Source organism: Trichomycterus rosablanca, chromosome 23 (genome assembly GCF_030014385.1).
Source record: "Trichomycterus rosablanca isolate fTriRos1 chromosome 23, fTriRos1.hap1, whole genome shotgun sequence".
Classification (NCBI taxonomy): Eukaryota; Metazoa; Chordata; class Actinopteri; order Siluriformes; family Trichomycteridae; genus Trichomycterus; species Trichomycterus rosablanca.
In genome coordinates, this window is record NC_086010.1 from 9,994,021 (window position 1) to 10,066,109 (window position 72,089).

Sequence of the window (72,089 nt, forward strand, 5' to 3'; positions counted from 1 at the left end):
TAATAAAATATTAACAAAACATATTAATTTAACAAAATATTTCTCCAGTTGCTGTTATCTTCCATGTTTGCATATACAGTTTTTATTTCAGATTTTTAATATAGATCTTTTTGTATTTTAAGACTAAGATATGTGCTACTGTTTTTAAATGATTAATTTATTTAAAGAAAAACTGGTTGTGTGTATTTATTTATTAGGATTTTAATGTGTTGTTTTACACACTTTGGTTACATTCATGACAGGACAGGTAGTTTCATCATTCATCAAGACTTTAATGTCAAACAGTCATGGACAATTTTGTATCTCCAATTCACCTCACTTGCATGCCTGTGGACTGTGGGAGGAAACCGGAGCTCCCAGAAGAAACCCAAGCAAGACACGGGGAAAACATGCAAACTCCACACAGAAAGGCCCCGGACCGCTCTACCTGGGAATCGAACCCAGGACATTCTTTATGTGAACCACTGTGTCGCCCCCGCTTATAAATAAGTGACGGACTTTCACTAGGTCACCTCGAATTCTTAATTGTACCGACAGGTTTGGCTTGGTCATTAGAAAATTTTTAGTTGTCATTTAACAAAGCTGATTGACTAGAATAACTATAATGTGGGCTTGCCAGCATAACCATCTTGACAAAGCTGTTCAATAAGTATACCCAGCTTAACCTCCCAGGTTGACCAATTTCATCCAATTGTCCAACCAGAATAAATCATTTAAACCAGCATTAGATTATTTGGTAAACCACCAAAACCAGCTGTGACCATTCATGTGATCACTGCTAGATTTTCCAGGTAGGCGAAATGCACACAGCATATTTTGTTATACATGTTAATCAATGCTTTGAACTGAACTTCAACTAATAATGCACCGTGAATTTTAGCTTCTCCTAAATGTTTGTCTCCTCCTCTTCAAGACGGCACGTCGCAAAATTCCCTTTCACCTTATGCTCTCGCTCAGTGGGCGGGCGTTTGTATCTGTGACCCCGCCCCCATACACAGAACTATAGGGACCCTAAAATCTCGTAACACCTAAGCGCACTAGATTAGGCAGCGCGTGTTACAACACAGGCGAGGCGAGAGGCGCGCGCAGGGTGAGGATTTAATTAGCATCACGGACAGTAAGCCTGCAAGGTCTGTGTATTCAAAAAGTGGAAAAAATAGCCTTTTAATAGTGAAATATTACAGAATACATCCACCATGGACATTATTAACACGGTAAGAAGGCATTAACTGCATTTGTATTGTTTGAGCATTGTTAGGTATGAATGGAGAGGTGACTGGGTTCTGGTTGTGCAGTCTGTGATGATGCTTTTTCTATTCTAGCTGAATAACCTACTAATCTCTAATATATTAAACAGTTAACAACTAAACAGCTTGGTATTTAAGTTGCTGTGATTTGTTGAAACATGCATGTTAGATTTTTACTTGAACTGGTGGACTGGACAGAATTGGGCATCACACTTCTGGGTTTGGATACCAAATTTAAAAAGCCTTCTAATCAAAATATATATTAAAGTAAAACTATTAATCTACCTTCATCATATGTGGACAGTTTTAAAGGTGTTTACAAGCACTGAATAGAAAATATGCCAAATTAAAATAAAATAAATTCATGTATTATTTATCAATTATTTATTAACAATATTTATTATGCATCAACAGCACCATGCAAAAATGCATGCAGACATAAATGCATATAGACAAAATAGGCTTTTGGTCACTGCTTTAACTGATGATCTACTGGGATTTTCATACCAAAGTTGTTATAGTTTACCCAGAATTAAGCAAAAACATCCAGTAAGCAGCAGTTCTGTGGGAAGATACATTCTGCTGATGAGAAAGGTCAGAGGAGAACAAGCAGGCGAACAGAAAATCGTTTCAAAATGCACAATACATCAAATCCTGAGGCAGATGGGTTACCTCACAGACTTGACCACAGCATGGTCAGAATTTGGCATAAACTACAAAAATTTAAAATTATAAATCCATAAATTGTGATGGGTGTTATGTGAAAATTTATTTTTTGCACGCATTGGGCTTTGTACCAGTTTTTTATATAGTTGCTGATTTTGTGACTTACTTTATGGCCACAATTTGCATGCTGTTTTCAATATGTGTCACAAACCAAATGGCATTTTCAGTTGGATCCGTAAACAAACAGTGAGTTAAGTGTTCTTCAGTAGCCTGGTAGCCTAGTGGGTAGGGCTTTGGGCTATCAACCGGCTATCAACTGGAAGATTGGCGGTTAAAATCCAGGCTCTGCTATGCAGCCACTGTTGGGTCCTTGAGCAAGGCCCTTAACCCTGTCTGCTCCAGGGCGCCGTACTATGGCAGACCCTGCGCTCTGACCTCAGCTTCCAAACAAGCTGGGATATGCGAAGAAAGAATTTCATTGTACTGTACATATGACAAATAAAGTATATCTTCCATCTATATAATCAGTTATCAGATTGGAATCCAGTTGTGCACCTCTGGGATGTGGTAGATTAGGAAATGTTGCAGAATGAATGTCCAGCTGACAAATGTGCAGTTGCATAATGCAGGCATGTTTAAATAGCTAAGTCGGTTTTACCCTACCCAGCATTGATAATGTGTTACTAAATATAATCTTTAAATGTGATAACCAGATTATTAACGACCTAAAACTTTAAGGGGGAAAAACCTTTGGTTGGTTGTTTTGCCTGATGTTTTAGAAAATAACCTTTTATGGACACTAGTTTTGCAATTACTGAAATGTTAAAGGTTTTCGACATGAAATGATGCTTAACTAGTATTAATATTGATGAGAAAAATAATTGCAGTCTTAAATTGGTTCAAATGTTTATTAAAATGAACATATTAGAGTCTCTTTTCTTTGAAAAACTGGAACACCAACTGCTCCTTCAGTTAATGTTTTGCTGATAAATTGTCTAGGACCTTACAAAATGAGCTTACCCCAACCCAAAAAGCTATCAAACACAACCTTTTAAAATACTTATTATAGTCTTTTAATTATGGTTTTATTTCAAAGTAAAATATTATAAGGTTTTTTAAGGTTTTTACGAGTTGTACAAGAGTGCATTTCATATTTTGTAAGAGCAGAATGCCTGTACAATGGTTTTAGCACTGAGTTTTAGATACAGAACAAGGAGTAAAGATAAAATGATCACAGTTGTGCAGACTGAGTGAACTGAGAGTAATAAACAGTAAATCTCTTCTAATAAAAAGTCCATGGCACTGATTATCTGCATACAGAGCCTTGGAAAGTGACCAAAGAAAGCTGGAACTGACACAGAAGCCCAGAAGCCTGGCGAGTTGTGCACAGTGCACTTAATAAACAGAAGCGTGCTTGTAAAAATAATTGTAATCTAATTCAATCCTCAAACTCTGCACATAATTTTAGTAAGAAATGCTGATTTTACCTTTCATATCTTTAATACCTTTCATTTTCTGCATCTTGAATGCAGCCCAGTGGTTAAGGTACTGGACTAGTAATCAGAAGGTTGCTGGTTCAAGCCCCACCACTGCCAGGTTGCCACTGTTGGGCTCTTGAGCAAGGCCCTTAATCCTCAATTGCTTAGACAATATCCCGTCACAGTACTGTAAGTCGCTTATGGAGAAAAGCATCCCCCGACACGTACGCAGTCCACGACCCATTTTATCGCATGTAAGGCCAGTTTCGCACACGGAGAGTCACACACTGATCTCTGCGTTCCTCAACTTATGTACAGGCACCTTGGGCTACTAACCAGGGTTCTTACACAGTGTCGAAGGCCCCACCCCCCTTTTTCAGTCCAGTCTTTTAACACCCAGCAGACTTAGTGGCTAATTTTAATTGCTGCAGGCACTGTCAATTGGGTCTGTGTGGGGGCACCCACCCGACCGATAGCAGAGCTGAGATTCGAACTCAGAATTCAGAATCTCAGTGCTTATACGCAAGCAGAATTTCTCGCTACACCACCTGGGCAAGTCGAAATGGATTTACATATCAAGTTGTGTGTTTTTTTTCCTTTTGCACCCAATCCTGTAGTGGCCAGTAGGAGCTTATCTCTCTCGTGTCACTGCTGCCACCCCTATCCCCTATCGAGGAGGGCTGAAGTTGTCGCAGACCTGAAGTAAGGTCTCACAAAACGCAGTATTGCATGCAGAGAGACATGCTATGCCAACCGTGATCAGCTCGAGCGGTCAGCAGAGGCCGCACTTACAACAGCGACTAGGAGTCCTGTTTTAGCCATTGTGTGTCTGTATAGGTGCTCGGCCGGCTGATAGCAGATAACTGAGACTTGAACTCAAGAGCTTGGTCTCACAGAACACAGTATTGCACGCAGAGAGCCACGCACTGCCATCCATGATCAGCCGACACCCGTGCAGGCACCTTGAGTGATCAGCAGAGGCCGCACTTACACCGACTGGAAACCCTGTTTTAGCCATTGTGTCTGTATAGGTGCTCGGTCGGCTGATAGCACAACTGAGATTTGAACTCCAGAGCTTAAGATCTCAGAACTTGTGCAACTTGTTTTTGATTTTATTTCCCATACTGACCCAATTCTTTTCAAAATTCCCTGTTTCTCGTTTCTAAACTTTTGGCACATTACCACTTGGTCTGTGAGGGATTGCAGAGCACCAAGTCCTTTTCATCCAGGTCACCCCTCCCACTACTTGTCACCATATCCCCTGTTTTGTGTCAAATCAATGAACAGTAAGGTTCTTGGGAAGACAATGCCGTGCTCTGTTTTAAAATGGCTATCACAGCAGAACTGAGTAACTCACTCTCAGTCTCTCTAACGCAAATAAGTGACAGAAAGCTTGACAGAGCTGAGGCAGCGACATGTAAACGAAAAAGGACGCATCAATGTACTGAGTTTCGTCTCTTATCTCATTTTTTGCTGAATAGGACTGAACAAAGGGCTTTTCTTTACTTCTGTAGAAATAATACATTCTACAGAAGGAGAAAGCAACCCTCTGAGGTGTAGAGGTAATTCTAGACACTCTGGTTAGAGTTACCTCTAAAAAAAACCTTCCCTTGTCTAAAAAAAACTAGTTTAGTTAGTTTAGTGTAGTTTACTGTGTCCTCTCTTAAAGGACCAGATGCAAGAGCCTTACATTTCTAAGGCTGATAGTTCAGGTAATTCTTATGTCAGTCTATAGTCCTGGTCATGTGTTGTTCTTATATGTTGTTTTTTTTTCTTTTCATTTTAATACCACTTGACTGCAGAGATGGGGACTCAAGTCTGCACACACAGCAATTTCAGACTCGACTCTGACTCGTTTCAAATGACTCGGACTCGACTCGTGACTCAACAAGTCAGCAACATTAGTTACGTGTGACGATTATATATATATATATATATATATATATATATATATATATATATATACAGTGTATCACAAAAGTGAGTACACCCCTCACATTTCTGCAGATATTTAAGTATATCTTTTCATGGGACAACACTGACAAAATGACACTTTGACACAATGAAAAGTAGTCTGTGTGCAGCTTATATAACAGTGTAAATTTATTCTTCCCTCAAAATAACTCAATATACAGCCATTAATGTCTAAACCACCGGCAACAAAAGTGAGTACACCCCTAAGAGACTACACCCCTAAATGTCCAAATTGAGCACTGCTTGTCATTTTCCCTCCAAAATGTCATGTGATTTGTTAGTGTTACTAGGTCTCAGGTGTGCATAGGGAGCAGGTGTGTTCAATTTAGTAGTACAGCTCTCACACACTCTCATACTGGTCACTGAAAGTTCCAACATGGCACCTCATGGCAAAGAACTCTCTGAGGATCTTAAAAGACGAATTGTTGCGCTACATGAAGATGGCCAAGGCTACAAGAAGATTGCCAACACCCTGAAACTGAGCTGCAGCACAGTGGCCAAGATCATCCAGCGTTTTAAAAGAGCAGGGTCCACTCAGAACAGACCTCGCGTTGGTCGTCCAAAGAAGCTGAGTGCACGTGCTCAGCGTCACATCCAACTGCTGTCTTTGAAAGATAGGCGCAGGAGTGCTGTCAGCATTGCTGCAGAGATTGAAAAGGTGGGGGGTCAGCCTGTCAGTGCTCAGACCATACGCCGCACACTACATCAAATTGGTCTGCATGGCTGTCACCCCAGAAGGAAGCCTCTTCTGAAGTCTCTACACAAGAAAGCCCGCAAACAGTTTGCTGAAGACATAACAACAAAGGACATGGATTACTGGAACCATGTCCTATGGTCTGATGAGACCAAGATTAATTTGTTTGGTTCAGATGGTCTCAAGCATGTGTGGCGGCAATCAGGTGAGGAGTACAAAGATAAGTGTGTCATGCCTACAGTCAAGCATGGTGGTGGGAATGCCATGGTCTGGGGCTGCATGGGTGCAGCAGGTGTTGGGGAGTTACATTTCATTGAGGGACACATGAACTCCAATATGTACTGTGAAATACTGAAGCAGAGCATGATCCCCTCCCTCCGGAAACTGGGTCGCAGGGCAGTGTTCCAGCATGATAATGACCCCAAACACACCTCTAAGACGACCACTGCTTTATTGAAGAGGCTGAGGGTAAAGGTGATGGACTGGCCAAGCAAGTCTCCAGACCTAAACCCAATAGAACATCTTTGGGGCATCCTCAAGCGGAAGGTGGAGGAGCGCAAAGTCTCGAATATCCGCCAGCTCCGTGATGTCGTCATGGAGGAGTGGAAAAGCATTCCAGTGGCAACCTGTGAAGCTCTGGTAAACTCCATGCCCAGGAGAGTTAAGGCAGTTCTGGGAAATAATGGTGGCCACACAAAATATTGACACTTCAGGAACTTTCACTTAGGGGTGTACTCACTTTTGTTGCTGGTGGTTTAGACATTAATGGCTGTATATTGAGTTATTTTGAGGGAAGAATAAATTTACACTGTTATATAAGCTGCACACAGACTACTTTTCATTGTGTCAAAGTGTCATTTTGTCAGTGTTGTCCCATGAAAAGATATACTTAAATATCTGCATGAAATGTGAGGGGTGTACTCACTTTTGTGATACACTGTATATATGTGATCTACATATATGTGATACATTCTGATCGTGTCATTTTCTGCTCTCTAATAATAACGCTCCAGCCGACTTAACCCGCAACGCACGCAATGGGAAAATGTTCCAGCCAGCTTCCGGCGTAGTGATGAAGCGTAGCTCCCTACTTAAAATGATGGAACACGTAGTGCACTTCACAGTAACGGATAATGTGAATGGAACACTCCTACAGAATTGGCACTAATGATTGTAAGAATCGCTTTCTGAACCAATCAGACCTTCTGATTTTAATTGTTAGTAAGTAATTCTGTTATTTGCAGCGTCACACGAATGACGTGTCAATGAAACGCTTGATTGGCTTTCTAACGAGTTTGTGTTTTACTTCACAACCGGGAAAGTCTGGAGGTTTTTAATTATAAGCACATTTACAAAATAACGGAACATAAGCTAAGGTAAGCAGTATTATGGATTTTTTTGCTGTGTTTGGGATTTTGGCCGCCGTGCTGTAATTTGCAATGAAAACAAAACGTCAGTTTAAGCTTTTACCTAGGAAAGTAAAGGCACTAAGTAAAACGGCAAAATACAGTCGCTAATCTGTTGTTGTTTTTTATCTGAACGTACATATTATTTGTTTATTTCTACACTACATTTCCAGTAATGTTTTGTGTATATTTTGACTTTGACTTGACTCGGACTCTAGCCTAAAGACTCGTGACTTGACTCGGACTCTAGCCTAAAGACTTGTGACCTGACTCGGACTCTAGCCTAAAGACTCATGACTCGACTCGGACTCTAGCCTAAAGACTCGTGACTTGACTCGGACTCTAGCCTAAAGACTCGTGAGTTGACTCGGACTCTAGCCTAAAGACTCATGACTCGACTCGGACTCTAGCCTAAAGACTCATGACTTGACTCGGACTCTAGCCTAAAGACTTATGACCTGACTCGGACTCTAGCCTAAAGACTCATGACTTGACTCGGACTCTAGCCTAAAGACTCGTGACTTGACTCGGACTCTAGCCTAAAGACTCGTGAGTTGACTCGGACTCTAGCCTAAAGACTCATGACTCGACTCGGACTCTAGCCTAAAGACTCGTGACTTGACTCGGACTCTAGCCTAAAGACTCGTGACTTGACTCGGACTCTAGCCTAAATACTCGTGACTTGACTCAGACTCTAGCCTGTTCTAGCAGGTAAAATGCATAGAAAAACAGAACAGACTTACAAAATAGTCAATGAAGCTACTAAGGTACATAGAGTTTGCAAGTATACACTAATTTCTTATAGCATATATATCAGCCTTATAGCACATTTGCAATTGCAAGGGATTTGGGAATTTCACCATCTACAGTCCAAAGTGTTGTTAAAAGATTTGGAGAATTACCTGTGTCATTGAAATTTGTGCTGCAGTCTCACCTTTGAACATGTTATTTGAAGTAATCCATCTTATACTTTCCGGGTCAAGGAGAAAAAGAACCACCCTAACTGTTGCTAAGGCAGAATGAAAATAACACAGCATCTGTCATCATGTGGTGGTGTGTTAGTGCCAGTGACCAATCAATTTTGGAGCAATACGTGGTACTAATTAGACGATGTTTTTTTTATGGAAATCCCTTCTCGTTTTAGCAAGACAGTTACAATACAGTGCAGGAGCTAGACTGGCACTAGATCCACTTTTGGAATTAGAGTTGTACATTGGTATGTTGTAGCTGAATATTGCATAAATGCAGCCTACGATTCTCAGAAGGCCATTTTATGGTGGATTTAATATGAAATCCACAGTTAATGTTACTAAAATCTAAGAGTTATAAATTAATGTCGCTTGCACATAAATGACTCAGTCAGTGAGATTGTTTTTCTTCCAGCCAGCACATACTGTTACCTGAATATGTGGATTTTCAGGGTAGGATAGGCAGATCAATATGTAATAGAAGGTCATAGAAATTTATGCCAACGTCTGAGATCCTCTGACTCTTGTTTGTACATTTCAGGAGCGTTTCTATGCCGTTGATAAATGGTTAAACTCTGCTGTGGATAAGCTGTTTGGAGAGAGAGGTTTGTGACTTTTATTTCTTTATTATATTCATTTTTATATCTAACTTCACTCGCTAACAAACTACATCGAGTGATTATAACTATTAAGTTGTTAGAATTTAGTTTTCCCCGTAACATTAAGTTGTTAAACAGAAAGCATTTATTTTGGCCTTCTTCATAATGATGAACTAGTTGAACAACCATCCAAATATTTTAGGCAAAACCACAATTAAGTAGCGTTCTCATTCAAAAACAAACACTACACATTTGTATAATTTCTTTGTTTAATTCAAACAATTGGTATTTGCAAGTCCAGAAAAGTTGTAGGGATGTAACGATGCACTACAAGACAGTTAAAAATCGATTCACGTGTGTAACGATTCAAATCGGTTTACATGTATAATTAATCGATATTCACTTTAAACAGCAGAGGGCACCGGCGCTATTCACCTCATCTGGTTGACGTCACTACAGGGTTGCCAGGTTCGGAATTTTCCAGCCAAATGTATTTATGTGAGGATACTTTCTTTATGTGTATTATTTATGTATTTTAATGTGGGATTTGTTTTAAAATGTAATTTTTTTTTTTTTTTTTTTTTTACACAAAAAGGGAAATGTGCATAGTTTGTTCCTACCTCAGAAATAAAAGGCCATTTATTATTTAGATAAATAAGATAGAAAGCACAAATACAGTATTTTATTTTATTTTTTTTAAAGAGAAACAATAAAATGAAACTTTTTCATAATGTATTTAATTTAATTTTGTTTAGAAAATCTGGAAAAAATCGTATCGAGAACCCAGTATCGTGAATCGCATTGCATCGTGGGTAGAGTGTATCGTTACATCCCTAATTATTTGTCTTTCCACGTCAACCTGCATTATTAAAATATTACAAAGTCAAGATATCGAAGGTTTCACATTAATATCATTGTTTTCGTTAATATATACACATTCTTGCTTTGATTAATGTCTGCAAGCTGGAAGTTTAATAAAATTGGTAAGTCAGAAAAAGCAAAAGAACACTGCTCCCAACTTTTCTATTAGAGTTTCTCTAATTTATTAATAACCTTGTGTCAGCTATAATTTATTCACATTTTTATAAAGTCATCTATTAGTTATTTTTTATCAGGATAGATCTGGTGCCTACACCAACAAATGGTGGGAATACACCCTTAAAAGGGTGCCAGGTCATTACAGAGCATTACTTTCACTTGTGGTAGCAAATCTAGCCATGGGGAATGTTTTTGAGGGTAGAATGGAAACCTCACACAATTACAGCACCCACACGTTCCCAGGACCCTAAATCTGAGAGGCAGTCGCACTTGAAGAAAGTAAAGCGTCATTGTGAAGAGTGTAAAAAATTCTGCATTTTACACTTGTGTTATACTAGGTTCAAAGGCACTGGACTAGTAATTGAAAGGTTCAAACTGCACCACTGCCAGGTTGCCGCTTTTGGGCCCTTGAGCAAGGCCCTTGAAAAACAATAAGTAATGTTAAACAATGCACAGAAAAGTGGTGGTCTGCATTTTATACTTGTGTTTTGTTAGGTTCAAATTGCTTTCTAGGCTTTGAGTGGAATGTGTGTGCCATGCAGTGTGTACAATCTGCAGTCGCTTCATATCACATGCCATTGTTGGGTTCCAAGAAGGACCTGCATTATGTACAGGTTAGGTTAGGTTACAGGTGTCTTGACCAGTCTCAGAGATTGCAAATTACAGCGACCATGGGACGAGACGCTGCACGAGCTAGCTGTGCGCCACCCAGGTGCCCTAGTTTTTATATTTTAATTTTATTACAATATGCAAACTTCTAATCCTATATGTTTGTCCTTCTCATTCGGCAGTCTACTAATCGCATACACTACACAGGTCCACTAGAACACTATTAGATGTTAGTACGTACTCTCAGTGGGTGTCGTGACTAGGACCTGCAACTTGGCACCCTCTGCCAGATCACTAACTGGGCAAAAGTTCAACTTAACACAATTAAGACATCTAATCCATTTTAATAATACAAATCCTTATGGAATGTCACTGTGTTTTTTATGGAGAATCAAGAGCCTAGCTTTTTATTAGGTGGGTAATAAGTCAAGCAGAAAGACTAAGAAACTTTAAGAAGGTTTAAATGAATGAATATAATTCATATAAGTCCCCCCCTCCCAAATTCCTCCTTCTGCATCGTCTCAATAGCTGGCTGGATCCAGACCACACAGTGTCAGGAATACAAATGTTCCTTGGGTTACTCTAGAGCCTAACACTGCCCAACAATGTAGGAAACAATTAAAGAAAACTATTGACAATGCTTTCCTGATTTACTCTTTCTTGACTTTTTATGTTCTGTAATGTCACTGATATACACAAATTAATATTTATTTAAAACATACACATATATATTTACAGTATTTACAAAAGTAAAAAAGTCTTAATATGAACCAGATTTGGCCACGAGTCAGCCAAGTGTCCACTAGCTTTTGCAAAACTGGATTCCGAGTGTCTTAGGTTTGGTTTTGTTTGGTTCTAAATTCGAGGTCTAGGCTTTGCTGCACTATCTTTAAATTAGTCAGGCTCTTGCTTAAGTTTTGGCTTAGTGTTTTGGGTCATTGTCCTGCTTGGAAACCTCAAGAATTACCCTACATTTATTAGCTTTTTATTTAGCTTACAACTTGATCAATTTCACAGTACTTGTCTTGAAATATTGTGAAATATTAAGAAACAGTGGCAAACGATGGCAGTGATTTATGATATTTCACCCTATACAACACATAACATTATAGAAAGATCCAGAAACTTCAGATAAATGTTTTCTGGATTTTTTCCAATTTATTCCCATATTTATTGTCCTGCAAGAAATCCTGGAGAGGTACCCTACATATATTGTATTATATATGTCTATTACTTGATTAATTTCACAGTATTTGTCTAATAATATTGTGGAAAAAAAACAGTGGCAGGCGATGGCAATGATTCATGATATTTCACCCTATACAGCGTATAACATTATGAAAAGATCCAGAAACTTCAAATAAATGTTCTGGATTTATCTGCTTTTATTCCGAAATTTATTGTCCTACAGGAAATTCTCAAAAATTGCCCTACATTTATGTTTTATCTAGCCTATTAATTGATTAATTTTACAGTATTTGTCTAATAATATTGCAAGCGATGGCAATGATTTATGCAGATGGACTCCCTTATTTATTATCCTGCCGGAAATCCTTAAGAATTGCCCTACACATATTTTTAATCTAGCCTATTACTAGATCAATTTTCCAGTATTTGCCAATGAAAAGCATGACATGATGCTACCACCACCATTCTTCACATTGGGATCAAGGCTTTCCACCACTCCCACAAAAAATATATTGGACAAAATACACCAGTGTGTGACAGTTGTGCTGTATTATTTCCTGCTATGCCTGTGGTATGTCTTGGTGGTGGAACATTTGAGCAGGATGAAGCAGTTCATAAAAATAAATAATAGGTACACTTACAAACAGGTGGCCTTAGTTTGACCAATTATGCGACCTCTAATGGCGTTTGTTTGTGCCAGTGATGTTCGCTGTGTTTGTATCATGCAGGGGGAGAAGTCATCTCCCAAGAATCAGAGCAGCATAAATTAGGAGGTGCATGGATCAGTGAGAAGGCATTCTACAAATTATAGTTAAGTTTTTATACTGCTTAAAGATGTGTCCACTTTGACAATCTAGAATAGTTTGTGAAGATCAGTGACAAAATCAAATGTTATAATGTTATAGTAGCAGTCATACCAGTAGTGCTATTGTTAGTCTAGTAGTATTAGGTGTTCATAACTATGTCTTTTATTCTAGATCCAAGAGTACGAGGATGGCTGATGCTGGACTCCTGCACGCCCACTCTGATCCTCACCTTCATCTACCTCCTGATAGTATACTTAGGACCAAAGTACATGAAGAACAGGCCGGCTTACTCGCTGAAGAACGTATTGCTGCTCTACAACTTTGGAGTCACCATGCTGTCTTTCTACATGCTGGTGGAGGTAAGAAGCATCTATGAGGATGTCACATATAATTGCACAGCATTTGCCAACAAAGAGGATCCCTGTGACATGACAAGAGCATCCCTATGAGCATCCCTATGATTTTAAATAAAATTTACAGCCATTTGATCCTTGCATGCCCACTGCGACAGTAAAATGGGTCATTCATTGGCAAATGATGTGAAATTGATCAAGTAAAATAAAGATATAAGATAAAATAAATGTAGGGCAATTCTTTAGGGTTTCCTGAAGGACAGTAAATTGGGGAAAACGTTTCTAGATCTTCTCATAATATTATGCGCTGTATAAGGTGCAATATCATAAATCATTGCCAGGTGCATCTGGACTTTCTACCTCTTTGGTACTTGCAGGTTTTGCTACTGTTGTAAAGAGTGCACGTCTCAATATTTACCCGTTTGTTTCTGTGTGTGGTAGCTTATTACATCCGCCTGGTCTGCAGGCTACAAACTTAAATGTCAAGCACTGTTTGATGCAGGAGAAGGAGATGTCAGGGTAAGTGCTAAACTCTACACCTCACAACGTTCTTTGAGGCCAGTCAGCCAATCATGTATATGTATTTTTTCAAAACAATCCAGAATAAAACATTCATTCACTTAGATATTTTTGAATAACTACTATATTCTGGTAAGTTATGGTTTTAGTGGGTCTATACCATTCAGAAACACATACCAGACAGGACATCACACTTATTTACTCACTGTCATTTAGAGACAACTGACAGCAGCCACTCAACCTGCAGGCATATATTTTGAGAAGTGGGAGAAAACCGAAGCAAACATATGGACAACATGCCAAAGTCCTCACCATGTAGCGCACTACCAGCTTTATCCAAAGCAACTTACAATTGTGACTAAATATAATGCAAGCAATTGAGGATTAGGTACCTTGCTCATGGGCCCAGTGGTGTTGAACCCTTTACCATTAAGCTACCACTGCCCCTGTTCATTGTTTACTCTGGCTAGTCTAAATTGCCCCTTCTGTGTAAAGTGTGTGAGTGTGTGTGTGTCCTGTCCGGGGTGTGTTCCTGTCTTGTGCATATGTGACCATGATGATGCAGTTAGTAAAAATGAATGAATGAGAAGTTTCTCTCATCATTTAAGCAGCAGGATATTTCTCTTATTTATGTTATTCCAAACAAATCATGAAAGACCATATTTGTTACAGTTAAAGCACAGAAATACAACACATTGCAAAATGCGACTAGAAGATTTGATCCAACATTATAGTTTAGTTGCAACCTAGCATTGGCTCAGTTTTTTTTTTTTTTTAAGCTGAGGCTAATGCTAAAGAGAATTTGTTTCAAAACGTACCTGCTTTGAAACTGCATTTCAGATTTCAAAAATTTAATTTGAGGTACTAAAATCAAGTCGTGTGTATTACGACACATTACATTCAAAATACAGTCATTATTTACACTATCTAATCCAGACAGTCTAGCTTATTTAACTAACAACAAACCACCAAAACTAACCAGTAAACCAGCTGGCTTAAATTAGTGAGCACTTCCAGACTAAAAGTTGATGAACTCATGCCTGATAGTGAACTACATTCAGAAACTCAAAGCCAGGCACAAACAAACAGTCATTAGCTAGCTAACTAAACAACAAGCCACAATGAACCATACTGAACATTATTAGCATGCTGGTGATTTATAGCTAACTAGCCAGCTAAGATGTTTACCAATAAAAAAAAAAAGCTATACCTGGATCATCCTTGGAAATTTTAAAGCTGTCATATATAACTTGCAGTTTATTGTTCTTTTTGTAATAGGTTAAAAATAAAAATAATTAATTAATAAAAATAATTAATTAAGGGTTAATAATCCAGAAAAAAATATTTTGAATATTTATATGAATTATTATTAAATATTACAATATTAAATTAAAAGTATATATACTATAAGTATATATAAGTATAAGTATATATACTATAAGCATTTATTATAAATTTAAAGCACACATATAAATATATTTAAAGCATAAATATATAAATGTATTCATTATATGTATTTACATTCTATGTTAATTTAAAACATTGCAACATTTAATAATAATTCATTAAAAAAATGCCACATAAACACTTAAAAACATTGTATGCATTTAAAAAATGGTAAATAAACATTTCACTAGAGGCCTCAGAATTTTACTGCTGTATGTTTGTCTTGATTGTGTTTGAGAAAGTACATGAAGCATATTGTTTAAAGTACAACAATGTATTATGAAGCTTAGACAGGTTTGGGACAAAATATATGTACCCTTTGATATAAAAAGTACTTTATTATGATAAAGTTAATAAATATAAACCCTTGAAGGTCTGATCCAAGCATCAAAAACAAACCATTTTACTATTTCCATTTCTCAGAAGTGCTAAGTGATAAATCGTTATCTATAGCTAAATGTAATGCTTTAAAAATGTGCACATTTTAAAGGCTTTATTAAGAACAAGCACTTGCTATTTCAGAGACTCGAGCTGATGTAAGACAGTGAGCGGTAGGTACTGAATGTGTATGTGATGCGAGTTCATGAACAATGCATGGGCTTTCAGAGAACAGAAATCACTAATGTTACTTTTATTTCAGGATGCTCAAACTCTCGCTGTACAGACTTTGTGTTGCACGGTGCATGGTTTACTGTTGAGTTGAGTATCAGGTGTGATCGATTTTAGAGTAAAATCACATTCGCCCTAATATTTACTTACACCTAATGCAGTCAATCAGCCAAGACTAAATATATGCCTAATGTTTGTTTGTTAGCATTGTGCAGGAGGCTAATGTGGCTAACAATCAAGGGGATCAGCTTTTAGTGTATCATGAACTCATTTCAACTCCAACCATGTCACACTGTTTTGTAATATCAGACAAATTTGCTGTTATCTAAAATGTTACATGAAATACAAATAAATGCATGCTTAGCTACAACAGCAGCAGCCATCTTGAAGCTAAAAGCACTCCATGCTAAGCAAACATTTATGTCTTACATGTCTGATTTAATAGATGTGTGTGTTTAGTTTATGTGAAATGTATGTTCAAATTTAATATGGACACAGCTAGAAGTGCAGGACAGTGAGCTTACCTCTTCTCAAATCACACACCAGGCCGGCTTCCACACTTCTGACCAGGACCTTGTCATAGATGGAGTATTGGTCTTTAATTCTCATATTTTTGGGGGCTTTATAGCTTGTAATCTAGTGTATAGTAGTCTAGTGCCACTTCATTTTTTGCTTTTACATTTTTGAAATAGATCTTAACACTTGAGAAATACTTCAGTTTTGTTGTTGGCAACTTTTCTGAGAGCCACTTTGTCTCTGTATTTAGGGAGTTAAATCCCTCCCCCAGTGGGTCAGGTGTGTAAACCTCTCCCCTATTAAATCAGGTGGGTGAGTTGAATGGAACCATGGTTCTAGACTAGACCCTGGTTGTGTTAAAACACACATTACAAAAGACTCCTGTGCAAAAAAACCAAACAAACATGCAAAAATATCATATCTTAGCTGATTGACAACATTTTGTGTACAGCAAAACTTTATAATTTATTAAATAAACAAGAGTTGATGCAAGCATGAGACATTCCATGGCTGGGTTTATGCTCCATGGTTCAGTTCCGACATGTCATTTAAATGTTCTGCACACATGACACTCATTGCATATTGCATAACTGTTGTGTTCTTTGCTACTGACTGCTAATACTACTGTATTTTTTCTTGTATTTCTTGAAAAACGTTAGTTACACTGAAATCTGATTTGTGACGGTAGTTGGTGCAGTGTACGGCTAAATCACAGCAAACAAAACTATCAATGGTAGATTATAGTCAGCATCAGAATGATTGGCACCAGAATTATTTTTGGTAAAAAAATAACTAGATAATACAGAATATCGAGGCCACTAGGTTATATACATAAGAGCAGTTTTCCTTAGTCATCCAACATATAGGAAAATGATAGAATACACAAATTATATACAACAAAAGTGTTTTGACCGTCATATATGTGTCTAATCACAAATGTAAGCACCAGGAATTTATTAGAAATAATTGCAAACTTGACTGGTGTTCTCCCCGTGTTCCCGTGGTTTCCTCCGGGTGCTCCAGTTTCCTCCCACAGTCTAAAAACATGCCACCAGGCTAATTGGAAACACTGAATTGTCCTATAGATACCTAACCGCTAGATGCACAAACCAGTGCATTGCAGTGCCGGTCCCAAGCCCGGATGAATAGGGAGGGTTGTGTCAGGAAGGGCATCCGGCGTAAAAACTGTGCCAAATCCCACCAGCGATCCCTAACGGGAAGAAGCTGGAAATGCCGACCCCGTAATCGGAAACCCCCCCGTAGAGATAGATTTTGCTTTAAATGGAATCTTTATCTGTTGGATACATCAAATGAATAAAGAAAGTTCATTATATAGTATTTAAGGTGGCAGAATATTATTTTGATACTGCCATGCCACAGTTATTGAAGCTTTACATGTACATTTTCGGCATTTAGCTGACACTTTTATCCTAGGTGACTTACAGTATACAGTCTAAGCAATTGAGGGTTAATGGCCTTGTTCAAGGGCCCAACAGGGGCAGCCTGGCAGTGGTGGGGCTTGAACCGCCAACCTTCTGATTACTGGTCCAGTACCTTAACCACTAGGCTACAGCTGCCCTACATAGTATTGCTGATCTAAAAACATACTGCTAGTGTAAAGACCTAAAGTTAGGCTACAACATGATTAAACTATTGGACTAGTGAACTCATTGACAACCATTGAATTGCTTCAGCTGTGTTCAAGAGTGTCACAAAAGCTTAGCTGGATCTTTCATCACAACAATGAGCACAGAATTAATCTCTTACTGTGGTTATAATAATAATAATAAGTTACACTTATATAGCGCCTTTCACAAAAACCCAAGGTCGCTTATCCCAGTCCCGTGACCTAAATAAGAGTAAAATTCTGTGAAGTGCTCTTGATTTTTCATTAGGACTCCGTGATGGTTGCTCAAAATAACTGATTATTAATGTAATTAATATCAATGCCAGCTTTCCATAGAGTGTTAGCTTAGTATAACTCTCAAGAAACAGCTACATATTTATTTTTTCTGTTCTACCGAAAAGCCAATCCACAGTACCATGTGATTTAAACATTTACACAATAAAGTCAAGTTTAACAACTTATAAAAACTGTGCAGTTTGCCTCTTCTTTTTCTTTTAACTTTATTTTATCTGGGCAGGTGGCAAAAGTGTTGTGGTGGTATTACTTCTCCAAACTGATCGAGTTTCTCGACACCATCTTCTTCGTATTAAGAAAAAAGAACAACCAAATCACCTTCCTGCACGTGTATCACCACGCCTCTATGTTTAACATCTGGTGGTGTGTTCTCAACTGGATCCCTTGCGGACAGAGTAAGTACAGCCCTCACAGGAGAAAAGCGAAAGCTCAAACCTTTTTTTTTTTCTATTGACATAAGTACAGCAAGGAGGATGATATGAGAGAGAACCAATTAGAATCTGGTGGGGCGGTCCGGGTCCTTTCTGTGTGGAGTTTGCATCCGGGTGCTCCGGTTTCCTCCCACAGTCCAAGACATGCAAGTGAGGTGAATTGGAGGTACAAAATTGTCCATGACTGTGTTCGATATAACCTTGTGAACTGATTAATCTTGTGTAATGAATAACTACCTGTCCTGTCATGAATGTAACCAAAGAGTGTAAAACATGATGTTAAAATCTTAATAAACGAGCAAACACTATGAGGGCAAAAATAAAGAAGATTAAGGCAACCAGACATAATATGAATCAGTACAAGACTGTAGTGATTGGATACACAGTGAGGAGGATGCTGAGGTGGCCAAAGATTCACCTAAAGGATCACAGCTGGGGAATAGCAGACAATAGTTAAGCCATGGGGTCGTAATGTGTTCCTAGCTACAGGGTGTCCCTAAAGTCTGGAAAATAGGCAATATGCATATTTTCAACATTTTATTTAATTAGAATATTAATTAATAACATCTTCCACTATTTGTGATGTCATATTTTAGTAAAAACCATAACATTAAAACCACCTCCTTGTTTCTACACTCACTGTCCATTTTATCAGCTCCACTTACCATATAGAAGCACTTTGTAGTTCTACAATTACTGACTGTAGTCCATCTGTTTCTCTGCATGCTTTGTTAGCCCCCTTTTATGCTGTTCTTTAATGGTCAGGGCTCCCCCAGGACCACTACAGAGCAGGTATTATTTGGGTGGTGGATCATTCTCAGCATTGCAGTGACACTGACATGGTGGTGGTGTGTTAGTGTGTGTTGTGCTGGTATGAGTGGATAAGACACAGCAGTGCTGATGGAGTTTTTAAACACCTCACGGTCACTGCTGGACTGAGAATAGTCCACCAACCAAAAACATATCCAGCCAACAGCGCCCCATGGGCAGCATCCTGTGACCACTGATGAAGGTCTAGAAGATGACCAACTCAAACAGCAGCAATAGATGAGTGATCGTCTCTGACTTTACATCTACAAGGTGGACCAACTAGGTAGGAGTGTCTAATAGAGTGGACAGTGAATGGACACAATCCACCATTCAATACCTGCTCTGTGGGGGTCCTGACCATTGAAGAACAGGGTGAAAGGGTGCTAACAAAGCATGCAGAGAAACAGATGGACTACAGTCAGTAATTGTAGAACTACAAAGTGCTTCTATATGGTAAGTGGAGCTGATAAAATGGACAGTGAGTGTAGAAACAAGGAGGTGGTTTTAATGTTATGGTTGATCGGTGTATAGTTAGTTATAGTTAGTGATATTTCCTATGTGGCCAGACTTTAGGGACACCCTGTACAATCAGATCAGCTAACTGAGGGCTGCCAGAAGTAATTCTTTGTTGTCGAGGACCAACAAAATCAAGCGTCTACAGTTTGCCAGACGTTATTGGAACATTTAATTAAACTGTTCTTCGATCAGATGAGACCAAAGTGGAGCTTTTTGGCAACAAATGACAGGTGTGTTTGGTGCAGACACAACAATAGCTAAAATAAGGTACTAAAAAACAACAAATGTTTTTCTTTCTTAAAAAGATGTATATTTTCTCAGTCATTGTACTTATGATAAGGGGGGTTGTTCCTATTCTGAATGAATTATCAAAGTGATAAAGAAGTTTATAACAGCCTGTTTTGTTCATGCACTATATTTCATTCATTAAAATAGAGTGTTAGAGCACAGACAAGTCTCTGAAATGAAAGTTGACCACTGTGATGTGGTTTGTGTGCAGGTTTCTTTGGACCCATGCTGAACAGCTTTATACACGTGCTGATGTACTCGTACTACCTCCTGTCCACCATTCCATCCATGCAAAAATACTTGTGGTGGAAGCGCTACCTCACTCAGGCCCAGTTAGTAAGTACAACAGTGTCAATGGACCATTATGTTTACTGACAGTGATCAAATTTACTTTTTCCATTTGACAAAATGTAGGTACATGGGACCAAAATGTCTTTTTAATAGACATGTGCGCAAGACTAAGGTTATGAAATAAACTGTTCATTTATTTTAAAAAAAATAGTAGAAAGGTTGGAAAAAGGCAGTAGCATAGGAAGCTCATTGTCGGCTTACATCATAAAATTTGTCAATTTATTTATACATTAATTCTGCCCTCCGTTCTTTTTCAAGAAAATGGCCTGAAATGGGTTGCAGTTTGTCTTTCGACTTCACTCGCAAAATGGGACTGAAGCTCCCAGTGATTAAGTGACGTGTAGATCTCAAAATAGCTGTCAATCAAAACAGGATTCAGCCTTTCGACTGATCCTCCAATCATCTTGCAGAAGCTCAGCGTCCAAAGCTCTATTCACCCCCAGAGACGCTCAGCGTCCGGGGGCGGGACAAAATCGTGGCATTTATCCAATGACCGGCGAGTTTCGAAGCAATGAAAAAACCGTTCCATGCAGTCTCGTTGAAGTGAAGAGACACTCAGCTTCTAGAGGCAAATGCATTGACGCTCCGGGAGTTAACAAAATCGAGTCAGTCGATTTGTGACAAGTAGCTGATTCTGAACGAACTCGTCTTCGAGATGAACGTGTTCTAACGCATTTGTAGTCAATGAAATGTTAACACAACTGTACATATTTGACCATTTAATTTTTGACATTTTAGGGGAAGCTGAGCTTCCCTTGCAGAAATCGCCACTGGTAGAGAGGTAGTGCATAATTTAAAAGCAAACTATGAAATGTACAAGATGCTAATTTAAAGCAACAACAGACGTAAAACAAAAACAAACAGCAGCAATAAGAGCTATTTTACAATTCCAGAAATTAATAGATTCATGAAAACTAGGCCACCAAACACAAGCAGCTCAGTACTGCTTGTATGCTTGCCAGAATGGCAAAGCAAAACCCACATATGATGACTTCTACACAACAGAACAATAATCCAAAATAAACCTCAAAATCCACCATGAACTACTAAACAAAAAGCAAGCGGAACAGTCCCCTGACCTCAGCATCATTGAATATCTCAGAACGTGATGTGTTCTGTAAGTAAAAAGTCCACACATCCTACACTTCTTTTTGTTTCTAATTTTTCTAAGTCTTCAGATATAAAGATCAGTTGAAGAGCTTCCAACTGTGTGGGGAGTAGCGAGTAACGGTTTATCACCATGCAGGAAGGTGATAGTAAAGTTTACCCATTGATCAGTGTGTATCTTGCAGGTTAAGACAGCTGGCGCATTATCTGAGAGCAGCAAATGGTCTTAGTGGGACTGTGAGCGCTATTAACCTTTTTTTTTTCATTAATCCTTGTTGAAAACTACCTATGATATGAAAATAACTAGTGAATTTCCAAAAACGCTGCAAAATCTGCCAGAAAACATTTTACATAGATAATCATGAGCTATATAACAATGTAAACACGGCACAGAAAATCACGTTTATTTTCATATTACATATACAATATGATTGTGATTCATTAATTTGCTAGTTACTTTTTAAAGCAAAGTCAATGTGACACACTGCATTTACGTGACAACATTGCAGGGCATTCCGAATGAAGGGATTTAACCAAGTGAAGTTTCTTTAGCAGATATCACATGATTAGGTTAGATTAGGTAGGAAATACAAGGGCACTGCTTAGAGACCCTGTGGAATGGAATCCAGGTTAAGAGACAATTAGAATGATCATGGGTAAGCTATCTTCGACAGCCTAGATGGCTCAGGGTAGGACATAGGTAATAAGCTTAAAGGGATCAGTGATAGGATGAAACAAGTATAAAACAAGGAACAGGTGCAGAAACTAAGAGGATTTGAGGCCATGGTGAAGCTAGCGGCTGGACTAAGAGCAGGAACGTTGAGACTTGTGTAGATGTCGGAGGAAAAACAGAGACTGAAAAAAGTAAACATTGTGGCTGATGCAGGAACATAAATTGTGTGATATAGAGTTATGGAACCCCAACAAAGACAGAGGCTCAAAGAACAGTGTCAAGTAAAGTAACAAAGTCAAGAAAAACAGTAATGCCAAAGAGCAGTGGTCTTTCAGTGACCTTTAGTCAGATAGGCTGCAACAGACTTGGAAAGCCCATAATACGCTATGGGTGTATTCGAAAACCTAGTGAGCTGCCTTGCTGTCTTACTGCCTACATAGGCAGCTGCCTAAGTAGAGAGGATTCTAATAAGTCATCCACTTATAAGTCATTATACGAACGCACTACTTAGACAGCGATTCAATTAGTTTTCGCTTACTAAGCTAACACAGTTAGCCTCATGCCATTCAAACCAATGGGATGAGGTGGCACAACGCATTAGCATGTCAACTAACTCTCTCCGTGTACCGAAAATGGTTAAATTCACTGACGAGCCTGAACTTGCAAATAAATGTCACTTGTACACCTTTATAAAAATTAAAAATCTATGATAATTTATTTACGTTTGAAAAGAACTTTTCTTTGTGAAAAAAGCCGCACTGAATGCTGGGATTGTCTTCACCACTAAGGCAGCATCGGCTGCTCCCTCGTTATTCTATCAAAATGCCGTTCAGATTTAAGGTGCCTTATTGGACATTTTAAGGCATCTAGAATTTCAAACAGCCTACTTCTCTGGAGCGCGTATAGGATGACAAGGTTTTGTGTTTTACACACACTTTACTAAGAAGTGTTCGACTGCTATTTCCACACAGATTTATTTGATACTGAGCTAAATATTAATCTTGTATTATATAAAATCTTTTATTGTGTTTTCTTTTTAGATTCAGTTCATATTAACTATCACGCACACACTCAGTGCTGTGGTTTTCCCCTGTGGGTTTCCTTTCGGCTGCCTGGTGTTTCAGTCCAGCTACATGATTACACTGGTCATCCTGTTCATCAACTTCTATGTGCAGGTGAGAAATGCTAATGTAAATAATGCAGTATTTCTTTTCTTTCATTTGATTTGCAAATCAGTTGTTGTCTGAAGCATTTTTTTATTTTTAATAATTTTAGCGCGTCCAATTTCATCCCATCAGTCAATCTCTCATTATACCGGTCCCTGCTCCTGATTGGGGGCTGACGAGGCCGTTCCACGCCATCGACCGTCTAATCACCCACACTTGACGAGTGGAGCGCGTCAGAGTACTGTGCACGGAGGATCACACACTCCGCCGCACCCCCTCCCGTCTCCATGCAGGCGCCCCCAACCAGCCAGCAGAGGGCGCCACCGCCCCCCATTCCTGAGAGAGTATCCCCTCCGGTCTAAAGTCCCGCCCCCCCACCTGAACAACAGGCCAATTTGTTGTTCATATAGCCGCCCAGCCTTTCGACCGGTGAAGGCAGAGCTGGATTCGAAACGACGCTCCTTCGACATCCAGCTCTGGTTGCAGCACGTGTTTTTACCGCTGCGCCACCTGAGCGGCGTCTGAAGCATGTTTGATGCAACTATTTACGGACGTCATGGCTTCATTAGTTGCATCTGGTATGCTTGAGAAAAAACACATCAGATACCTGGACTGGATAGAGGTTTGTTGACTGGGATGTTTGATTGCATGTTAGAAGTATGGCTTGCTTGTTAGAAGTTAAGAGATAATTGTCTTGCAAGTAGAAGGATAGGCACCACTTGTTCAAAGATATGGTTGGAAAAATAAGTTGCAAGTTTAAGGTTAAGTTTATGGAACGCTGGCTTCCCTACTTGGACACAGTAGAAAAAGGAAGCTATCACTGCCTGCCACCAGACTCCTGATGACACAGGCGCTCAAAAGACCTGCAGCAAGATTTGGTTGCAGCAAGCCCTGAGGTTTCAATTTGCCTAGTAAGGCACATACTATACACTGAATGCCTGAACTCCAATGCGTACACCTCTACTGACCCAAAAGCACAAAAAAATATGCTCAAATCCTAATAAATAAGCCACAGAAGCTTTAGGTTCTTTTCTGTAGCGATGAAACAAAACTGGAACATTTTAAACCTATGGATCAGCGATATGTCTGGAGAAGAAAAATGAAGCATATGCTGAAAAGATCATCCTACCTACAGTGAAGTATGGCGGTGGTTGGTGGGCTTGCTGTGATTCCTCTTTCACTGGAAACCTGCAGTGTGTGGAGGGCAAGATGGATTCAATCAAGTATCAGGAAATCCTAGAAGAAAATGTCTTGCCTTCTGTGAGGAAGCTGAAGCTTGGGTGTCATTAGACCTTCCAACAGGATAGTGATCTGGTTTCAGAAGCAGTGGTGGAAGATTCTGGAGCTCCCATTGAAAAGCTTTGGTGGGATTTGAGAAAGGTGGTTACAGCATGCAAACCAAGGAATATTAGTGAACTGGAGGCCACTAAACATGAGGAACAGGCTAAGATTCCTCAGGAACACTGCCTATCCACCACATTTGCAGCTGGTGATAACAGCAGCAGGATGCTCTACTGAGTAAACACACTTGTCATGAAGGTTGATTAATTCTGAGATGGCTGTAGTCATTCAAAGTTACAGTTTGGGTTAAATTTGAAGAAATTTGGGATGGGGGATGGCCAAGGCCCCACAACAGATTGGCGTCCTTTGTGGGGTGTTTTACTACAGCGATTCTGAAAAACCAGACCTGCTGTGACTATGTGCCAGTTATTGGTTACATGTATAAATTCATTTCATTTCTTAATTACTTAAACACTACGATTTTATTTTTACTTGCAGACATACAGGAAAAAGCCGGCAAGAGACGACAAAGCTAGAGATACGCACAGAAACCACACAAACGGTGTCTCTTCATCCCTTAATGGAGCCAAACATAAGCTACCGTAACAACTGGACAGCACAACTTCCTAAAATTCATGTTTTTAAGCTGACTAAATTAAAAGCAGGGATAGTTGTCTGTAATTTTACTCAATTCATGATTTGGATAGACCATGTTTTACCCCACTTTGTTCCCCTCAAAATTCGACAGCAGGAATGATTTTTGTGGTTTTGTATCTCTGTACTGAAGCGGTACACTAAAAATGCCCAAAGTGTGTCTTTTTAAGTGTCAGAAGATGCTTTTGCCCCTCCTGTAGAAATGATTTTTCAATCATAAACCTTTGCCAACAGTGTTGCATAGAAGACAATAACCGCTATCACAATCAATTAAATTAACATTGTGAGTTGTTTTAGCTGCCGCCATACTTTTAGGTCAGAACCTTAGGCTGTTAAACCCTGGACTGACCATCACACTGTCAGATTCATCACTGAATGAAAGCTGCTTTAGAGTTCTTGTAGAGCACTAATGTGAAATACAGTGGAATGTTTCAGTGGAATGTATCAGTGGAATGTAGGGTTAAGCTGTTATACAAGCACTATACAAGGCATTTTCATTTCTAGGTTCAAATGTTCCCCCTCCCCAAGTCAAACCTGTGTACACATCACCATTGTACAAAATAAGGGCTCTAACATTTGCTTATAACTCATAAGACCTAATAAGTTTGGTTCTCAACCAGGGGGCCTCCACCTTAGTAAGCTTAGAGAGCTTCCCATTGCGTTTAATTAAGAAGAGTTAAAAGAATCACACTTGATCGGACAGGAAAATCAGTAGGCTTTTGGCATATGGGAGATTTCTTGTGATGTCATATACACCGACTAGGCATAACATTATGACCGCTGACAGGTGAATTGAATAACTGATTATCTCTTCATCACGGCACCTGTTAGTGGGTGGGATATATTAGGCAGCAAGAGAACATTTTATCCTCAAAGTCGGTGTGTTAGAAGCAGGAAAAATGGGCAAGCGTAAGGATTTGAGCGAGTCTGACAGGGACCAAATTGTGATGAGCAGCTCTTGTGGGGTGTTCCCAGTCTGCAGTGGTCAGTATCTATCAAATGTGGTCCAAGGAAGGAACCGTGGTAAACCGGCGACAGGGTCATGGGCGGCCAAGGCTCATTGATGCACGTGAGGAGCGAAGGCTGGCTCGTGTGGTCTGATCCAACAACTATGGGAAGAAGACAAGCCGGCAGAGGCAGTGTTATGTTTTGGGCAATGTTCTGCTGGGAAACCTTGGGTCCTGCCATCCATGTGGATGTTACTTTGACACGTAACACCTACCTAAGCATTGTTGCAGACCATGTACACCCTTTCATGGTAACACTATTCCCTGATGCCTGTGGCCTCTTTCAGCAGGATAATGCACCCTGCCACAAAGCAAAAATGGTTCAGAAATGGTTTGAGGAGCACAACAACGAGTCTGAGGTGTTGACTTGGCCTCGAAATTCCCCAGATCTCAATCCAATCGAGCATCTGTGGGATGTGCTGGACAAATGAGTCCGATCCATGGAGGCCCCACTTTGCAACTTACAGGAGTTAAAGGATCTGCTGCTAACATCTTGGTGCCAGATACCACAGCACACCTTCAGGGACCTAGTGGAGTCCATGCCTCGACGGGTCAGGGTCTATTTTAGATCTATTTTAAACTTCACACAGCCTACACTGGGTCTTTAGGAATGGACACGTTTGATTTGCGCAAAGGTCAACGGATGGCGACTACAAACGATTCCGATTTAGTTGTTTATGCTGATCACAATACCTTTCTTGCTCATTCTTGCTGAAAGCTTAAGAATAATATTATAACCTGTGTCAAAGGGGTCCCAGGAAATAGCCAGTGCAAGCAAGCTGAAGGGGTCATGCAACAGCATCAATTATGCCTCCCAAAGGTAATATGTATAAATTCAGCCTACCATAAAATTTTATGGTTTTAAGCCATCAACCAAACTAGAATGGGTTGCGTCGACCCTGTATCCAATGTATTTGCAGTATGTACCAGGGTTTTTACCATACCATGTATTTTGAAACGTGCTCAATCATAGTGTTAGTCATGGTGCTCATCATTTAAGCTCTCTAATAGCTCTAAAATATTTTTGCAGTGTTGTTACAATGTAATGGTGTCTGTTCTTTTTTTTCTTTTTTTTTTAAAGAGGGACTTAAATGCCATACAGTGCAGTACAAGTATTAAACAAAACACTGCAACTACTATTAAGTACAGCCTTTCTGTGCCTGCCTCTACAGACCTAAGCTCTTCTTCTAAGTATTTAGTGCAAATTGTTATAATATTTTTTTATTTGCCCCACAAGTGCTTGTTTTTCTAAATTGTCAATACATAAAAATGTAGAAAAATCTCCACAGGATATTCTGCTCTACATTAGATAATAATGTTTGATTAATTCTACATGTTGTAGCAACTATTACCTTTTCGGTTCAAATACTAGAAAGTTGTGCCTATACTTGAGTTTGGCAAATATTATCTATATTGAAATATGATTTTTTTTTGCTTTACTTAATGTGTATGTTTACTTTGAAGTTTGTCCGGAAAATAAACCATTATGAGACAAACCTGGAATTTCTTTTTTTTTATTTTTATTTTTTACTGCTAGTCTGTACCCAGTAGCAGAGATATCCTTCCACCCAGTAGCAGATATCCTTCCACCCAGTAGCAGAGACATCCTTCACTAGTGCTATAATAGCAGCCCATTAAATGACACAAGCAAGATGCTCTTGCCACCACCGTGCATATGGTAGCAACGTACATACACTGATCAGCCATAACATTAAAACCACCTCCTTGTTTCTACACTTGCTGTCCACTTTTTCAGCTCCACTTACCATTTAGAAGCACTTTATAGTTCTACAATTATTGATTCTAGTGCATCTGTTTCTCTGCATGCTTTGTTAGCCCCCTTTCATGCTGTTCTTTATTGGTCAGGACCCCCACATGACCACTACAGAGCAGGTATTATTTAAGTGGTGGATCATTCTCAGCACTGCAGTGACACTGTCATGGTGGTGGTGTGTTAGTGTGTGTTGTGCTGGTACGAGTGGATCAGACACAGCAATGCTGATGGAGTTTTTAAACACCTCACTGTCACTGCTGGACTAAGAATAGTCCACCAACCAAAAACATCCAGCCAACAGCGCCCCATGGGCAGCGTCCTACGACCACAGATGAAGGTCTAGAAGATGACCAACTCAAACAGCAGCAATAGATGAGCGATCGTCTCTGACTTTACATCTACCAGGTGGACCAACTAGGGAGGAGTGTCTAATAGAGTGGACAGTGAGTGGACACGGTATCTAAAAACTCCCACACCACCACGTCATTGTCACTGCAGTGCTGAGAATGATCCACCACCCAAATAATACCTGCTGTGTGGTGGTCCTGACCATTGACGAACAGGGTGAAAGCAGGCTAAAAAGTATGTAGAGAAACAGATGGACTACAGTCAGTAATTGTAGAACTACAAAGTGCTTCTATATGGTAAGTGGAGCTGATAAAATGAACAGCGAGTGTAGAAACAAGGAGGTGGTTTTAATGTTATGGCTGATCAGTGTATGTGCATTGATTCATCCCCTTTCCTGTAATAGTCAGAGTGACACGTAATACTGGTGTAAATTTTTTTCCATTTTCCCCCCATTTCATGCACATTAGGTATGACATAGGTTCAGCGACAAATCCCAGTGATTGGCGCCCGTTAGACCCAACGGAATTGTTAAGGAGTGCTTACCATGCAACAAGAGAAATACTTTTTACTGCTGTCTTACAAACAATTTTTTAATATATGTATATCTTCAAAATAATTGCAATTTTAAACCATCTTTCAGTGGATTTAAACATACTGGGCAAATACATTTCTTGCAAAGGTAATTTTTAATACTGCTGTGTTAATTCCAAGTAAAAATTTAATCTGGCTGTTTTTGATTATCTTTAGTCTCCACATTAGCTGGTACTGCATTGGGTAAAGTATGAAGATCTGAGAACTGAAATGTAGAACATAAAAATAGGGTTACACAGCCGGTACACTATGGTCATAAACACCCACACACACAACTTTTGATTTCTCTTACTAGTATTTTAATTTACATGACTTGTCCAGTATTTAATTAGAGTGAAGAGACCTAAATAATTGAGTCAAATACCATAGTTTGTGTATGTAGTGTATGTGTATATGACAAAGGCATTCTTCTTTCAAGTTGTAAAGAGAACCCAGAGTGAGTGAAATGTCTCAAAAAAGTATGTTTATGTGTCAAATCTGTTCAATGTAATAATGAACTTACCTTGCTAGTTGTTGCTTCTGTGCCTTCAGTTTGGATATGTGGTGCCTTGTCACTTTCTTGTGTAATATCTAAAGAATCCAACCTAAAAAAATTTCATTATGTAAACAGGGTGGCAAAGCTTTACAGATGGACAATTATTTAATGTCAGCTACCTTTTTTGCTGTTTATTGCAGAAATCCTTTACTGAATCAGACACTGACTGCCAAAATCCCTGGAAAATGTAACCAGAAGAACCAGTAACTCTTAAACAAAGATACAAATACCAGAGAAGTAAAACTATAAAGGTTCCTTAAGAATATAATTACTCTTAATGTATTATACCCAACACACACCGGTCCTTTTGCTTTTGTGTATCTAAATATGATCTACGAGACTAACAGTAAAATATACACTCTGTGGCCAATATTTTGTGGACATGTGACCATAAGCTCAGTGTCGGCTCTTGTTTATTGGCTGGACGTCCACCAGGACGTCATTAGCATGCTCTTCAACTTCCGTATGTTGTGAGGTGGACTGTTGTAAGATGGATTGTCCAGCAGTGCATCCTGGTGCCACCTCTCCCAAGGGTAAACAAAGCACATGTGGAAAAAAGTATTTGTTGGACTAGTCAACCTTCTTCCATTGTGGTTGAGAAGCGGCCCCATACATAGACGGGTTTAATGCACTGTGTGTTGTGACACATCCACCTCAATACCAGTATTCAAATATTTAATTTGATTCATTTACAGTTTGCATCAATTAATCTTGGCCATCCAACAGGCTGTCAGCAGTGCTTGGCTTGAACCTGCTAGTCCCACTGTCAGTGTGTCCGCACTTCTACTCAACTCATACCTGGCCATAATGATTTGGCCTGTCCACATCTGTCACATTTGAAATGTGTGTTATCAATAAATACCATCAACCCAGCGTTTAATATATCGCGTGTGACATGCAAATTTTTGGAGGTGGTCCTAATATTTTGGCTGATCTGTGTATTTCTGCTTTGTTTCATGCTGTTCTTCAATGGTCAGGACCACCAGAGGACCACTACAGAGCAGGTATTATTTGGGTGGTGGATCATTCTCAGCACTGCAGTGACACTGACATGGTGGTGGTGTGTTAGTGTGTGTTGTGCTTGTATGAGTGGATCAGACACATCAGCGCTGATGGAGTTTTTAAACACCTCACTGTCACTGCTGGACTGAGAATAGTCCACCAACCAAAAATATCCAGCCAACAGCGCCCCATGGGCAGCGTCCTGTGACCACTGATGAAGGTCTAGAAGATGACCAACTCAAACAGCAGCAATAGATGAGCGATCGTCTCTGACTTTACATCTACAAGGTGGACCAACTAGGTAGAAATGTCTAACAGAGTGGATAAGGAGTGGACACGGTATTTAAAAACTCCAGCAGCACTGCTGTGTCTGATCCACTCATACCAGCACATCACACACTTGTCACACCACCACCATGTCAGTGTCACTGCAGTGCTGAGAATGATCCACCACCCAAATAATACCTTCTCTGTAATGGTCCTGTGGGGATCCTGACCATTGAAGAACAGCATGAAAGGGGGCTAACAAAGCATGCAGAGAAACAGATGGACTACAGTCTGTAATTGTAGAACTACAAAGTGCTCCTTTATGGTAAGTGGAGCTGATAAAATGGACAGTGAGTGTAGAAACAAGGAGGTGGTTTTAATATTATGGCTGATCGGTGTATATATAAACAATTATCTGCCCGTAACACATTTAAAAATGTGGGGTAATACAGACCACAGTTTCCTTCTCAATGCTCTTTAGGGAATAACAGTTCCTCTCCATATGCTCCAACTGCTGCACTACAGCATCCTGAAAGTGTTCCAAATGGACAAGCCTTCACCCAGAAAACAAATAAATGAATGATTATTAGTACCATTCTTGTTATTAGTCATATATACCTTGTGATTATTCATACATACCGTTGATTGTGCACTGTTCTTAGTAGAGAGATTACAGTTTTTTGGCAGTCAGTTAAAGATTTCAGTGATTTTGCTTCCGCCAATTCATACCTGGACTGTAAACAAAGGGCAACGACTGTTAACATGCTTTTGTCAGAAGTTATATCAGTGCATATACAGTGGTGTTGGGAAGCGGGGAGGGTGGCAGGGAGATCCAGTTTTTAAAACACCTTTACTGGTCTTGTTTAATATACATTTGGTGCAATCGTATATTTAACATTTTCATTTTACGATGTAAAGAAAAATGTATTTATTAGCATAAACAAATGTCTTAAAACATTATTACTTATGCATATAAATAGTATGTTTGACATTTAACAATTCAAAATACTTTAAAAAGCCTTCACCTCCTTCCCCACATACATTTCAAGGATGATTACTTACAGAGAAGTGTTCTCTCAGCTGAGTTTTTAAGGAATTAAATGCAGCCATTACACCTGAACTCATCCCACTCTCAACATCTTCATCCTCCATTAGAGCTTGGCTTGTTTCTACACCCACATACACCCATATTGTTAGCAATATAACACGGTAAAACCATTTGAAATACATCATGCTCCTAAAAGTGTCTCCATGTCCAGAAATTTATTTAAATAAACTAAAACAATAGCCCTGCATAAAAAAAGCTGTCTTGTGAAAAGCCTACTTAGAACATTGACTATTGTTATAGCTAAAACAATCACATAGAGGTCACTCTATTTCAATATCATATATTTAGGAAATGGGATGTACAACAAGCCCATGGTCAGGTGTCTAAATATTTTTGGCCATATAGTGTTATTTAAATAAAAGCAATGTTTTCCACAATACATTATAGTATACTTAGTAGTATTGAAAATAAAGTTTTAGGAGTCTTTTTACCTGCAGTACTATCTAAGTTGGAAGTAAACAGTCTTCTGGGCCTGAGTTTAGGCAACGAGTGCTGATCCTCACTTTCAGGATGTCCATCAGTCATGTCATAAGTATTATTCAGTGCTGTTATAGATCCAAATTAAACAATCAATTAACATCTATTACAAAAGCATGGGTTTTAAGTGAAGCATATGTATAAACACACCTGTAAATGTTGGTGCTCTTTTTCTAGGAGGCGATGGTGGTTCTTTGTCTGAACTGTTCTCCTAATGGTGGTGGGGGGGGGGGGGGGGGGGTAGTGAATTATTAAGACTATTAATCTGTATTGTATGTATTGTAAGTTTAGGTTAAACAATATGAACACTATAAAATCTGGACTACGACATGTCAAAAGCACTTCGTAGTTCTACAATTACTGACTGTAGTCCATCTGTTTCTCTGCATGCTTTGTTTCCCTTTCATGCTGTTCTTTAATGGTCAGGACTCTCCCAGGACCACTACAGAGTAGGTATTATTTAGGTGGTGAATCATTCTCAGCACTGCAGTGATAATGACATGGTGGTGGTGTGTTGTGCTGGTATGAGTGGATACTGATGTAACTGTTACATAGTTTATCTAAAATAAGTTTATTTTGGTTTATCTAACCCAGGATTACCCAACTATCACCAATAACACATTGACGACTCATCCAGGAGGTCACAAAAGAATTGAGAAGAACGTCTAAAGAACTGCAGGCCTCGCTTGCCTCAGTTAAAGTCAATGTACATGATTGTTGGTCAATGTACAGGGCAGTTGTAGCCTAGCAGTTAGGGTACTGGACTAGTAATCAAAAAGTCACTGGTTCAAACCCCACCAGTGCCAAGTTGCCACTGTTGGGCCCTTGAGCAATAAGACACAGCAGCGCTGATGGAGTTTTTAAACACCTCAGTGTCGCTGCTGGATTAAGAATAGTCCACCAACCAAAAATATCCAGCCAACAGCGCCCCGTGTGCAGCGTCCTGTGACCACTGATGAAGGTCTAGAAGATGAACAACTCAAACAGCAGCAATAGATGAGTGATCATCTCTGACTTTACATCTCTGACTTTACAAGTTGGACCAACTAGGTAGGAGTGTCTAATAGTTTGTTTGTTTGTTTGTTTATTAGGATTTTAACGTCATGTTTTACACTTTGGTTACATTCATGACAGGACAGGTAGTTATTCATTACACAAGATTCATCAGTTCACACAAGGTTATATCGAACACAGTCATGGACAATTTAGTGTCTCCAATTTACCTCACTTGCATGTCTTTGGACTGTGGGAGGAAACCAGAGCACCCGGAGTAAACCCACACAGACACGGGGAGAACATGCAAACTCCACACAGAAAGAACTTGGACCGCCCCACCTGGGGATCGAACCCAGGACCTTCTTGCTGTGAGGCGACAGTGCTCCACTCAGTGATCCACTCATACCAGCACAACACACACTAACACACCACCACCATGTCATTGTCACTGCAGTGCTGAGAATGATTCACCACCCAAATCCCAAATAATACCTGCTCTGTGTGTGTAAATATATATATATATACAGTATATATATCACACACACACACACACACACACACACCTTTTTTTTTTTTAAATAGTTTTTGCCTAGAAATACATACATTTTTGGTAATATTTGCAAGTACAAAAAACGTGTAATAGTTGTATGTAAAAGTGGAGGATTAGAATCCAAAAATACCTCCATAGACACATCAGGGTCTACATCTGAGAAAACAGTGTACTCATACGTTTTGTCTTGAAAGCCTAGAAAGGGAGAGAAAATATGATTTCACGTGATTTATGTAGCAATTTATGTAGTAGGAGCCAAACATCAAAATATTACCATAATACAAAAAAAAAAATTATGTAGGTATCACATAGCTAACATGCTGGCTAGCTAATTCTTAATAGAATATTTTGCTAGTTAGTTTCTAGGGATCTACTAATATCTCGCTTGGCTTATAGTTGTCATATTTTATTTTTCTCTGGAAGTGCCTACAAAAGTACAAAAGAAAAAAAGAATGAAAATTATTGTTGGTGGTAACAAATTTGATCAGAACCGTGATTTATTATACATTATAAATTAGCCACCCAAGGGATCATTCATTTTGACTTTAGGGGTTTAATAGATTTAAAATGTGTTCATTTAATGTTGTAATTCTGAGAGAAAATATATTATGGATATTATGCCTGAGACAGCTCAAGAAATTTCGACTGCCTCAAGCTCTGCTGGTTCAATTCTACACTGCTATAATCAAATCCGTCATCACATCTTCCATCACCGCCTGGTACGGCTCGGCATCTCTGCCCACCAAGCGTAAGCTAAGCCGTACAGTGCGATGTGCAGAGAAAATCATCGGCTGCCAGCCTTCCACTCTTGAAGATCTGTACTCCTCTAGGATGAGAAAGAGGGCAGGGAAGATCATGGCAGACTCTTTATACCCAGTTCACTCATTTTTCCAGCGGTTTACATCCCAGCGGAGACCGAGAGCGAGAGCCTTAAAGACTCGGACCAACCGCCACCTCCACAGCTTCTTTCCACACGCCATCACCTTACTTAACAAGGACTATTCCCACAAGGACCATTCCCACAAGGACCATTCCCACAAGGACCATTCCCACAAGGACTATTCCCACATTCCTCTGCTTTAACAAATGCACATGGACTTCATCAAACATACTGCACACCACACGTGCCTTCCACATTCTTCCCTTGTGCACATTTGCACCTTATTTACTTGGAATATCTATTGTACAATTTTTTATACTTGAAGTCTGGCAGTGTACTGTGATATGTACATCTGTATTGCACACTTTATCGGATGCTATACTGTTGTTATTGCTGCTGTGTTTATGCTTTGTTCACATATAGTATAACTTTCTATTATTTAATTAGATGTTTATATGTTGACACCCGCACCAAGAGAAATTCCTTGTACACCTAGTACTTGGCGAAATAAAGATTCTGTTTGTGATGCATATGCCAATGTGTACTGGAATTAAAACTGCAGTGATCCCATAATCCGTCCCAAACATTAGCTCTTGAGCTACCAGACCTTTAATACAGATGTGTAAATCAGATATTTCTTTTCACTGTGTGTAAATATATCATTTGTAACTTGCTTGAATTTGTAATGGACTCCTGATATAGATGTGAGCGGTCCAGTGTCCGCCGTTCTTCCTCTTCTTTTCCCCTCTGCATTTTCAGTCTGTGTTTAGGTGTCGATTCCTTTAAATACAATCAGATTTACTCCATATTTATCAAGTACCATTTAACATTTTTGTTCAAAAGGTATATAAACATACCAGAATGTCCCTTTAATTAAAATTTTTTTGCTGAAACTTTTCCAGATCAACAATAAAAAACAATTATTCAACTTAATTAGTAAAATACCTGGTTTGGATAACTAACCAGCCCTTTAGAGTATCCAATATTATCTTCCTAAGTTTAAAACAACTTCCAGATCAAACTCTAGGCTAATGGTTTTGATCTAATCCATGGTCCTCATTGTCTTTGTCAAGAACAATGTCTATTTTTCTAAAAAGCACACTAAAACATGGACTCTTTTGACCACAGCACATGTTTCCAATGGTTTCAGTCCACCGGAGATGAGCTTAGGCTCAGAGACCTCTAAGTGTTTCTACACAGAATTGATGTATGACTTTTTCTCTGCATAAGTTTCAGGTTGCATTTATTGATGCAGTGACAAACTGTGTTAAGCACGATTGGTTTTCCAATGTATTCCCAAGCCTATGTGGCTACATCTAATCACAGGGGCCTTGCTTAGGAGCCCAACAGTGAGATCCCAAGCAGTGAAAGGGCTTGAACCAGTGGCCCAGTACTCTGTGTATGGTTTTGAAATATCCACCAAACTAGGAGCTAAATTTAAACCAAGGGTTACATGCTTTTACTTGGATAAAAGGTTTAAAGGAATATGAATTTAAAAAGTGAAGCCGATAGATAATTTGTTGATGGCAGAAATGGCTTAGGTTGACCTCTAGTTTCTGGAAATGTACTGGAGAAGGCTACCTTAAAGTATGACTCTTCATTGCTACTGGGTGAAGAAAGTGGCAGAACTATGAGAAAATAAAGAAAGAAATAAGTACAATTACCTTAATACTTATTCATTTCAGATATTCATATACTATGGAACAGGAATTTTCAATCACAGTTCAGGTTGTGTACCAAGTAAGTAAACATGTACACCTTTGAGTTTACTCTTAATTCGTGGCTTTTTCCTGGAGTAGTCAAATTTAGGGTTGATTCTAGGGAAGGATTCACAGGTTTCACTCTCTGAGTAGAACTCCTTTAGTTTTCTCTGTTTAGGGAAAAAAACACAGCAGTAAGAAATCCCATCCACATAAAAATAAAAAGTAAATACAGTGAAATATCACTCACCTTTTCTGTGGATTTTCTTAATTCCCCTAAGACTGGAAGTGACCTAACAGAGCTAGCAGACCTTTAAACACACACAAGTTAATAACAGTTATTTTTGTCGACACACAACCAGAGCTGGGTGGATTGCATTTGACAAATAACCTAGAAAATTAAATGACTACATTTATGAAAACATAAATTTATTACATACACTGTATGGATGAAAGTATTGGGATACATTTAATTACTGAATTCATATTTCAGTCACAACAATTGTGTGTCTGATCCTTCTTACCCATTAGAGGAATGAGACTGACCAAACATGACCGTTTTGGCCCGTGCCACCTAAACAACAAAGAGAAATCTGTATGACCAACCTCAATAACATTTAATTTAGTTAATGTAACTGTCACACAGTGTATCTAAAATAAATTTATTTTGCTTTATCTAACCCAGAATTACCCAAATATCACCAACAACACATGGACGACTCATCCAGGAGGTCACAAAAGAACTCAGAAGAAAGTCTAAAGAATCACAGGCCTCGTTTGCCTTGGTTGAGGTCAATGTACACGATTGTTGGTCAAAGTGCAGGGCAGTTGTAGCCTAGTGGTTAAGGTACTGGACTAGTAATCAAAAAGTCACTGGTTCGAACCACACCATAGCTGTCCCGGTACTATAAGTTGCTTTGGATAAAAGCGTCTGCTAAATGTCGAAAATGTAAATGTAACTGATTCCACAATAAGGACGACACTGGGCAAAAGTGGCATCTAAGATGCAAACCACTGCTGACCAAAAATAACACAAGTACTACAGTAGCTTTTGCCAAATAAAAACAGCTAGATGATCCCCAGGACTTTAGGGATACTATTTGGTTGGCTAAGGAGTTTGAGGGGTTGTTACAGTCAAGGATGGCACAACCAGTTATTCGGTTTAGGGGAGACAAATTTTAGATGTTGAAAAAATCTCCTATTTTTAATAAATGGCATGATCATTTAAAAGCTGCATTTTGGCGCTCAGGTGGCACAGCGGGATATTCCGCTTGCACACCAGCACCGAGTTCCTTAACTCCCCGGTTTGAAACTCTGTGTTGCCACCGATCGGCTGGGCAGATACTAACAGGCCACCGTATCTGCAGGGTGGGGGCCGGACCATGTGTGGGTGGGTGGGTCTTAATATGCTGTGTAAGGACCCTGATTGGCGGAAGAGACACCTGTGCAGAATGCATGGGCGAGAAGAGTTGGGCTGTGCACGTGTCGGAAGAGGCGTGTACAGCGACATGTTCTCCTCGGATGCAATCTGGTATCTCTCAGCAGCGGAAGACAAGTATTGAGTGCGCTAAATCAGGAGAAAAATGGGGAGAACATGCATTAAAAAAGAAATAAATAAAAGCATTTTGTGTTTACTCATGTTGTCTATCTTATGTTACAATTATTTGGAAGATCTAAAACATTTAAATGTGACAAATGAGCCAAAAAAAAAAAACAGGGGGCAAATACTTTTTTTACAGCATTGTATGCCTATGGAATGTCTCAACCCTGGTGTTCCTAAAGATGTTATGTAAGGGTTTAAAAATCAGGGTTTTATGTAGACCTGTCAATGTTGGAAAATATCGGAAAATAATGACTTTGACACTGTAAAATGGAGCAATGTCTCTTAGAATATAAGATCAGCTTATAAGATAAGACTCTTTAAGAACTTATAACCTTAGATCCCCACATTTTAACCCCCAACTGACCTGGTACCTCCATAAAGCAGCGATGAATGTTATAGTCCTTGTCTTCAAGTCATGTGACCTCACTGACACATCAGTAAGAAATGTCACCTAAGGTAGTAATATATACATCTACTCACTCAGCAGTAACAGAGCTCCGTTTAATAAGAATAATTTTACTATTTACAGACAGTTTTGAGAAGAAGTCCATGCAATAATCTTAATTAAATGTATTATTAATTTACAAAATGTAGTCTGATCACCTAAATTATAATGATTTAACACATTCTGCCTAAACAAACACCACAATACACAATTTTGTGCTTATTAAAAAAAAAAAGAGTTGATTTGGCTGAAGTAATATTGAGCTGATACCTTTAAACTAACATTTCTAAAAATCAAGAATAAAAATCAAGAGGGTAAAATAAATTGTTAATTTTAGACAAATTAGCCGAAATACCAGAAGATGTACATGACTGTGTTTGTGTTTATAACTGCCTAGGTTCTTTTGTTGACGTCAGATATATTAAGATTCTAAAAAAGATTCAGTTAGTGCTGACCAAATGATGACAACTAAAAGACCACTCAATAACTAACCTAACCTCAGTTTATGTCCCAAAACCAAAAAGAGGGGCCGCAGAAGGAGTGCCAAAACATTGCATGGTTGCCCTAAAACATGAGTGGACCAGTGGACCAGAGCATAGAAAAAAAAGCTAAAATAATTCAAGACTGTTTTCTAAGTAGATGAAGGTTCCTATTTGACCTAATCAATCTCCTGCCTTGTATCCCAATGAACAGGGCAGTTGTAGCCTAGCGGTTAAGGTACTGTTCCAGTAATCAGAAGATTGCTGATTCAAGCCTCACCACTGCCAGGTTGCCACTGTTGGGCCCTCGAGCAAGGCCCAACCTCAATTGCTTAGCTTGTATACCGTCACAACTGTTAGTCACTTTGGATGAAAGCATCTGCTAAATGCCGAAAATGCAAATGTAAACATTCATGAAAAGTCCAGATCCAAATCCATTTGAGGGACCATTGGAACATTGGGGACTTGAAGACAACTTGCCTAAAGGAAAGGACGGCATCTAAAGCATATCAGACATCTCAAAGCTGGAACTGCCAACAATAACTATGCAACAAAGTAAAATTGTGTTAAATACTCCCCTGCTAACATCATTTTTTTTCTATACATTTTGTGTATGCATTTTCTCCCCTTTTTTCTCCCTTCTTTAGCGCGTCCAATTGCCCGATTGCGTCATTCTTCCTCTCCACCAATGCCGATCCCCGCTCTGATTGAGGAGAACGAAGCTAACCCACGCCCCTGCCGACACGTGGGCAGCATGCCGTTTGCATCTTATCACCTACACGTTGACGAGTGCAGTGCAGCTCAGCACTGTGTATGGAGAAACACACCCTGACAGCACTCTTTTCTCATCTCTGTGCAAGCGCCATCAATCAGCCAGCAGAGGTCGTAATTGCATTTGTTATGAGAGAGAGACCCTATCCGGCTTAATCCCACTCCTATCTGAACAACAGGCCAATCGTTGTTCATGTGGCCGCTCTGCCCAGCCAGCAGGCAGAGCTGAGACTCGATACGATGTATTCCAGATCACAGCTCTGGTTCCAGCGTGTGTTTTTACCACTGCACCACCTGAGCAGCAACATCTAGTTTTTTATATAATTTTGATTATGCTCATAAAAACATGCTGAGGGACACATGTTGTGTAAATTTAAGGTTGATATACAGTGTATCACAAAAGTGAGTACACCCCTCACATTTCTGCAGATATTTAAGTATATCTTTTCATGGAACAACACTGACAAAATGACACTTTGACACAATGAAAAGTAGTCTGTGTGCAGCTTATATAACAGTGTAAATTTATTCTTCCCTCAAAATAACTCAATATACAGCCATTAATGTCTGAACCACCGGCAACAAAAGTGAGTACACCCCTAAGAGACTACACCCCTAAATGTCCAAATTGAGCACTGCTTGTCATTTTCCCTCCAAAATGTCATGTGATTTGTTAGTGTTACTAGGTCTCAGGTGTGCATAGGGAGCAGGTGTGTTCAATTTAGTAGTACAGCTCTCACACTCTCTCATACTGGTCACTGAAAGTTCCAACATGGCACCTCATGGCAAAGAACTCCCTGAGGATCTTAAAAGACGAATTGTTGCGCTACATGAAGATGGCCAAGGCTACAAGAAGATTGCCAACATCCTGAAACTGAGCTGCAGCACAGTGGCCAAGATCATCCAGCGTTTTAAAAGAGCAGGGTCCACTCAGAACAGACCTCGCGTTGGTCGTCCAAAGAAGCTGAGTGCACGTGCTCAGCGTCACATCCAACTGCTGTCTTTGAAAGATAGGCGCAGGAGTGCTGTCAGCATTGCTGCAGAGATTGAAAAGGTGGGGGGTCAGCCTGTCAGTGCTCAGACCATACGCCGCACACTACATCAAATTGGTCTGCATGGCTGTCACCCCAGAAGGAAGCCTCTTCTGAAGTCTCTACACAAGAAAGCCCACAAACAGTTTGCTGAAGACATGTCAACAAAGGACATGGATTACTGGAACCATGTCCTATGGTCTGATGAGACCAAGATTAATTTGTTTGGTTCAGATGGTCTCAAGCATGTGTGGCGGCAATCAGGTGAGGAGTACAAAGATAAGTGTGTCATGCCTACAGTCAAGCATGGTGGTGGGAATGCCATGGTCTGGGGCTGCATGAGTGCAGCAGGTGTTGAGGAGTTACATTTCATTGAGGGACACATGAACTCCAATATGTACTGTGAAATACTGAAGCAGAGCATGATCCCCTCCCTCCGGAAACTGGGTCGCAGGGCAGTGTTCCAGCATGATAATGACCCCAAACACACCTCTAAGACGACCACTGCTTTATTGAAGAGGCTGAGGGTAAAGGTGATGGACTGGCCAAGCATGTCTCCAGACCTAAACCCAATAGAACATCTTTGGGGCATCCTCAAGCGGAAGGTGGAGGAGCGCAAAGTCTCGAATATCCGCCAGCTCCGTGATGTCGTCATGGAGGAGTGGAAAAGCATTCCAGTGGCAACCTGTGAAGCTCTGGTAAACTCCATGCCCATGAAAGTTAAGGCAGTTCTGGGAAATAATGGTGGCCACACAAAATATTGACACTTCAGGAACTTTCACTAAGGGGTGTACTCACTTTTGTTGCCGGTGGTTTAGACATTAATGGCTGTATATTGAGTTATTTTGAGGGAAGAATAAATTTACACTGTTATATAAGCTGCACACAGACTACTTTTCATTGTGTCAAAGTGTCATTTTGTCAGTGTTGTCCCATGAAAAGATATACTTAAATATCTGCAGAAATGTGAGGGGTGTACTCACTTTTGTGATACACTGTATGCACTCGGGCCAAATTAATAAAACTAAATGAAGTAAATACTTGATTAGCCTTAACAATTATGAATGATCAATGAATAGAAAAGCCAGGCAATTTAAAAGGGTTCACTTTTTTTCTTGTTACAAATTTCTTGTTGCAAATTTAAATAGACTCTCACTGTATGTTCCAATTCCACCAGTGTGTGAAAGCACCTGCACTTGTGTTGTGATTAGCCTGTACATGCGCTGTAGCTAACTTACCTCTGTATCCGACTCATTGGTCAGATTAAAACGGTCATTCCCTGGAAATATTCTTGCTCTGTACATACATGCCAAAGAGACAACATTTGGTATTACCACAGACTTTGTGTCAGAGACTAAAGTGGAAAAAAAGCAGGTTAAGATTTAAGCTGACTTGACTGATGACAGCTTCCCCGGTCCACTCTGAAGAAAAAAAGTAACCTAGGATAGAAGGAAAAGACTTTGAGTCATTTCCATGCAGCCGTTTCTATATTTTGATCAGTTGAAAGGTACATACTTGTGGTCTTCCTGTAGTCTCTTTAGCAGGAGTACTAAAAGAAAAATAATTTTAATACAAAATTGAATTGTGTCTGACAAAAAACACCACAAATAAAAGCTGTTACTAGAGATAAATGAATTAATAACTATAAAATACACAGATCAGCCATAACATTACAACCACCTCCTTGTTTCTACACTCACTGTCTATTTTATCAGCTTTACTTACCACATAGGAGCACTTTGCAGTTCTACAATTACTGACTGTAGTCCATCTGTTTCTCTACATACCTTTTTAGCCTGCTTTCACCCTGTTCTTCAATGGTCAGGCCCCCCACAAGACCACCACAGAGCAGGTATTATTTGGGTGGTGGATCATTCTCAGCACTGCAGTGACACTGACATGGTGGTGGTGTGTTAGTGTGTGTTGTTCTGGTATGAGTGGATCAGACACAGCAGCGCTGCTGGAGTTTTTAAATACTGTGTCCACTCACCGTCCACTCTATTAGACACTCCTTCCTAGTTGGTCCACCTTGTATATGTAAAGTCAGAGACGATCGCTCATCTATTGCTGCTGTTCGAGTTGGTCATCTTCTAGACCTTCATCAGTGGTCACAGGACGCTGCCCACGGGGCACTGTTGGCTGGATATATTTTTGGTTGGTGGAAAATTGTAAATGCTATTGATAGGCTGAATACTTTGAATGCTATTGAAGTTATGAATAGAAATCTGTTTTTTTATCATGTAATACAGAGTAAATGTCAGTTTAGGAGCTGTAGTGTGTAATGTGGGTTACACTTGATACAATACAGCTGTTGTGGAGCAAGTGAATGCATATGTTAAAAGTTATTGAAATTTTAATATGCTGAAAATTTTAAATGCTATTAATAGGCTGAATACTTTAAATGCTATTGAATTTATGAATAGAAATCTGTTTTTTTATCATGTCATACAGTGTAAATTTGTCAGTTTAGGAGCTGTAGTGTGTAATGTGGGTTACACTTGATACAATACAGCTGTTTTTGAGCAATTGGATGCATATTTTAAAAGTTATTGAAGTTTTAATATGCTGAAAATTGTAAATGCTATTGATAGGCTGAATACTTTATTCTCAGTCCAGCAGTGACAGTGAGGTGTTAAAAAACTCCAGCAGCATTGCTGTGTCTGATCCACTCGTACCAGCACAACACACACTAACACACCACCACCATGTCAGTGTTACTGCAGTGCTGAGAATGATCCACCACCCAAATAATATCTGCTCTGTGGTGGTCCTGACCATTGAAGAACAACATGAAAAAGGGCTAACAAAGCATGCAGAGAAACAGATGTACTACAGCCAATAATTACAGAACTACAAAGTGCTCTTATATGGTAAGTGGAGATGATAAAATGGACAGTGAGTGTAGAAACAAGGAGGTGGTTTTAATGTTATGGATGATCAGTGTAGATACATGTGGAGCTTTCAGAGTGGATTTGACAGATGTGTCTCATATCTGCACTTTGATGACGTTTTACTGCACTGCTCAAGCCAAGCTCTGAGCAAAGCGGCTGTCGCATACATAAACGTTGAGTTTGAGGGTGCACTTTTCTCCACGAAGGGCGTCAAGTTTCAAAGATTTTGAGTTTACAGTGTATCACAAAAGTGAGTACACCCCTCACATTTCTGCAAATATTTTATTATATCTTTTCATGGGACAACACTATAGAAATAAAACTTGGATATAACTTAGAGTAGTCAGTGTACAACTTGTATAGCAGTGTAGATTTACTGTCTTCTGAAAATAACTCAACACACAGCCATTAATGTCTAAATAGCTGGCAACATAAGTGAGTACACCCCACAGTGAACATGTCCAAATTGTGCCCAAAGTGTCAATATTTTGTGTGACCACCATTATTATCCAGCACTGCCTTAACCCTCCTGGGCATGGAATTCACCAGAGCTGCACAGGTTGCTACTGGAATCCTCTTCCACTCCTCCATGATGACATCACGGAGCTGGTGGATGTTAGACACCTTGAACTCCTCCACCTTCCACTTGAGGATGCGCCACAGGTGCTCAATTGGGTTTAGTCCATCACCTTTACCTTCAGCTTCCTCAGCAAGGCAGTTGTCATCTTGGAGGTAGTGTTTAGGGTCGTTATCCTGCTGGAAAACTGCCATGAGGCCCAGTTTTCGAAGGGAGGGGATCATGCTCTGTTTCAGAATGTCACAGTACATGTTGGAATTCATGTTTCCCTCAATGAACTGCAGCTCCCCAGTGCCAGCAACACTCATGCAGCCCAAGACCATGATGCTACCACCACCATGCTTGACTGTAGGCAAGATACAGTTGTCTTGGTACTTCTCACCAGGGCGCCACCACACATGCTGGACACCATCTGAGCCAAACAAGTTTATCTTGGTCTCGTCAGACCACAGGGCATTCCAGTAATCCATGTTCTTGGACTGCTTGTCTTCAGCAAACTGTTTGCGGGCTTTCTTGTGCGTCAGCTTCCTTCTGGGATGACGACCATGCAGACCGAGTTGATGCAGTGTGCGGCGTATGGTCTGAGCACCGACAGGCTGACCTCCCACGTCTTCAACCTCTGCAGCAATGCTGGCAGCACTCATGTGTCTATTTTTTTAAAGCCAACCTCTGGATATGACGCCGAACACGTCGACTCAACTTCTTTGGTCGACCCTGGCGAAGCCGGTTCCGAGTGGAACCTGTCCTGGAAAACCGCTGTATGACCTTGGCCACCATGCTGTAGCTCAGTTTCAGGGTGTTAGCAATCTTCTTATAGCCCAGGCCATCTTTGTGGAGAGCAACAATTCTATTTCTCACATCCTCAGAGAGTTCTTTGCCATGAGGTGCCATGTTGAATATCCAGTGGCCAGTATGAGAGAATTGTACCCAAAACACCAAATTTAACAGCCCTGCTCCCCATTTACACCTGGGACCTTGACACATGACACCAGGGAGGGACAACGACACATTTGGGCACAATTTGGACTGTGGGGGACACATTTGGGCACAATTTGGACAATGTTCACTGTGGGGTGTACTCACTTATGTTGCCAGCTATTTAGACATTAATGGCTGTGTGTTGAGTTATTTTCAGAAGACAGTAAATCTACACTGCTATACAAGCTGTACACTGACTACTCTAAGTTATATCCAAGTTTCATGTCTATAGTGTTGTCCCATGAAAAAATATAATGAAATATTTGCAGAAATGTGAGGGGTGTACTCACTTTTGTGATACACTGTAGTTACAAGGTACCACTGTAGTAGCTTTAAATGTTTAAAAAAATGCACAAACATACCTGGTTAATGTCTGCATGCAGTCAGATGGAGTAGTTTGAATCCCTAGATGAGGATCTTCGTAAATCATTTAACACTGAAATCTCAAATATGATCATGACATTATGGATGTTTCACATACCTGAGTCATCTTCAATTACTGTGGCTCGCTATAAAAAGAGAAACACTGATGAAACATTCAATGTTTTATTGAGTGTTTAAATAGTACTACCTGTATATGTGCACATCCGTTAAATACTAGGCTGTTATTTGTCCTGTTCTTGATTTACAGAACCTTTAGTGAGCCAGCCATTGTGGCTATGCAGCATTAAAATCTTAATTTCAAGCCACTTTTTATATTATTTATTATATTAAGCTAAGCAGGTGGTTTTCTTTTCTTATATATAATTTTGTGAACTGATTAATTTTGTGTAAAGAGTAACTACCGTTTCTATCCTGAATGTAACAAAAGAGTGTAAAACATGACATAAGCTTATTATTATTATAGCAAGCTACTCTAGACCACACCATAGAGGTTTCATGCCAGTGCTGGTGCATTTGGGACAGTGGCAGATTCCTACAAAGATGTGACAACCAATTTGGTCTTTGCTTCTTCAGACATGGTCTTTGTGTCTGTACAGCGCCCAACCAGTTTAGAGGCACTGTCTAGACCTGAACTTTGCTCTCCAGTTTTATGACTAGACTTCATAACTGTAAATAGAATTGTGTGGCAAACTACAGTGGCAAAGCATCGAGTACTAATAACATTGTTCAACATTTATAAATGTCAATAAACCTTTGATTCCTCCAGCAGCTGTGGATCTTCTCCAAAGACTTTCTCTACAGGAGTCTGAATGTCATGTTCAGAAGCAAAGGTGATCTGAACCAACTTGCCACTGATTTTCCCATGAAAGACAGGAACCAACATGTGGATGTTCAGAATCTTCATATCATCACATTCTAACCAGAGAAAACATTTGATTCAATGTACATACAGATAACAGTTAGATTGTTGAACAATCTGTGTATGCACATCATTTTAAGTATTTTAAACATACTTTACTTTGTAATTTCAGGTCATAAGGAGCAGTGGTTTGGACTGAAAAACTTGAAACTCACCACGTAGATTGTACGAACTGACGCCTTCTTTGGGAAGATGAATAAGTTCCCACAGTGTTCCCTATAGACATGCACAACATTTTAAATGTATCCAGTTTCACAAAACAAACTTTGTTTTACCAGTTTTATGAGCATATACTCATTATCAGGTACACTTTGGGCTCAAAGTCATTTTGACACTCAAGCATCACATCCTGGTAGGCTTAAAGGACGTCCTTTAGATAGATAGATAGACAGACAGATAAATAGATAGAGAGACAGAGAAATAGATAGATAGAGACAGACACAGACTGATAGACAGACAGATCGATAGATTAGATAGATAGATAGATAGATAGATAGATAGATAGATAGATAGATACATTGACTGACAGACAGACAGATAAATAAATAGATAGACAAATAGACAGACAGACAGACAAGATGGATAGAAACAGAAAGATAAACAGTTAGACATAAATACATACAGATGGATAGATAAATAGATACAGACAGACTGACAGACAGACAGACAGACAGGTAGATAGATACTGTAGATAGATAGACAGACATGCAGATTAATAGATAGACAAATAAATAAACAGATAGACAGCCAGACAGAGACAGAGAAATAGATAGATAAACAGACAGACAGATAAATAGATAGACAGACGAATAGATAGACAGCAAGATAGATAGATAAATAGATAAACAGATAGACAGACACACAGACAGACAGATATAAAGACAGACAGAGAGACAGATAAATAGATAGACATAAATACATAAAGACAGACAGATACATAGACAGATAGATACATAGACAGACAGACAGACAAATAGACAGATAGATAAATAAATAGACAGACAGACTTGACTGACAGATAGACAGACCGATAGGCAAATAGACAGACAGATAGGTAGATAGATACTGTAAAAAGATAGACAGACAGGCAGATTGATAGCTAGACAGACAGACAGGCAGATAGATAGATAGACAAATAGACAGACAGATAGATAAACAGATAGACAGAGAGATATATAGTCAGACAGATAGATTAACCACAGTTAATTTTGCCCATGAAGTAGATGTGATCAGTTTTGATTAATGAACATGCAATATGTATAAAGTACAGACTCTGGATCTTTACCTGTGGGTCATTTACATAGAAGCCAACGCAGGATGTCCCGATGTTGAAGTCCACCCAGAAATTCTGCAGGAGTTCATCATTAGGCTTAAACAACTAAGCAATGCAAAATGTAGATATTTAGAACAACAGTGGCATTACATAAAGTCAGCACCAGAATTATTGGCACAGTTAGTAACGATGGATAAAATGATGGCTAAATAGCTTAATCTCACACTGGAAAATAAATATAAACATCGACATGCTAATTTATTCCAGGAAAAAAACTTAATAACTTCAGTAACAAACTATGCGTTATAATTATTAGCACTGATGCATTTTGTACTTTGCAATATAACAGTATTGTGCTTTCTCTTATAAACAGGGAAATACTCAATTGGGTTTAAATCAAAGGACAAAGACTTAATTTTAAGGTTCAATTCAAACTATTTTGTATGTATTTATTCTGAACACATTATTATTATTATTATTATTCTCTTGTGCTTTGCATTTAAGTACAAACCTTTTTGATTAACAAAAACGCTTTGCTTGCTTACCTCAGTGGTATCCAGAAAGGCCCTTATGCATGGATATGAAAACACCCTGTGTGTGAGCATTAGAGGCAAGATGTCATAATTCCACATTATATCAGAGACAGAAATCTATAAATGTGCATATACTGTATATACACAATATATAAAATACAAGGGTTTTACAAATTACATCACTTTTCTACATAGTCACTACTAACTTAGTCGTACTAACTTTTTAATGCTATCAGCAAAAATGTTTTTGGTTGAGGTCGTAGCCACTGATGCACCACTGCTTTCACATAATCCTCACATGAAATTCTTTTTCCCCTTAAAGCTTCTTTGAGCGTCCAAAAAGGTGGAAATCATAGATAGGATAGATAAATAGGATAAATAGATAGGATATATAGATAGGGTAGATAAATAGATAGGATAGATAAATAGATAGGATAGATAAATAGATAGGATAGATAAATAGATAGGACAGATAAATAGATAGGACAGATAAATAGATAGGATAGATAAAAAGATAGGACAGATAAATAGATAGGACAGATAAATAGATAGGACAGATAAATAGATATGATAGATAAATAGGATAGATAGGATAGATAGGATAGATAAATAGATAGGACAGATAGATTGGATAGACAAATAGATATGATAGATAAATAGGATAGATAGGATAGATAAATAGATAGGATAGATAAATACATAGGACAGATAAATAGATATGATAGATAAATAGGATAGATAGGATAGATAAATAGATAGGATAGATAAATACATAGGACAGATAGATTGGATAGACAAATAGATAGGATAGATAAATAGGATAGATAGGATGAATAGGTAGGTAGGTAGTTAGATAGACAGACAGACAGACAGACAGACAGATAGATAGACGGATGGATGGATGGTTAGACAGATAGGATAGGATAGGATAGATGGGACACATGGACAGATGGACGGATAGACAGATAGGATAGGATGGGATGGGATAGATAGATAGATAGATAGATAGATAGATAGATAGATAGATAGATAGATAGATAGATAGATAGATAGATAGATAGATAGAGACGGACGGCCAGACAGATAGACATACATACATACAGACAGACAGACAGACAGGTAGATAGATGGATAGACAGACAAACCAGCAATAACAAGGGAATTAAAAAGGTTCCAATTAAATTTTAAATTAATTTTTCGCAGCACCATACAGTATATAATATATAATAGTAGAAATCCACAAATACCTTCTTTCATCCCCAAAATAGCTGTTGAGTTTATTCAGAAAAATCCTACAGTCCTTTAACAAAGAAATTAAACATAATGACAACACAAACATCTAATAAAACGAAGCAATCTAATATGACATGAATTTTATTCTGATACGTACTGTTTCAAACTCTTTGACTCTTATTGTTGTGAAGCTTGATGCAAAGCTTCTGTGGCTAAACCATTTACCAACCAGTTCCTCCCTTAGTTTCTTTGGCGTCATTCGACAGAGTGCCTCAGAAATAGCCACCTGCATTTCATAATCTAAGCACAATTAAGGAAATATTGAATTATCAGAGCTGTACACTTGTGTAGGAATACAATGCAAGCAGCAATTCACTGAAGTAAGAATAATCAAACATAAATGCTAACTTACCACCCACATCAGTAATGACCTTAGCAAACTCCTCTCTACAAAAAAAAGATCAGGAGACGAATTTAATCAAATAAAAGTGACAAAATGTGGAATAAAAGTATTTTTTTGCAATAAGACTGTAGTGTAAATCATTTCCACTAGGAGGCAGCATGCTCCAAAAACAACATAAACCCTGTAAACCCTATATATGGCAGTAATCAAAGTGCTACTTTTTTCTTTCCATTTATTCCATATTTATTATTTAGTCTTATGAACCCTATACTTTGTTTATTGCCTGTCTTCAAACTATTCCACATTACATAATGATTTACATGATTCGACAGGTGAAGTGAATAACACTGATTATCTCTTCGTCACGGCACCTGTTAGTAGGTGGGATATGTTAGGCAGCAAGTGAACATTTTATCCTCAAAGTTGATGTGTTAGAAGCAGGAAAAATGGATAAGCGTAATGATTTGAGCGAGTTTCACAAGGGCCAAATTGTGATGACTAGACGACTGGGTCAGAGCATCTCCAAAACTGCAGCTCTTGTGGGGTGTTCCCGGTCTGCAGTGGTCAGTATCTATCAAAAGTGGTCCAAGAAAGATAGTGGTAAACAGTGGTAAACCGGCAACAGGGTCATGGGCAGCCAAGGCTCGTTGATGCTACTGTAGCTCAAATTGCTGAAGAAGTTAATGCTGGTTCTGATAGAAAGGTGTCAGAATATACAGTGCATCACAGTTTCAGGGCTGTTTTGGCAGCAAAAGGGGGACCAACCCAATATTAAGAAGGTGGTCATAATGTTATGCCTGATCAGTGTATAATACTATATATTGTATATACTGTATATACACACTTGTGCCAGTTAAATAATAAGCTTATAATTCAAGAAAAAGAAGTACTTTTTCGGAAATAGGGTAAAAAATGTCAATGACACAGACAATTGAAGACCAGAAACACTGAGAAATGTTTAAAAAACTTTTTAACGCACTGTCGCCTCACAGCAAGAAGGTCCTGGGTTCGATCCCCAGGTGGGGCGGTTTGGGTACTTTCTGTGTGGACTTTGCATGTTCTCCCCGTGTCTGTGTGGGTTTCCTCCGGGAGCTCCGGTTTCCTCCCACAGTCCAAACACATGCAGTCAGGCTAACTGGAGGTACAAAATTGTCCATGACTGTGTTTGACATTAAACTTGTGAACTGATGAATCTTGTGTAACCAGCATATCTGATGTTAAAATCCTAAAAAATAAAATAAATACAATTAAAAAAAAACATAACCTAAACAGGTGATGCAATAAGATCAATGTTTTGTTAATGAGCTACCATTTACAGTACATAATATTGTTAAAAGATTCAGGGAAAATTTAGAAATTTTTGTGTGCAAAGGGCAATTAGAAAAGCATGTTATTAGTTAGTTTAGTAACTAGATAAAAGGTACAATTGTTTCTGTGGTATTTGCCTGACTAGTTCCAAGTTTGTACACCATAAGCATCAAATAAAATAAATAAACAATTAAAATAAGTTGTTAAAATTGACATACTGTAAAATAATAACTTACAACAAAGAGTTATGATCAGACTGGGACAGCTTTTTCCGAGTCTCCTTTGTAGAACTGTCCAACAATGAGTTTATGGTCTTAATGGCCTGTTTCAGTGCAGAAAAAAATTATATTAATATTTAGCTTTAGGCTTAGTCAGTTTTGCTTTATACAGCAAATAATCCTACTATGAACTTATTTACTGTGCAGGAACTATGCGGAACCAGCTTTATTATTTACCAGATTCTCACATTAAACAAACCTCGAGACGCAGATTGAAGTTCAATTCTTGGTCAATGACAACTGCTCCAAACCTCAGGAGAAGAACTTCCAAAATCTTACTGCTGTCTGGGACATACACAGTCATGAAGAAGCTACATGAACTACTTGGAAACATTCATGTATTCATTTATTTTTAATATCTGCTTTAACCTAATTAGGGATGCCACCGATCTGGAACCTTAGCACAAGGCAGATGCCCACACCCAATCTAATGCAGGGCAGCACATGCTAATCTGTTTACTCCATCATTCAAACGTTTGGGCAATTTAAAATGGCCAGTTCATCTTTGGCACGTTTTAGAAAACAGGAATACCCAGTGGAAAGCCAGGCAGAGACCAAGAGAACATGACTAAATCCACACACACACACACACACACACACACACACACACAATAAAGCCAGCTTTAAACCCAGTTCTCTAGATGAGCACCTCCAGCTTCAACACCAGCTCATCCCAAATTGAAAAAATAAAATATCATTGCCTACCTTTAGTGTTGCACTGACAAAGTCTCTAAAAGACAGAGAGAAAAAACAAACAGTTAAACTGGAAATAGGCAAATCTACTGAAAATAAATCGGCTAGGAAAATAATTGGTGTAGACTATACAGTTAAAGGCTACACTTTCTTGTAAGGGACATGTATGTCATGACAATGTTGGGATTTGTGACTGAATAATCAAAACACACACTTGTCCAAAAAGTTTTGTTGGATTTCTTGAAACATCTTGAGCCAAAATTATAAACAATGATATTAAAAATGATATAAAAAAATGATGGAAAGTTCAACTCTGTGGCATTTAATTAAAGGCTTCTGTAACATGCCAAACAAATGCCCACATGCAAACAGGCTTTACATTAACATGGAAGCAAGACTGCTTGACATCTTTAATTAATTACAATTCAGCTTGGACCATTTCTTTCCGATTTTGGAAAGGACAACTGTTTCAAACACAGCCTTTTTAGAATATGGGCACAGATAGGTCAACAGCTTTTGTCAATCACCAGTAAGGAATTAAGATTAAATGGCATTAAAGTACTTTAGAATATACAAGTCGCTCATAACTGAATGTAGTTTTGGTTTAACAAACAATATCTTACCATTGACACTTCATAGAACACTTCCGTTAGCCGAACTGGAGCCTTGCTGGGCTTCTGCTGCACCTTCAGATGCTCACAAACCATCTCAAACCAATTCAGCATGTATAGTAAAAATACAAACACATCATTTAAACATGCATTTAAGGATGTTCTATATCATACAACACTTACAAAATACATTTACATTACAATAAAATGACACTTATCTTTACCACTAAACCCTGATGGACAAGTTGGATGGTGCAGTCTTCATCTTTGGATATGACTTGTTCAAGTGCACGTAGAACCAGTGTAACATTTTTGAATTCATTTTTATGTAATTCCTGTATGGTGGAAAGCAGAACATGGTCAGATAGAGGATCTAAAAGCTGAATAACCAGCAAAAGCATATCTTACGTATGTATTGTGAACCCATTTGTACATTTAACATCTGGCTAAATCTCAAAAAGATGTAGAAAAACTAATTTACACCTCAACAAGAACACATATAGTGTCATTTTGGCACCAGTGAATGGTCCTCATAAAAATGGTCCCTCTTGTGGAGAAACATGAGTAGTGTATTTGAAGCACAACGAGTTAATAAAGAGCTAGGTCCATGATGTACCACACATCTGGTCAAAGTGTACAGTTTATTTAACTGCAGAAGCATTTTGCAAATATCCTTCTATGTCCCAAATGGCATCTAACACCATATTCTGCAGTATGGATAACGTGCATATTTGATATGTATTACAGTACATTCTATGTTATCAATGTAATCCCAATATTTAATATCAACTGTGTGAGATTTAGGATGTAGGTCCAACTTGATAAAACTGGGTTTATTTTGTTTGTTCTGATGTGGTATAGGCAAGTAGTCTACCTACAGAACTGAATCGAAGGCTGCATTCTTAATTACATAAGATATGCCAGGCAGATCTAAATTATACAGTTGAATTGCAATACCTTGTATAGTCTACTATCAGTGGTACTAAATAATTTTGTGATGTACTACTAATAGAGTGGCATCGTGGTTCAGCAGGTGCTATGTCAGGAATCACGTACATGTCATGTTTTTTTCTGGGATAGTTTGTGACTCCTTAAATAAGGTTTTGCTAAGAGGCAAGTTTTAAGATGAGTATGATTTATAATTCACAAAGCTGGCTGACATCTAGCATGCCTGTGTTTTCATTTACATTTTAAGCATTTAGCAAACGCTTTTACCCAAAGTGACTTACAGTACTGTGACAGTATACTTTCTAAGCAATTGAGGGTTAAGGGCCTTGCTCAAGGGCCCAACAGTGACAACCTGGCAGCAGTGGGGCTTGAACCAGCGACCTTTGATTACTAGTCCAGCACCTTAACCACTAGGCTACAACTGCCCTGTTCAATGGTTCAACTGTTCAATTAGATTAAGTCATTTTGTTGCAATGTGACAAATGTGCTACATCAGTTGTAGCCTAGTGGTTAAGGTACTGGACTAGTAATGGAAAAGTCACTGGTTCAAGTCCCAGCACTGCCAGGTTGCCACTGTTGGGCCCTTGAGCAAGACCCTTAACCCTTAATTGCTTAGACACTATACTGTCACATTACTGTAAGTCGCTTTGGATAAAAGCGTCCACTAAATGCCGTAAATGTAAATATCAGAGGCAACCAGAATGAAGTCAACTATTAGTGTAGGCATACTACTGATTCTTAGTCTTCAGTTTGGGACATGGTAAGTGTGTTTATTTTATCCTAACTACTATTTCCCATGTGTGGGGAAAATGACAGACAAAGCATGGCCAAAAACAATCACAGCCTAGACAGTAAAACACAAATGATATTCAAATGAAATGCCAAAGATGAGGACAGATTAAAATTTAAATCTGATACCCTGCTTGGGGTGGCAACAGTGCCGCCTCACAACAAGAAGGTCCTGGGTTTCCTTTCTGTGTGGAGTTTGCATGTTCTCTCCGTGTCTGTGTGGGTTTCCTCCGGGAGCTCCGGTTTCCTCCCACAGACATGCAAGTGAGGTGATTTGGAGACACAAAATTGTCCATTACTGTGTTTGACATTAAACTTGTGTCTTGTGTATCTTGTGTAACAAGTAACTACATGTCCTGTCATGAATGTAACCAAAGGGTGTAAAACAAACTAATAAATAAATAAATACCCTGCTTGCAACTTCATCCAGGCGCTCGATCAGAGACATGGACGCTTTCTCCTCTAGAATGAGTGTAAGAATGGAAGCTACATTATTGGTAGAAAATGCTTCCTCCAGTCTGCTTGTGAGCTGTATGAACACAGATAATAATGAACACATGAATGTAAACCAGTATGAGTGTATTACAGGGTATCATCAAGCCTCCAGGATTACAGTATTTAATTATAGTAGTAATAGTATTTTACTATTTGTTTTACCACACAAACACTCACGCACACGCTGATTTAAGCGCATATTTCATGCAGGTACACTTTGCTTCTGGAAAAAAGGTTAAAGTAAATCCAACGTGTTTTCAAAACAAACTTACACTCATAATTTCCGAACTGGCGACCTCGTGACAGTCAAGCTGGTGCAGCTCAGTTCCATTAAAGAACCACGCCGAGCACGCGCGCTGTGTACTCCTTTAAATTATCAATGAGTTTAATTCCTTTATACAATCCAAACAATGATCCCACATTAAATCAAGTAAACTGTTCAAATGATTTCAGTTTCATGGAGAAGTCAGAAAATCAGGAGCATGGCGTTCTAAATGTGTTAATTTAAAACACCTGCGTCTCAGCATGATCCGCTCAAACAACAGTCAGCTTTACAACAGAGAAAGCTAAAATACTTTTAAATTAATAAATAAATATTACTACTATTACTACTACTACTACTACTACTACTACTAATAATAATAATAATACTTCTAATAAAATAATAAGGTTATTAACCACAATTAATAATGCTAATAATAATAATTTATAATGATATTAATACTACTTCAACTACTTCTAATAATAATATTAAAATTAATATTACTACTAGTACTACTACTACTAATAATAATGATGATAATAATACTATTAATACTACTTCTAATAAAAATGATAATGATAATTAAGATTACTACAATTAATAATACTAATATTAATACTACTACTACTACTAATACTATTAATGTTACTTCTAATAAAAATTATAAGGTTAGAAATGCTATTATTTTACTACAATTAATAATACTAATATTAACAATGATTGATAATAATATTAATACTACTTCAACTACTTCTAATAATAATACTAAAATTATTAATAATAATAATACTAATAATGATAATAATACTATTATTATTGCTACAGTTAATAATACTACTACTAATAATAATGAATAATATTAATACTACTTTAACTACTTCTAATAATAATAATAATAAAAATAATAATCATACTACTTCTACTACTAATAGTAATGATAATAATAATACTATTAATACTACTACTAATACTTCTAATAAAATAATAATGATAATGATACTATTAATATTACTACAATTATTAAAACTAATATTAATGATAAGTGATAATAATATTAATACTACTTCAACTACTTCTAATAACAATAATAATAATACTAAAAATTATAATCATACTACTACTACTAATAATAATAATAGTGATAATAATGCTATTAATATTACTACAATTAATAATACTAATATTAATAATGATTTATAATAATATGAATACTTATAATAATAATAATAATAATAAATAATCATACACCTACTACTACTAATAATAATAAAAATGATAATACTATTAATACTACTACTAATGTTTCTAATAAAAATAATAATGATAATAATATTATTAATATCACTACAATAATTAATAATATTATTAATACTACTTCAGCTATACTTCTAATAATAATAATAATACTAAAATAATAATCATACTACTACTACTACTAATAATAATAATAATACTATTCATTCTACTAGTACTACTACTACTACTACTAGTCGTCTAGATGGCAGCATATTTTGCTTCAAAATGTATATGCATTAATGCTAATTTCACAAATGGACATGTTACATATGCTGTTGGCACTACCAAACCTCCTTACCAACACAAAAGCTGTTTTTTCCTTTGGAAAACACAACATCCATTATTACCAAAAGCAGTTTAAAACTGGACATGATCCATCTCAAATTAGCTTGAGCCCATGGAAGTTAGTTGCTTGTCTAGACGTTGATTGTAAATATATGGCTTCAACTTTCCTTTAGAGCCACTTGCATTTTAATTATATACAAATTGTAGTAAATACTGAAGTGAGCAGTAAGTAAATACAAAAAGTAGTAAATATTGCATATATTCAGTATTTATAAAGTGAGCAGTAAGTTATATATGCTGCATAAACTAAGTCCTACGTGTTTACACTAAGTAGTTTAAAAAGGATATAAAATTAGCCATAAGCATACACAGTAAGGTGTATAAATTTTTTATGTAAAGTATAAAGTATACATAAAGTAAGTATATATAATAAGGGGTATATACTTTATAAATGTATGCAGAAACTAAATAAAGTAAGCCATAACCATATACAGTAGATAGTAAATGCTCTATCTAAAGTATGCAGAAAATATATACTAAAGTGACCATTAAGTATATACGATATATAGTATAGTATAATATATGAAGTAAGCAGTATACAGTAAGTAAAAATGACAGTTCAGTATATAGTATGCATTTAGTATATACAATATAGTAGCGTATATTAATACATACATAATACATAAAGTATGCAGAAATTATAGACTTTTTTTGAGTACAGTATATAGAAGAAGGATTGAGTACAATATATAAAGTCAGCAGTAAGTATATAAAGTAAGTACTAAGTACAGCATATAGAATAAGTATTGAGTATAGTATATAAAGTTAGCAGTAAGAATAGGCCTCTAAGTACTGAATACAGTATATAAAATGGGCAGTATATAGGCCTATAGAGTAAGTACTGAATATAGTATATAAAGTAAATATTGTGCACAGTATATAGTATTAAGTATTGTTTATAAAGTAAGCAGTAAGTTAAGTCCTGTATAGTAAGTACTGAGTACAGAATAAGAATTTATAGTATATAAAGTAAACAGTAAGTATAGACCTATATAACAGGTACTGAGCACAGAGTAAGTATTTATAGTATATAAAATAAACACTAGGTATAGGTATATATAGTAGGTGCTGAGTACATAGTAAGTATGTATAGTTTATAAAGTAAGCAGTAAGTATAGGCCTATAGACTAAGTACTGAGCAGAGTAAGTATTTATAGTATATAAAGTAAACAGTAAGTATAGGCCTATAGAGTAAGTATTGAATACAGTACATAAAGTAAAGTATTTATAGTATATAATGTAAGCAGTAAGTATAGGCCTATAGAGTTGGCATTCAGTACAGTATATAAGTATTGAGTGGGTATTCAGTACAATATCTAAGTACTGAGTACACTAACAAATTTCTGTAGTTTTTACAGTATTACTACTGTAAAATGATAAAATTCTTACTGTAGAACCTGTACACAGCATTTTACTGTAGATCTGCAAAGGATCATGGTCAAGATTCAGTGGTGGGCGAATTCTACAGTAAGCATATTTCTGCTGTGAATCACAATATGGTAAGTTTAAGCGGGATTTTTCTTTTTCTGTCAGTTTAAACAATAATCCGTCTTTGGTAATAGTACAGTTTGCATTATATCTAACACAAATATTAGGGTTTTTTTATCACTCAGACAGAAAGACATCTTTATATCATCAGTAACAGGTACAGAAATTAGAATTACTTGATAATAGTCACCTACTCTTTTAAAACGCTATTAAGACAGAAAGCAAGCTAGCTCGCTAAACATAGAACTAATCGGCCAGTTGATAAACAACTAGCTAATGGTCTAGCCAAAAGTGATACACTAGAGAGCCAGCATGCATAACATTACCAAAACAGGTAAGAATTTTAAACAGCACATTTTTAATAGTAGAATGTGTTTATTAATGTAATATCTCTAATGGGAGGTTAGGAATTAACAAAACTGTCAAAGTCTCCAGTCTTGTATATAAATTTCTACAGCAGTAACAGTAATTCCTTGTTTTATCTTTACAGTGCAGGAAAGAAAACTTTAGCCCAAGATGTGGATTCTAGCAAATGTAAAACAAAGCACTTACACATTTTTATAGTTTTGTTCAGAACAGCAGTGTTTACAAAAATATGAATTTATTTATTTAATTATCTATGTATTTTCAAAAACATGTTTTAAAATGTTGAAATTCAATAAATGATTTTTTGTTACAAAGTGTCTTAATTTTTACAATGTATAGTTATTTTTCGAATATTATTTTGGTGTTAAATGCTGTAATGCCTTTAAAGTTGTCTGATATTTGCTGTAATTAAAAGACTGCATTACTGTGATAACAATTACAGTAAAGTGATTACTGCTGTAATAGGTTACAGTAATGTGAAATTACTGTAATAAGAGCTACAGTACTGTGATTATTACTGTAATAAATATTACAGTACTTTATAGTTACTGTAATTAAATTTGCAGTATGTGTACTGTAAAATTTATTACAGCAACTTACCGGCTAATTGCTGCCAGCAAGTTATTGTACATTTCAGTCTCCTTTTTACAGTGTAGGTATTGAGTACAGTATTGAGTAAGTTTTCATAGTGCATAAAGTACGCAGTATAGGCCTAGTTGGTATTGAGTACAGTATATAAGTATTGTGTGGGTATTAAGTACAGTATATAGGTATTGAGTACAGTATAAAGTAAGTATTTATAGTTTGTTTGTTTGTTTATTAGGATTTTAACGTCATGTTTTACACTTTTGGTTACATTCATGACAGGAACGGTAGTTACTCATTACACAAGGTTTATCAATTCACAAGTTTTATATCAAGCACAGTCTTGGACAATTTAGTATCTTCAATTCACCTCACTTGCATGTCTTTGGACTGTGGGAGGAAACCGGAGCACCCGGAGTAAACCCACACAGACACGGGGAGACCACCGTGTGCAAACCACACAGAAAGGACCCGGACCGCCCCACCTGGGGTTCGAACCCAGGGCCTTCTTGCTGTGAGGCGACAGTGCTACCCACTAAGCCACCGTGTCACCCCAAGTATTTATAGTACATAATGTAAGCAGTAAGTATAGGCCTATAGAGTTGGTATTAAGTACAGTACATAAGTGAGTGGGTATTCAGTACAATATCTAAGTACTGAGTAGGTATTGAGTACAGTAGGCTATTAGAGTAAGTTTTCATAGTACATAAAGTACGCAGTATAGGCCTAGTTGGTATTGAGTACAGTATATAAGTATTGTGTGGGTATTAAGTACAGTATATAAGTATTGTGTGGGTATTAAGTACAGTATATAAGTATTGTGTGGGTTTTGAGTAAGTATATAAGTACTGAGTACAGTATATAAGTATTGAGTAGGTATAAAGTACAGTATATAAAGTAATCAGCGTTTATAAAGTGATCAGTAAGGTTTATTATGGCAGTATATGAACGGAGCGCATGTCGGCTGAAATGGAAGTGAATGTGATGTTTACGATACGTGCTTTGTTTTGTTTGACCGGTCCTGCTTGTGTTGTGTCAGCACTTCACAATGGCTTTTCGTTTACATATAACAACTAATGACCTCCAGCAGATACGATCTGTCCTGGGAGCGAGTATAACTAATGCACCAAGTCAACTTACTTCTGACTATCAGCTAAACACGCCGCAAAATAGCGCTGAGTCGCACAGACTGTCAGAGATGCCCAACTGTCAGGTGTGATTATTATTACCTGCGTTAGGATTTTTTCTTTAAAAAGTGCAAACATCAGGAACATTCTCAGATGATGAGTGAAGATAATGATTTGTACACCAGTGACCGGTTTTGAACAGCAGGAACAGTCAGTTGCATATGCGCGCAATTGTGGGTTTTTTTTTAATGGTCGCGATTGATCTGGACAGTAATTGTGGGCAGTTGAATGGTAAAGGTGTGCGCCATTAGTGCAGGTCAGTGCTACGGATCAGCTAAAGCGAAAGTACGAAGGGTTTGTCTTTAGGAGAGCTGAGGTGAACAAGTGTGACGGCCTTGCCTCCCTCTTTTACATAGTCTTCACACATCAGCAGTTCTACCTGAGACCATAATAGCCACCTCCTTATCCTAAAGCGCAGCTCTGTGATCGCACCTGCGCCAGAACGCAGCACAGCGACCTGGATCTACCACATGTAGTCAGAACACAGAGGAGCACTTTATCCAGCTCGGACGGAACCACACTGGGTTTATATATGATTTATTTTGTTTGATATACATACTGCTTTAATACACGTAATAACACGCACTGCTGTTGGAGGACATGGTTCTGAGCTGAACATCCCCGGTTAAGAACAGACACACACACAGGCGAACTTTTACCATCCTTCTAACAGAGTTCTTACCATGTCTAAATCTTCGGATCAGTTTGACAACTCGGACTGCGTGTGTTCTTTCGGTATGAAGCTAACGTGGGACATCAACGATCCAAAACTTCCACAGGTAAACATTTTTCATTCTTCATTCAAAGTATGTTGCACACAATTAACCCAGTTCAAACAATCAGGGTACAATATGTAAAGCTCCTGAGAAAATTGCTGTTTAATTTGTTAATACATAAAATAAAAATAATAATAAAGAAATACATATATAACAATAAAGTACTTAGATTTTTAATGCATAGGGTTTCATATGTTTTATGTGTATAGTTTGTAATTTCTGAATGCACCGTTTTTGCTGGTGATGCATTAAAACGTTCATAATAGAATATTATTTAATATTGCTAAATAGTTGTTCAAATCTAACAAGATAGATAAGTTTTATTTAGCTAGATATTTTAAAGATAATTGAATTTGTCTTGTTAGATTAAACATTCTACTAAGTGGCCATAATTCAGTAACACATCTGGTCAATTATGGGTGTTTTCGGCCAAATTTTACCACAGTCGTTTATTATTCATTATAATTTAAGTAAATAAAATAATAATTCAAAATAAATCTATTTTTGTTCAAACAAATATCAGTTTCATCACCCAGGAAAGGTTAATCATGTACAGTAATGGTAAAACCATTTTTATCTCATGACCATTTTTTTATGAAACAATGAAACAATAATTATCTACTTGCACATCCTGAAATCATGCAGTTAAAAGAAAAGTCCATGCTCAGTTTAGCAACCTCAGACCAAAGATTAATATCAAGTATGACATGATATACATGAGAATATGTCTAGTAATTGTTTAGAAATTAGACCTATGATGCTCTGACATAAAACAGCTGATAGGGCTATAATTTACTCTCAATGCTTAATCCAAACAATCTGTTTTGTACCTTAATCTGATTTTTTTTTATTAAAGAACATCTGCATTAAAACAGCTTTTGGGAGTCAATTCTTAAACACGAAAGAAAATCTAAACAAAAAATAAATAAATAAAAATAAATTAAATGTAATGCTAATAATAGTATCGTAAATTAATTTATGGGTTTATTTACGTAGGAATTATTAAAAGAATTGTCTTCAATGTAAAACAATTTACAGGGAAATTAAGGGAGTATGTTGCTAAATAAGAAACAAATTTATATCAAAGACAATGAACAGTTAAGCAGACAACACTGGGTTATTTACAAGTTGGAAATAAACTGACCTAAAACAGTATTGGTTAATAATATAATAAAATGAGAAGTGATAGCAGAGTGTGTAAAACACATAAATCACTTATGTACATTTACTTAGGACTTACCTGAACAAATTTTAATTTTATTATTTAATACACAATACATAAAATATTTGAACATAATTTTAAGACAAATAAAATTCGTTTTTTATAAGATCCATTAAGGTTGCGTTGGTGGCATTAATAGCACTACTGTAATGCAATATATACACTATATAATATTATAGTGCAAATAAAATCGTGTTGAATTGTGTTGACAGGACTCGAAGCAGTACGACGTGTTTCAGGAGTGGACGGACGGTTATGTGCGCTACATCTACAGCGCAGAGGATAAAAATGCGCAGCGCCACTTGAGCGGTTGGGCCATGCGCAACACCAACAACCACAACTGCCAGATACTAAAAAAATCCTGCCTGGGGGTCGTGGTTTGCTCCAGAAACTGCACCATGACTGACGGTACCAAACTCCAACTGCGACCCGCAATCTGCGACAAAGCGCGTCAGAAGCAGCAGAGTAAGTTATAACACGATATGAAGTCAATTCATATTCATGTACAGAGCTGATGGATTTTCTGGATTATATTATTACTGTAAGGTCGTAAGAAAAGCCTCGATTCACACAAGGTGTCCGAACTTTAAAGAAGAGGGGAAACAGGGTTGATTGGCACAATTTACGCACTTGGTTGTATCACAAGTATTCCATTTGATAGGAAAATCCAGTTGGCAGCCAACTAAAATGTAATAATTTATAATTATAATATTATAAATATGATAATAATTAGCCCTAGTAATAAATAATTATGTTAAATGAAGTGGAATATAAACTGCAGGACTGTGCCTGGCATTTACCTACGTCTGCCAACCAGACCCAACATTAAACATTAAAATGCCATATAAAAAATAAATAAATACCATAAACACTAAATAACATGCAAATAACTGTTCTATTGTGTAACGTATAATAACATAACGAACATCTAAACATTTCTTAAATGTTCTTAAAAATAATAACATTAATTATTTATAATTAATTCCTTTTTAGACTGAATGAACAACTTGTTTTTTTTGTTTGTTTATCACTAAAGGTTTAGTGTTAGGTTTTGTCATATTATTAATAATTTTTAGCAACAAAAAACATTACTAGCATGTCCCCAAAATGCATATAAGCACCTGTTTATAATATAATATTAAAATTTCAGAACCACTTATACACTGGACACAAGAAAGGAGTACACCATGGACAGGATGCCAACCATAATATAATATAATTAATATAATATAATTAATATAATATAATATAATATAATATAATATAATATAATATAATATAATATAATATAAATATAATATAATATAATATAATATAAAACTGTAATATAAATAAGAGGCCAAAAATATTAAATAAATAATACTATGGGAAAAGATGTCAGTGATTTTAAACAGCATATTTAATAATTAATGCACTGGGCCTAGTGCATTAACTATCAAATATCATACTTCACGTTAACCACCTCGAGTTAATTATGGCTGGCTTTCAAATCTAACTTGAAACTATATATAACTGATATGATTTAGGTCTATACATTCTGATTAGGGGAGCAATTTTACATTATGTGACTTAGAAAATACTTTGCCAACCAGCCAACCATTAGATTCCATTTACAGACATGTACAGCCTACAGGCCCTGTTCTTATCACCTGAAAGTCTCCAGTCATGTAGATTAAATAGTTTCATTTTAAGTGGCTTCCCTCATTATGACATAAATGCCAAAAATGCCTCTGCAAAACCCACGCAACGCTTCAGTACTTTCAAACCGGTCTGCTTTGCCTTGAAGTGTCTCAGGCCCGTCTTTCGCCAGCATGACCCTCTCTGCTTTCCTACACATAAACACAGATTTCAGTGTTAAACAAAGCAGGTCCACGTTTATCCACAGAAGGTTGTTAGAGGATAGTTAAATTGCATTAGACTCAGTCATGATGATAAATAAAATGCCAATGTATGAATATGCTAAGTAATGTTTAGTGGGGTAAATAAATCTACAATAAATATGCAAAATGTATAATATGCTAAACATTCCAAGTCTCATTTACAATGGTAAATTGTCAATATGCTGGTAAATAAATCGCTGCTCTTTAATTGAATAAGGTTTTATTATAATTATATTTACATTGTTTTCTATTTAATTCAGTTCCATTATATTTACATACATATTATAATAAAGTATTATTTTATTTAATGTTTGCACTTGAAGTAATAACAGTTGTTTACTATTATTATTTTTAAATGTACTGATTCTAGTATTATTTTTTTTGTCTTATAGAAAAGCTCTGTCCAAACTGTAGCACAGCTCTGGAGTTGGTTCCATGTCGAGGCCACAGTGGATATCCAGTCACCAATTTCTGGAGAGTGGATGGGAAGGCCATATTCTTCCAGGTGTGTGTTTGTATATTTTGGAGATTGTAACAAGATTCAAAATGATGTCCTGTGTTCACACTTAGCCAGGGCTTATGCAAAACAAACACACCTTAAGTAGTTTGCACTTTGTGGATTTGTGTACTTTGTGTCACTTTAAATATTCAAATAGGCCTTCACGCAAAGTGAATTATGCAGGAGCCTTTAGACCTTTTAAAATTTACAAGACAAAATCAACTACACATGGCTGAGACGTTAGGCCTATCGAAAGGAAGTTTGTTAGAAGCAGTTTACACAAATACATGGGTTCACTTTATGGAAATGGTCGTTTGACCTAAGGATACATTTATGGCGTTTGTGCATATTTATGTTGATTCTTGAATATTCTCAGATAAATGATACACATTTCTGTCTATAGGCTAAAGGAGTTCATGATCATCCACGACCTGAAAGCAAGTCAGAAACTGAAGCGAGGAGAAGCGCTGTGAAGAGAAGAATGGCTTCACCTCATTTCTCCCAAAAAAGGAGGCTCATAGAACCTGAGGTAAGAAACACACACGTGCACACGCACACACCAGATGGATATGTGTTTTTTTATATAATTAAAATTGAAATGTAAATATATTTAAAGATGTTTGAAATTCTACTCTGTGTTTGCATTACAAATTAACATGTGACCTGTGCTAAATGGCGAACATTCAAATGTGTCAAATAAGAACTTTGAAATAATGCTTTAATTTGATAAATAAGTATATATATTCAATTTACATATCAATAATAAAGCTTAAACATATAAAACAAAGAGTTACAAAAGAACATTACATAGGTACAAGTTCTTTAGATATAACACTTTTTATTACATATAAGTGTACAATGGTCAAGAGCAAGTCAAGTCAATGGTCAAGTCTTACCCAATGTTATAGTTTAGATTTTTATAAACCCACTTGACTGTTATATATACTTTTGTCCTACAAACACTAAGTTTAGAATTTTTTAACTCATTCATGTATTAATTTATTTATCTTCAGTGTGTCTGGCACCAACAACAGGGCACCTACATCCTATCGCATGGCACTGCACCTTCACCCAGGTGCAATTCAGAGTAGCTTATGTACACACTAAATGTAGAAGGATGAACAGAGTTATAGTAATCACAAAAATGTGGTCACAGAAAGTAATGTAAGGAATTTGAATGTTCAAACCCATGTCTCCAAGTCCCTGGTGCTGTGAGACACTCACACACCCTCCTGTGGTTTATTTAGTTGCTAACTAAGTGGGTAGCACTGTCGCCTCACAGCAAGAAGGTCCTGGGTTCGATCCCCAGGTGGGGGCGGTCCGGGTCCTTTCTGTGTGGAGTTTGAATGTTCTCCCCGTGTCTGCGTGGGTTTCCCCCGGGTGCTCTGGTTTCCTCCCACTGTCCAAAAACATGTGGCCAGGCTAATTGGAGACACTGAATTGTCCTATAGGTACCTAGCTGCTAGGATGCATAAACCAGTGCATTGTAGTGCCCCAAGCCCGGATAAATAGGGACTGTGCCAAATTAATAATGTGGATTACATAATCAAAATAATCATTAATATAATTAATTAATTAATAATAAATGAGTAAATAAATGTTCATTCTATGTGTAATTGAATGAAGTAAAATAGTTAAAGTTTATAAAAATGATATGAATGAAATGTAGCCTACATTAAGGTATACCGGACTATAAATTATAAATTGTCCTAACCAGCAGCAAATAAAGCTTATTTGTATTATTTCAGTTATATGGATGGCTTAAGATATGCTCCATCACATCTTACTATTTTAAACTAAAAACCAATTTAAATTTGAAGTAAATTATAGCTCAAAATACTTAAAAGGCTTTTATTCAAACGTAAAATAAAAAAAATCTAATACTGTTTAATACTAAAAATCTAAAACTAAAAACCTTTAGATTTTATAGTCTACTTGGCTTAATTTAACTCGGACTTTTTGTCTTTTCTGCTCTGTTATGCTATTCAGCCACCATCAACAAAATCATTACATAAATATTTACACAAAACACGCACTTGAAATGCTGGTTTTGATGTGTGTATATATATATATATATATATATATATATATATATATATATATATATATATATACTGTATATACACACACACACAGATATATATATATACTGTATATATATATACTATATATACTATCTATATACTATATATATACTCACTACTACTCTACTCACACTCATACCACGACTCTATACTATACTACTACTATTACTAAGGCCCATATATACTGTGTATGTATGTGTGAGTGTGTGTGTGAGTGAGTGTGCTTATCTCCAAAGCGCCTTTGTCTGAATCCAATGCAAGCAATTTGTTATGGTAATTGGATATAAATTGGAATTGTTTTCCTCATCATGTTTGGGGCCTCTAAACAGAAACAGGAAAGGATGTTGTCTTGCAATGCACTGTATCTGTTTATAATATTTAGTTTATTCTTAGTAACTTCCTGTGAATCACAGGTTTTTCCAGTAATACAGACCAACATAACACATTCTCACACTTAAGCTCCATTCACACTTGGACATTTACCAGGTATAAATCAGCAATTATGTGTGAAAGCACCTTAGAGCTGAATTGCAAAGCAAACTAACAAAATTAGCAAACATGTCATGTCAAATTAGTCTTAAAGAGGAAAAATGTCTGTAATAATTGTCTGAAATGTCCAAAATGATTAAGAAATGAAATAGCTGTCTGTAGTCAGGAGTCTGTAGTGAGTAATCACCTATGTGTAAATCAGCAGTGAATCACTGCACTGATAATGTACTGTAAAGCAAAACAGAAATGCACCTGATATGAATCAAATGCATTTTTAACCCTAACCTCACCAGATTTATTGAATTAGGGATTGTTTTTAGTCAACCCATGTGTACCCAGTGGTTAAAGTCCTGGACTATTGTTTCAAGCCCCATCACTACACTACCAATGCAAAAGCATTTGGCAATAATTAGAAGCAAATTTTCATTGGTTATAAGAAATGATATGAAATGTGTTTGAATAAAAACAAGGTTAATTGCAGTAAAATGTAAATGTATTTTTTTATGATGACATATCACAGTGACAAAGTGTTTTGTGTCTTAAAGGTTAATGACCTTGACATTGTACTGTAGAGGTCACTTGGGTCACAAGGTTTTGCATTTAAATATATATATATATATATATATACGCCCTATTTTGCAATGTCAAGATGCAAAATAGACAAGCAATGTCTATTTTATTTTAAATGTGATAGGTCTGCTTTACTGCATTAATTTATTTACAAATATGATCATAATGATCATACGGTCACACCATTTGACATTTTTGGGCTTAAAATAAAGAAAAACACCTAAATGACTTCAGTTTTAATAAATTAAATTAGAAGGCAGTTTGATTTAATATTGTATTATTGTGTATTTTTCTAAGGAGCTCTCATGACCTAATAAGATCTGTTTCTTTTCCCTCCAGACTGGCCGCTACCATGACATGCCTTTCCCCAACATCCACCAGCTTACCATGGAAGCCCCGGACCGCTACAGCATCATCGCGGAGTCCAACTTTCCTATCCAGACACAGCACTACGCTCCGTTCCAGAATGCAGAGCCTTATAAATTTCCCTATGACACACACAGTGCCACAGCCATGACCGACACTGCCAGCCCTTTGCAAAAACCTGCCAACCACCGCCTGTACATGGCACGACCTCCATGCGGATACGACTTTGCAGTGCCGGGCTACCTTGGCTCTACACCCTACCCTACACCACTGTATAAGGACCCCGCCAGCCCTCAGAGTGATCCTGAACTCAGTAAAAGCAGCAACGGTTTGAGCGGGATGCCTCACAGCACCAGCACACTCCCAAACCATGAGCGCACTTATGCAGATAACACCAAGCACCACAGCTGGAAACAGATCCTGGGCAAAGGGCCATACGCAGAGAGAGGGGATTACTCACAACTTTCCGCCAACACCAACCACTATTACAATCCTGAATATCCATGCAGGTATGCAGGACCCGCTCCGACTACTCCGACAGCTCTCCAGACCATCATAACCACCACCACTAAAGTGTCCTACCAGCCCTGCCCCAAGCCATCCGTAGTGAAATACGGTGAGAACATCTATGACGTGAAGGGTCTGTCTAACTGTAACTCTCTCCTCGAGGAGACTTCACCCACCACGTACTCCGACCTGAAAATCCCAGAGGACTCGGGCGTGATAAAAACAGCTCTGTCCTACCAGGACACGCTTCCTGCGAAAATCGAAAGGGCAGAGAACTTTGAGGGCTATCGTTACAGCAGTTACAGCTCGAACAGCTACCCGGAAAGAGTGGCACATCCATACAGGTACGAGAGTGGAGAGTACTAACACGCTGTTCCAGCTCTTATTATCAGGACACAAGACCAGATAAGAAAACCAAAGAATGTTTTACCGATGATATCTAAGTGAGCCAAAGAACACCTGGGAAAAAACCAGTTCTTTTTTGTGTATATATGCATAGCTATTTATGATTAGTATTTGAACTTGTTTTAGTCGAATGACTAGTTGTATGGATATTTAATCGATGTTTTATCACATCTGCTGGACAAAACATTTCAGAATATTATCCAATTACTAAGAGTTGAATAGACATTGAGAGAAAAAAGTGCATTTTGTAGCTGTGTAAATTATAAGTAGAGGTCTGTGAGTTAATATACCTGTTTTGTTTAATAAAATCTCCTTTAAAATTGAATTTACATGAAGCAAAGTTGTTCAGAATGGAAACGCAGTACTGTTCTTGATCTACAATTAAAACAAACATTACAAACTGTGAATTTTACTATACATGACATTTTTTTTGTAATAAGTAAATAACGTCCAAATCACCAATTGGTGCATTGCACATTGTTCAATAATAACTGAATTGCATGACTATCAAAATGCCAAGAACTAAAGGAAAAATATACTTGTTTTTGACTATTTTTCTTAGAAGGCATCTTTGAACCAGAATAATACCATCATTACTAAAGCAGATCTATTGAAACATCCGAAATAAAGGGATTCATTTATCAAACACAAACATACTTATCTCTGTCTTATTTACTATTTATAGTTGGAGTTGGTTTTGTTTGGTATTTGGTAGAGTTTTGACATCTCATTTCATTTTTAAAGACTGGGACATCATATTTAAGCATCATCCTTATGAGACACAGAGACGCAAAAATAAATAGAGGACGTAAATTAATGAAGTAAATTAATAAAAGGTATAAAAGTATTTAACCACTTTTGTATTGTTATTTAAAATTCCTCCAGTGCATATATCCATTTCACCTGTATACACAAAGGCTTTGTCTTTGTTCTTTAAAATGTGAACAGCATAAATAGTATATAAGCATAAACAAAGCTGTTTGAATATGATATGGGGAATAATGTTACCATAATCAGGCACTACATGTACATGTAAACTTGAAATCAATTAATTAAAATAATTTTACGTTCTCCAAAAACCAAATCAAAAAACCTGATTACGTGTAAAACTGTACATTTACATGTAAATACATACATAAATATTAAATATAAATACAAATAAACATAGATATTAAAATGCATATTTGCATGTAATTGTAATTGAAACAGATTGTATTTAGCAGGCAATATTTTTAATTTATTAATATAAATTTGTATTATTTATTACTATTCATTCACCAGTTATTATTATTATACACTCACCAGCTACCTTCAGGTGCACTGTTTGTGTTTATATATATATATATATATATATATATATATATATATATATATATATATATATATATATATATATGTATATATATATATATATATATATATATATATATACACATGTTCCATGGTCCCGTGGAATTGCATTTATTTTAGGCTAATGTAAAACAAATTTAGTTGTTTTTGACACACTGAAAATAACACAAATATAATATAAAAAAAAGGCTGAAATACAAAAAATCAATAATTATTAATTGTAAAAAATACAATAAAATCTGCACTTTAACTTTATTTCTTTATTGTTTCCTTATGCTTCTTAATCATTGAAATGCTTTATCTTGGAATACTGTATTCCGTTCAGTAAAGGCGCATTCACATAAGAATAAACAAAGCGGCATGATAGCTTATGACAATAGCTTTCTATCTCGTTCTTTTAATACATTAAATCATGTGAAACTTTTTTAACGATAAGCGTTTTAGAAAAAAAGCAGATTTTTCCAATTTCTCAGAACCCCGAGCTATAACACAAGTTTAAAAGTGGAGGGAAAAAAAAAGAAGGAAAATTCAGCTAAACACGGATACATGTGGATGCTTTCAGAGTAAATGTTACAGTTATTCCACACAAATGCAGATTCGTCTCATATGCACACTTTGATGTCGTCTTACTGCATGGCTTATGCCACGTGCTGAACAAATTTTTTTAAAAAGCTGAACATGTTGAGTTTAAGATAAATGTTGAGTTTAAGGGTAAGAAAAAAAAAAATATATATATATATATATATATATATATACTGTATATATATATACTGTATATATATATATACTGTATATATATATATACAGAAATTTAACTAGAGCATCAGGTGATATTTATTAATTAATAAAATGGGTCAAATATGTGATATGAATACATTTGCCATGGCAGTGTTGTTGGATCAGATGGACTTGATTTAATTTAATGATTTAATACTGGTTAGAATAAGTGTATGTGTGATAATCACCTCTGTAGTTGGTCTATCATCTTATTAAACAAATGTGTTTGATAACTGGACTGAATTGGACTACAGGCTCTGATATTTAAAGGGGTTAAAAGTTTTTTTTTTTCTACAGAGCCAGCTGATAAATAAATTTGACCATGGCAGCGTTGTTGGATCAGATGGACTGATTTAATAGTGGTCAGATAAAAGTGTCTATATAAAAATAGCCCCTGTGATTGGTCAGTCAAAGTATGTCTTATTAAACAAATGTGACTGATAA

The 72,089-nt window shown here is 37.4% G+C and overlaps 3 protein-coding genes across 4 annotated transcripts; 2 read left to right on the plus strand and 1 right to left on the minus strand.

Annotated features, from left to right (window-relative positions):
- Positions 1-1,079: 1,079 nt before the first annotated feature.
- On the plus strand, positions 1,080-27,817 carry elovl2 (ELOVL fatty acid elongase 2). Of its 2 annotated transcripts, XM_062985138.1 has the most exons (8): positions 1,080-1,214; positions 8,975-9,038; positions 12,845-13,032; positions 13,468-13,545; positions 18,261-18,432; positions 20,294-20,418; positions 23,254-23,388; positions 25,159-27,817. In XM_062985138.1, the coding sequence occupies exons 1-8, from the start codon at positions 1,197-1,199 to the stop codon at positions 25,264-25,266; spliced, it is 888 nt and encodes a 295-aa protein (XP_062841208.1). In that variant the 5' UTR covers positions 1,080-1,196; the 3' UTR covers positions 25,267-27,817. The 2 variants fall into 2 exon arrangements, with proteins under 2 accessions (XP_062841208.1, XP_062841209.1); XM_062985139.1 differs by lacking the exons at positions 1,080-1,214; positions 8,975-9,038 and adding an exon at positions 12,112-12,677.
- Positions 27,818-29,105: 1,288 nt separating this feature from the next.
- Positions 29,106-55,159, minus strand: sycp2l (synaptonemal complex protein 2-like). Its single transcript, XM_062985918.1, is given in 32 exon segments — positions 29,106-29,239; positions 29,537-29,618; positions 29,689-29,747; positions 31,293-31,392; positions 31,478-31,572; positions 31,901-32,007; positions 32,378-32,491; positions 32,574-32,634; positions 34,100-34,164; positions 35,524-35,629; positions 36,431-36,477; positions 36,608-36,719; positions 36,800-36,860; positions 37,074-37,123; positions 42,075-42,174; positions 42,271-42,317; positions 42,394-42,427; positions 45,687-45,729; positions 45,806-45,833; positions 46,460-46,623; positions 46,783-46,843; positions 47,913-48,005; positions 48,446-48,491; positions 49,681-49,733; positions 49,824-49,966; positions 50,079-50,113; positions 51,614-51,699; positions 51,855-51,936; positions 52,357-52,385; positions 52,972-53,073; positions 53,178-53,294; positions 55,106-55,159. Coding segments are annotated over 32 exon segments (2,439 nt in total). The 5' UTR covers positions 55,145-55,159; the 3' UTR covers positions 29,106-29,161.
- A 6,244-nt stretch (positions 55,160-61,403) lies between these two features.
- On the plus strand, positions 61,404-69,479 carry gcm2 (glial cells missing transcription factor 2). Its single transcript, XM_062985975.1, has 5 exons — positions 61,404-61,499; positions 62,931-63,183; positions 64,991-65,103; positions 65,501-65,626; positions 68,580-69,479. Exons 1-5 carry the CDS (start codon positions 61,404-61,406, stop codon positions 69,477-69,479), a joined length of 1,488 nt encoding a protein of 495 aa, XP_062842045.1.
- The last annotated feature ends 2,610 nt before the right edge of the window (positions 69,480-72,089 follow it).

Excerpts from the sequence above, each read along its gene's own strand:
- elovl2 (XM_062985138.1), top strand. Across the intron at positions 9,039-12,844 it reads TAAGCTGTTTGGAGAGAGAG|ATCCAAGAGTACGAGGATGG; the intron begins GTTTGTGACTTT and ends CTTTTATTCTAG. Across the intron at positions 13,033-13,467 it reads CTTTCTACATGCTGGTGGAG|CTTATTACATCCGCCTGGTC; the intron begins GTAAGAAGCATC and ends TGTGTGTGGTAG.
- gcm2 (XM_062985975.1), top strand. The coding sequence starts at position 61,404 with ATGTCTAAATCTTCGGATCAGTTTGACAACTCGGACTGCGTGTGTTCT. Across the intron at positions 61,500-62,930 it reads ACGATCCAAAACTTCCACAG|GACTCGAAGCAGTACGACGT; the intron begins GTAAACATTTTT and ends TTGTGTTGACAG. Across the intron at positions 63,184-64,990 it reads AGCGCGTCAGAAGCAGCAGA|AAAAGCTCTGTCCAAACTGT; the intron begins GTAAGTTATAAC and ends TTTGTCTTATAG.